At 36.3% G+C, this 59,306-nt stretch overlaps 2 protein-coding genes across 2 annotated transcripts; both read right to left on the minus strand.

Annotated features, from left to right (window-relative positions):
* Positions 1-9,117: 9,117 nt before the first annotated feature.
* Positions 9,118-37,380, minus strand: LOC141433253 (very long chain fatty acid elongase 7-like). The gene is made up of 7 exons (XM_074095211.1): positions 37,126-37,380; positions 18,055-18,125; positions 17,524-17,711; positions 17,041-17,118; positions 15,192-15,281; positions 14,622-14,831; positions 9,118-14,082 (listed from the first exon to the last, which is right to left on the minus strand). The coding sequence occupies exons 2-7, from the start codon at positions 18,107-18,109 to the stop codon at positions 13,651-13,653; spliced, it is 1,053 nt and encodes a 350-aa protein (XP_073951312.1). The 5' UTR covers positions 18,110-18,125; positions 37,126-37,380; the 3' UTR covers positions 9,118-13,650.
* A 4,900-nt stretch (positions 37,381-42,280) lies between these two features.
* Positions 42,281-58,154, minus strand: LOC141433256 (very long chain fatty acid elongase 7-like). The gene is made up of 6 exons (XM_074095218.1): positions 57,574-58,154; positions 51,714-51,904; positions 50,399-50,536; positions 48,135-48,240; positions 47,638-47,774; positions 42,281-43,009 (listed from the first exon to the last, which is right to left on the minus strand). The coding sequence occupies exons 1-6, from the start codon at positions 57,632-57,634 to the stop codon at positions 42,707-42,709; spliced, it is 936 nt and encodes a 311-aa protein (XP_073951319.1). The 5' UTR covers positions 57,635-58,154; the 3' UTR covers positions 42,281-42,706.
* Positions 58,155-59,306: the final 1,152 nt, after the last annotated feature.

A 59,306-nucleotide genomic window follows, 5' to 3' on the forward strand; every position in this document is an offset into this window, starting at 1 on the left:
ACCATCTGTCTAAAACAACGTCTTATTGTATTTATATTTCCATGAAATCCTCCAAAAAATCAATCAAAACACGAAAAAAAAGATCGCAGAAAGTAAATGTATGTTAATTGTTACCCCAAATTTAACGCGAGCGAAGCCGCGGGCAAAAGCTAGTCAGTCTATAAAGATAAGAATACTACTATATTTGTAACATCAGATTATAATACCATGGTTGTAATTAAATAAATAAACATATATTCTTTGATATATTTGGATAACAAACTTAATTAGTTGCTTGGCTATGCTTGAGATTGATGTGTCAATATAAATAAAACGAAGATATTATAATTTTAACTTTTGATATTAAAATTGTACAGGTTTTATAAATAATTAACGTTTTATAATACATATACAATAAATAAAAGTAAACTCAAATAACCTTTCATATGTTATTTAATGAAGAAATGATGTAACTGTAGATTCTACAGGAAATACAATTTAGTAAAAATTGAAGCAACACCACTAGTATTTTCAGTACCTAGGTAAACTGTGATATGTACCTACTGTCTTATTATATGACACTGCTACTTTCAAAAACAAGCCCACAAGATAGATTGACGTTAAATATACCGAAATGAGTAAGAAAACTAAATTGCATTTTTTGGACTTACTTACGTCATTTTGAATTAGGACGGCATCACTACCAGGGTACCAGGTGATTACATTGGTACCTACATAGATCTTAATGAACATGGGTAACGTTTTCACGAGGACGCCTTATTTTATTTATAATATTTTTATATTTTTAACCGACTTCAAAAAAAGGAGGAGGTTGTTTTTTAAAGTAATTTGGATATACTTAGTAGTAACTCGTAGATTTGCTTTTGAAAATCATCATTTGGTGAAGTGCAACTGATGATGAAGACCACAGTTGACCATCGGAGTTACTACGAGTACTCAATAACAAGTATTTCACGGGCTGAATTTCAATTACTTTAACACAGTTGCTAATCAATTTATGCTCATCGTAATGCATATGGTGAAATGGAACGGATGGTGAAGCACCAGGACTCCTCATTATTTACAGATTTTATCCCTATCCCGTAGGAATATCGGGATAAAAAGGATCTTATGTTTTAATCCAGGTTATAAACTAACTTTTTGCCAAATTTCATCTAAATCTGTCCAGCCATTTCGGCGTGAAGAAATAACAAACATACTCACACACAAACTTTCACTTTTATAATATTATACATTGTAGAAAGTAGGACTGCTACTTACACTTGCTTTTTGACAAGTCCCATGAACTGCGAAGGTTGACCGTCGTAGTCATTTTGCGGCCTACCAACACCAAAAAATTCTGCAAAATAATTTGTTTAAATTAATCAAAAAGCGTGAGTTGCGATGCAGTCGGTAGCTGGGATTTATTTATTAGGTAGATAAGTATCTCAAAAGTTAGGAACATTGTAAATTTTAATCTACACTAACTGACTAACGTCAGGGAAACGAAACGAGTTAACTCGCTGCAATGGAGCTTACCTAGTTCATTAGGGTATTGGTAGGTTATTCGCACGAACTTAGCATTAACTGGGTTAACCCTAATTGATCGTATCTTTCTTTTTTACGCATTCGAGCGATTTCAGAGATTTCCGCTCTCGCGACACGCATGAGCGACTACGCTTTTGATTGTGCAATAATGAACCGAAATGCTTGCACATAAAGATTAAAACTGCTTGAAACCATTCTATTAAGTTTAAAACGGGTTACAGATGATAGGGTTTTAGGATAGGGTTTGTACTTAGTCGAATTAACTGTATCATTTTTTTATTAATTTAAGATATTTTTCACGGAATGCTGAGAGTGCTGGTCTCTTTTTCTGGTTTTTCTGTGCATCCATGTCTCAGTTTGTATTTTGGATATAATAATTATGATCAGCGAGCGAAAATCGCGAAGTATTTGTGTATGTATTTAAGTAACCCTTTCTCCAAAGAAAGAACTACGCCGATGATAGGTTTAGCGTGTCCTTAGGGTTTGTAAAAACAACCCTATTAAATCACCCTTATCAAAATGCCCTATCAAAGTTCCTTTAAGGCTAAACGTTTCCAGTCCCTGATTTAAAGCGAGGACGCCTTATTACTTCCTCGGATAAAATACCTACCTAATATATAAATTAATTGATTGATTCAAGCGTTACTTTGCGAAGGTCAAATTAAATAAATAAATAAAGGGAAATTTTTACTTTGTTTCTCTTTTACCCAAGCGTACAGCGTGTAGTGTGTTTTGGGTACCGATGAAAAAAATTGAGGTTAAATTTTAAAAGATCAAAAGTATCCTATGTAAATTAAGAATAGTCTTAATACAATCAGTTCAATAATTATAGAAGTTACCTCTTATAAACTCGCAACACGCAAACTCGCAGTACGTCTACTAATACCCAGATGTATGGTAACTAGATGATGAAGTTAGGCGTACTATAATATTTTTCACCTATGATGAGTTCTGTGACGTTTCGATTTTGATAATTTTAGAGATGTACCATTTATCGAGTGAACTATCGATTTTTCTAAGAGTTATCAGTGCCTTTTTTGGAGAAGTTGCATTATATTAAAAAAAAACAGTTTTCCACCCACCGGGCCACCGTTTTCTCGTTCTCGCTCAAAATAATCCCTAAAACGAATTGCAAGTTCCCGACTCTGGATGTTCAAAACAGTCTTTTTAGACCGTTTCGGCATTTTTCCATAAAATAACAACAAACTTAACGAGAAACAGTAACAAAGTAACAAAGTATATTAAAAAACAAAAATGAACAATAACAAAATACAATGCTAAGAAAATGCATCGGAAAGGCAGACGCACTCGTACTGACAGTGATACTGACAAGCACTGGCCACAAGAGGCACAAGATGGCTGCGGCCGCGTTCCAAATAGCCGCGTTTACAAAATCTTGCAAGTTTTGTTTAAGAATTTAAAATATCTTAGTTTTCATTATTGAATAATAAACCGCGGCAATTGCCGATAATGTTGTGTCACTACTCTGCTCCGTTTCACACATAGCGTCATTTAAAGAAAAATATATTTTTCTATCGTATTCGATGTATTTTATTTAATGGACACTGATATTGCTATAAGTACATTTTTTTTAAAAGTACAGTTTTACCATTTTTTTGATTATTTTTGATTATTTTGCTTCAAAATAGAAATTATTTTAAAAAATATTTTGCGAACATAGTCTGCGTATTTCGGAAAATTTTCAAGTGTCACAGAACTCATCGTAGGTGAAAAATACAATAGTTGGAAGAATTAAAATATATTGTAAATCAATTTAACTAGGTATCTACTCACGTATCAATCGGTGATCTTCTTTTATTAAACGACACCTCAATGACTCGTTCGACCGATGTAGATGGCGATCAGATCACACTGATCTTACAACGAAATAGGTCAAAACTTATATCCATTAAAATCGACCGCCAAAGACTGATCCTTGGAACTGATGAACAATAAGTGACTTTTGAGCTTGGGTTACGACATACAGTGGCGGCCAATATAATGTCAAGACACGAATAAATGCGTAATTCTCGTCAAAAATAAAATTAAGAGGCCAGTTGGTCACTAAAATTTGAACATAATATTAATAGGCGTTGGTATTTATAGCTTGGAAAAGCACAAATGTAACAAAAACATCGCTTAATTATCTGTAATGTTACCTAAATACTGCACTTGTGAGTATAATGTTATAAGTGAAAATATGAGCGACCAGTTTATTGCTTAGCCGTTAGCCAAAGGATTATTCATTGTGATAATTATTTATTAGGCTAGTAATGCTCGGGCAGCATGGTTTCCCTAGAAAGGGGGAAGTGTACAACAACGGACATCTATTAGGTATATTCCTAGTGCCATCCACGAAGACGCTTGATTTTGTCAAAATTAGACATTAACTAGCGTTAACCCGCGGCTTCGTACGCGTAAATCATTAGATACAGCAGTTAAAATTGAAATTCTGGGATTTTATTAAATTCTCGTGGGAATTCTCTAAAATTACATCGCGGTTTTCATTGATGTTATATTATAACAACCATGCCAAATTTCATGACTCTAAACCCAGCGGTTATTAGTACGAGATTTTATCCCTATTCCGTGGGAATACCGGGATAAAAAGTAGATTATGTGTTAATTCAGATGTCCAGCTATCTACATAGGTACTTAATTTCATGACTCTAAGCTCAACGGTTGTTATTTAGAGATTTTATTCCTATCGCGTGGGAATATCGGGATAAAAAGTATTTTATGTTTTAATTCAGGTTAAAAACTAACTTTTTGCCAAATTTCATTCAAATCCGTCCAGCCGTTTCAGCGTGAAGAAGTAACAAACATACTCACTCACTTACAAACTCACTCACTCACTCATTCACAAACTTTTACATTTAACATTTATTTTTAATATTATAGTAGGATGAGATTGTACCTACAGTCAAGGGCAATGGAAGTTGCAAAAATATGTAAGTATACACGGCCTTAATGTTTAGTGCAAAAAGTCGTTTATACATATTTTTGTAGCTTTGGCCGTGTCGATATCTTTGCCCTTGACTGTAATAAAAACCACGGCACGTGTCATCGTGAATGGCTACCTATACTAACATTATAAAGAGAAAAGATTTGGATTTTTGGACGTTTGTTGCGAATAAACTCAAAGTCTATTGGACCGATTTTAAAAAAAACACGTCATGCTCGTAAAGTTCGTGTTTATGCCGTATCTAGGCGACATTAAAATGACTTTTTATGCTCTAGTGCATAAAAATAAATCTTCATCTAAGGCCAAGGTGTCAACAGCCACAAACAAAAAAAAACTACATATATTTTTGAATAATTTTTAATTTATATAAAATTAAACATCAATCAAATCAATCAAAATAAATCAGTAAAATTAAAAAAAAAAGAATTATATAATAATGCATATAAAATAAAAGGTACATAGATAGTGAATAATTGTTTCCATTGTTGCTATTTCATTTCCTCGCAATCTAAGTGAAAAGCAGAGTGTAAAACTCGAGCGTTAAACCCATTATCCCCTCGACGTGTCTATCCACCCTCTCCGTACCGGCTCGGGCTATATGAACGTCTTGGGTAAAATGGCTCGTTTTATGCTCTTGTTGGACAATCTACTATTAACCATTCTAAATTTATGCTAAATTATTCCAAAGTGCTATTTATGCTATATTTTTTATTTGAAAAATATAGGGTTCCTCAAAGGTAGCTCAAAGTGTAAAAAAGTTGATATAAAATATCTTTCATCGCATGCGCTGCGGAAACTATTGATAAATGATAATAGAACAAACAAGGTTTTACGATATTTAAGAATATATATGTCCAACTTTAGTAGTTATTACGTCGCCATAACTACTTTTTTACGTAAAGTTGATAGAAATGCCGACCACAATTTAACCATCTTATCCATACCTTTGCATTAATCCTTATCCAAATAAACCATTACGTATATTCGAACTGTTTAAATTTTGAATTATTCAAAAGATATTACGAATTTAAAAATATAAATCCAATAAAAAATGCAAGATACAATGGGGAATGTCTGAAAAATTTATACACGCTTGAAACTTTTTATATCAATAGGAATAACCTTTTTAATTAACAGAAAAAAATATCAGATTTATAAGTAGCATCACAATTAATTTTAAAAAATGAAAGTTTTCTTTACCACCAAATTACGACAGTCCGGTCGGTTACGGGTTGTTCCATAGTCTAGAATAAAAAAAACATTAAAAAAGAACGTATGTGTCTTTGATTCGATCGTTTGGACAGGTGACACATGGGTGACACTCTTTACCAGGCCGAATAATACTGACATGGAATTACCGACCCTGTTTTTCATGTACACCCCCATTAAAACTTACATGAGCTTCTATGGGTGTGTAGATGAAAAACAGGGTCGGTATTATCTGAGCCGGTAAAGAGTGTTACCTGTCTCTGGCTAAAATGACTTTTTATGCTCTAGTGCATAAAGTAAAATCTTTTTCTAAGACCAAGGCAATCAGGTGTAAACAGCCACAAACATAGAAGTTTGTACATATTTTTAATTTATGTAAAAATCAATTAAATCAATCAAAATAAATCAATAAAACCCCGTATTGGCTCCGATTTCCGCTGATGCTGTTTAATTTCTTCGCAATCTAACGAAAAATAGTGTGTAAAACTCTAGCGCTAAACCCATTTTCCCCTCGACGTTTCTATCCACTCTTGCCGTACCGGCTCAGGTGGCTAACAACAACAAACAAACAAAGAAATTCTTTAATCACCAAGAACATGGTAGGCAGAGTAGATATTATAATAGCATGAACGTCTCGGGTAAAATGGCTCGTTTTATGCTCTCGTTGTACAATCTACTATAGTCCGACAGTTACATGGTCAGAAAATATTGGACACGTATTTCTGTTCTCAATTAAACTAATGATAAAAAACCGGCCAAGAGCGTGTCGGACACGCCCGAAATAGGGTTCCGTAGTCATTACGAAAAAAAAAGTAATATTCTTCTAAAGATTTCGTATTTTTACGGAATCTTCCAAGTTTAGGTATATTTTATACCTTAGGCTGCTATTTACTTTTAAACTATTAATAATTCTCAAGCAAACTTAGCCGTTATAGTTTTCCTTGAAAGTTTGATATACTTACTACCATCCTGAATTTTTTCAGTTTTTCCAAACACCGGTTTAGATTTTAGAAAGGTGGGGGGGGGGCGCTCGATTTTAATGATTTTTTTTACTTTAAAGTTGAATATTTCGCAAACAAATGGTTTTAAAAGACCTATCCAACGATACACCCACACTACAAGATTGGATGAGAAAAAAAATGACCCCCAATTTATGTCCCTTTGACACCAAGTCAGAATCTGATGATGGGATCTTAGAGAAATCGAGGGCAACCCTCGAATTTTCGAATTTTTAAAGCACACCTATAGGGATTTTGGCATTTCTAACATCAAGTCAAGTATTTACATTCAGTAAGTATCATTTGGTGAACTGGACCCTGGTAAAGAAGACCGTAGGTACCGGTACTCTGTCATAAAATGATATAACTATGCTGTGTTTGAACTTAATGGTATCGTTGTGAGGTGCACTTTGGCTACAAATCACTAAAACTAGCTAAAAAATATGTTTTTTTTTTTTACAAAAAATGGAACCAACTTCAAAAACCTTGAGTGGGCGGGCTACCAGGATGTCACTACCAGATTATTGTACTCGTATTGTCACACAATTTACATAAGTAAGACAAAGTTCAAGTCGATCAGACTACTGGAAGTTAGTCGAATTTAACTTGCAAGATTTAATAGGAAGTGATAAAGTCTGATAAATCAAGCGTATTTTTAACTGACTTCAAAAAAAGGAGGAGGTTATCAATTCGGTTGATTTTTTTTTATGTTTGCTACCTCAGAACTCCGTCATTTATATATTTTTTTCATTATTTTTTTCCGTTCGTCTAGGAATGTTTTCAATTAGGTCCCGTAAGCACCAAATCAGGATCTGACGGTTGTATCCTAAGGAAATCGAGGGAACTCTTCAAATATAGTAGGAACGCCTATGGTAATTTCGATATATTTAGGAGTAACTCGGTCATTTGCTCTTGAAAATCATCTTTTGTTGAAGTAGAACTGATGATGAAGACCAAATTTGACCAATGGATGGTTGAATTTCAATTACTTTAACGCAGTTGCTAAGCAATTTAAGCTCATCGTAATTCATATGGTGAAATAGTCGGTAGTCTCTTTTCAATTCATACTGTGAAACAAAGACTACCGCTTGTAAACTGTAGTTTGTTGCTTCGTGAAATAGGGCACTGGAAATAATGAACGTCTCTGCATTGGAAAAAGAAATTTTTCGTAAAAGTTGAGCAGTTGACAATAAACTATTGTATCTTAGATCTTTTCACTAAAGTGCGTGAAAAAAAATTGTAACAAAAAATAGAACCAAGTACAAAAAACCATGAAAATAATTTTCTACCAGTCTGAAGTAGGTGCCTCAGCACGAGCCAGCAGGAGTGATTGAAGCCCAATATACTCGTATAGTTGTAGGTGAGGTAGACGATTATAGTTCCACTCCTGCTGAGGCACCGACTTCAAACTGGTAGAAAAATATTATCATGGTTTTTTGTAGTCGGTTCTATTTTTTGTTATAAAATTTGTTAAATCTGATAGTTCTTACTTTTTCTCAAACATGACATGAAATATTGACGTTGTGTTAGAAATAATAGGCCGAGAAGTATTGCGCTGCAGGCGCTGCGGCTAAGCTGCGTGCGCGCGGTCACTCTAGCGGCCTGCAAAGAGATTTCACAAAGTTTGCAGGCCGCTGGCCGGCAATGCGACCGTCTTTTGTTTCAACGCGCGCTCTGCGACACGTCGCACGCCCACACCCAGCACCACCGCCCGCAGCCGCCCGCCGCCCGCCGCCCGCCAGCAGCCAGTGCGACACGCGCGCACGCAACAGGCTGATCAGACTAGCGTCCCGCCAGCTTGTTTTTTTTTTTATTTCATGACATTTTTGAGAAAAGTACTATACAAGCCTCGGCCAGAACGTGGGGTTGCCGGCCTCGAATCCCTATCCGGCCTCGCTACGCTCGGCCGTCTATATCTGCTTGGCCGGCAACCCCCTACTTCCCGGCCTCTACAGTAATGTACTATTACTATTACATTCTGTGGCTAAATTTTAAATACTATTCCGCTCAGCTGCTTCCACCAGTGGTGCTGCGCGAGGATAGTAAAAGAAGAAGCATTTCTATCGGTTACTGAAAAACAAGTTCCTCGCAACGCATCCTCGCAGATCTCTGGTGGAAACAGAGTCTTAGCCATGGGCTATTTATTGCTACAATTCTGCTTGTTAAGTCCCTTCCCTCATGTAGCCACTCATATAATAATCAGTAGTACCTCGGTCTGAAACTCGGTAACCAGCTTTTTCTCAGATATAAGACCAATCTAGATCGATTTTTCATCCCCGAAAACCCTTACATAGATACGAAAAATTGTTTAAAGGTATTAATTAGATGTTAAAGTATAAAGAACGATGATCACGATGATGATTCACATTAAAATAAACAAGTAATCAGTTAGTAACTTTTTATTTTATCTTAAAATTAAAGTTATTTTGTACTATTATTAAACAACTTAAATTAAACAAGTCAATGTTAAACATAGTAAATTAACCATTCCTAATATTGTTGATTGGATTTTTTACTTTTCTTTACTTGAAATGTATTCATATTATTAAATAAATTAATAGTAACCAAATGCCATGTGTATAAACATTTAACTGTTTTGTAATAACCACATCTCATGAAACAAGATAAAGATGGAACGTTTTACGTATCATTTTAAATGTTAGTGGTTAGTATTTAATGAACTTAAATATGTCTTATTCTTTTTCAGATTTTTATAAATTTTTAAACAGTGAAAACTTTTTAATTAATTTACAATTAACAAAGTTCAACAGACTGACTTATTATGACTGCTCTAAGATTATAACAAAGATGGACAAACTTCAACCCCAGGACTATCATATTTCTAGAGAAAAAAATCATTTTATAGCCTTAGATCTTGACTAAGAGTCTATGCCTATCTGTTTTTTGGTCGAAAATGACTTTGATAAAAGGTTACGCATGAGGTCATTATAACGCGAACACCGCAGGGTTGTCTAGTAAAATCTTGCGTAAGAATTTTCGTGTTTGTTTTTATTAATTTTTTATTGCATTTATTTCTTTAGAGAGTAAAATATAAAGTGGCAAATAAAAGATACGAATTTAAATAATTAAAAAAAGTATAATAACATCTTAAAGGTTGTCGCACACGTAACGTAACCGATGTGGTTGGATGTGGTGTGGTGGATTGCTACCACCATCTTGCTCGCTAATCCTGCCGTGAAGCAGCAGTGCTTGCACTGTTGTGTTTCGATGTGGAGAGTAAGACAGCCGGTGAAATTACTGGCACTTGAGGTATCCCATCTTAGGCCTCTAGGTTGGCAATGCATTTGCAATCCCCCTGGTGTTGCAGGTGTCTATGGGTGGTGGTGATCTCTTACCATCAGGAGACCCACTTGCTCGTTTTCCATCCAGTCAAATAAAAAAAAACCGCTCGGCTCAGGATCCACACCTCATCTGCTCGCCGTCAACCAGGCGTCAACCATACGCAAGGCACGTAACGGAAACGGCTAAGCACTTCCGAGGCGTACGCGCGACTGCGGCTAGGTGACATCGGGCTTACGGCTGGGCGCGAGCGCGCTTAAAGCGAAGCGAGGCGGCATCGCGATCGAATCGAAACTGCGAGAGAGACAAGCGGTGGGGTGTCAACGGGGTGGCCGTGGGGGAAACGATGGCGATCTGCGCACCGTCCCCGTTTCGGCGGCAAGACGCATGCGCGGTGGTGGTACGACACGTAAGTCCATGACTGCGAATTACTAGCTTGTGCTGAGGCGAGGCGATGTAGTTCCGATGATGTCGATATGGTGTGCGAAGAAAATACTGGACGGCTCGAGTTGAGGCGGTGCCGAGCGGTTAAGTGTGCGACAACCTAAATCTGTCATCATTCTAAACATATATAAATGAATACAATGGTTTAATATTAAAAATATTTGTAAAGAAAATATTTTCAGCAAGATTTTGTTAGGCAGGGTGCGTCTTATATTTTAACCCCTGTAATTTCGTTTAACCATTTTAGTCACTTTCGATCAAGGAACAGATGGACACAAAATTTAACCGTGGGAACCACCAGAATAAATTTTTAGTAGATGGATAGGATACCATCATCATCATCATCATCAGAGGCTTAAATATTTATTACGGATGAGTCAGTGCCTTGGCGAAACTTGTTTCTGTGGCCGTGTAAGCCAATATGACAGTGACGCGACCATGCGTTTAGAAAAGGTAGTAACTGTAGCGGAAAAAGAAATGTCCTTATCAACAAAAAATACAATTACAATATTATATACTGAGTGGCAAAAAATCTGGCCCTCAAATGTATGCAATAATAGGTAATTACAAGCTTTTATTTAGTTTCACCTGTCCCGTTGTCTGTAGGTATGTCTGTCTGTATGTAGTCAAATCTTGCAAGTTAAATTCGACCAACTTTCAGTAGTCGGATTAGATTGAAATTTGGCGTGCTTATGTAAATTGTGTGACAGTACGATAATCTGGTAGTAGCAATCTGGTAGTCCGGCCAGGATCGTCTTCCTAGGACGGAACTCTTCAACGGTCAATGGCATCGACTTGAAATTTTGTATGCAAATGTAGTTTGGGTGACAATGCAAGTAAAGTCGACAAAAAGTACAGTCAGCAAAAAAAACTTGTATTAAAAATGATTTCTTTACCAAATTTTTTTAATATCTAGAGTGGGCCAAATTTTGTGCTGCTGAGTATATTATTTACATATCCATAATAGACCGCAATTTTAAAATATTTATAAACTTCGAAAAAAAAGGACTTGGACCACGATATACTTTATATCAAGTGGACGGCGACTAGCAAATAGCTTTAAACTTATTAATAATTCGGATCTTTTCTCACAAAATAATAATTTTTAGTAATATTAATTACAAAACTGCTGAAAATTTGTAATTTGTATACCCCTCTGCAAATGTTAGCGACGATTCACTACATACTATGTAAAATTATTTCTATATTAATGCAACAGATTTTTAAAGAATTTAAAATAAAAAAAAAGTTACAGCCACCACAGACATCGTAAATTTGTAACAATGAAAACATTCACAACTGCCAAGAGGAACATTACTGTTACAATATTTTTTTAAATTAAAAACTTCTTAAGACCAGTTTAAAATAAAAAAGTCGCAAGGAATGACCACTTGAACTTCCATAAATCCTTAAAGAAACTTATATAAATTTGGTCATAAAAATTACTCTATACCTATTTAATTAAAGTTATTCCAACATACAATACCCAACTGACATATCAACATGACTAAGGGACCGTTTAAGTATTTGAAGCAAATATTTAAGCAATTTTTAACCATTCTTTCCCCCCACTGCCCTAGTCAGCACGGGGATTCCCCTTTTATTTAGTAAAGAAAGCAAAGCGCGACGTAAACTTTTCCCTCTCCTAAGCTTACATAAAGTATTGGTATGATTATACCAAAATTACTCTAACTTTCTTACAATGAGTAAATTTGCTTAAGTAATCGCTAATCAGACCCCTGTCCCAGCCACATCATACCATCAAAATCAAGCAAAAAAATAGACCCCTACTCTCTTTGATGCTTACATGATACTTAAAAGGTCCTTAACTACAAAATGTCAAGACTGCTGAGTACAACCAAACCAAATTTTTACTTTTACGGTCATCCCGTAAAACCTAAATTGAAAATACAAACTGAAATATAGATGCACAGAAAAACCAGAAAAATAAGACCATCACTTAGAATCGAACCCAGGTCACGACAGGTCTTAGTAACGATATCTCTTGTCCAGGTGAGCGGTAAGTTCCAATGGAGTGCCGAAAAAGTTTCTAGATGAGGGCTACGGCATAGATGTCGCTAGTGTCACTGCTTAAGTGGCTATATAAATAAGAAACAAACAAGCTGAGATATGAGGTGCATAGGGGAAATTCGTGTCGGTACCGTTGACCATCAGTGGTGTAGCGGTATAGCACGCGGTACGTAATACCGAGGACCTGGGTTCGATTCCCAGTGATGGTCTTATTTTTCTGGTTTTTCTGTGCATCTATATTTCAGTTTGTATTTTCAACTTGACATAACTGTCAAGTCTACTGACTATAACTATAATACCAATATGCGTATGTTGTTAGATGTTTGAAAAAATAAAAAAACTGGAGCAGAGTATTTATGTCGATGAAAAACCCAAAAAACAATTAAGTATACATATATACAATACATTACAAATATTCTCTATTGAACACCATAAGTCAGGACTAAAGTGAGTCTATAGAGAGTAGGTCTATGTCAACAGAGTCGGTCTTTGCATAGCATAGATCTTTTTGAGCTCTTCTTGTTCGTATAAATGAATCTGCTGCTGCTATTACTAACATAGCGGCGCAAAAAAAATTCAGGTGACATTATAAGGGATGGACTAAAATTTTTAAATTACCCAATAAAATATTTTGCTTCCACTAGTTTTTAGAAGTGTATGTCGTCTGACATTATCTGTACATACAGTGCAACCCCTTTTCCAGTACCGTACAATCCTTTTCCAAATCACTATGTAAGTACGCTACCATCACAAACAATAACAGCATTAAGGCAATAATAATTTCAGTTAATCTTAGCGTCTACATCATTTAAAATTGTGCGGTTGGCATTTAAATATAAATATAATTTTTATTTTAAAGCGTATCTTCTCACTGATAAGTACGTTTTCAAAATTTGTAATTGCGTAAAAAGATTCTGCGAATAATCTACGATATGCTGAAATATTTATTATTTTCATCGATAAAATTTATGAGCATAATCAACATATCAGTGACAAAATGTACACTATGTAAAATTAAAATAAAGACAATTTTAAGCTCTATTTTATACGTCCGTAATAATAAAACAATTTTTCCTATTCATTTATCAATCTTTCTTAAACTATTTCTTTTAGCGTCGCCATCACAATAATCAGTCTCAAAAACCCGGAACTATCCTTATTGTTCGAACATAAGAATCATTTCTTTATTATGCTTTCGAAGTCATAATCTGGTCCGTAGGCTTGCTTGGCCGTACGTCTAGTAAGGAACACTTTACCCTTTTTTATGTAGTCACCACACGCTTTATCTACTTCACACGGAACCTCTTCTAAATTGGGAATATCTGAACAATCATTTGTGCACATCCCGTTCTTTTTTCCACATTTTTCCGCAAGTCCATTTGCTTCCGTAAAACCATTTTGTTTGGTCCCATTTCTAGCTCTCTCGAATTCTTTTTTGATCTCTTTCTCCGCGATCCTTTTCTTGTAGCTTTTAGAATAGAAATTGAGGAAGAGAAAGAGAAAAATAATTACGTTTGTAGAGATAAAGTAGGTGAACCCAACTGCAAATTGACATCTTGGAGAGAAGTGAGTCCACAGGCAGTAGAGGAGCATTATCACAAATTGGACCTGAAAAACAAAATTATAACATAATGAATTCCGTAAATTCAATAATTATCCTACATACATACATTGGCGGCATTAAGTTTATTATTGGCCCACTTATGATGGCAAGCCACCCTAACTTACATCAACGTTTAAAAGTAGGTGATGCTTTTTGAAGCAGTTTGTAATTTCATTCATCTTCACCAGAAAGACGTCATTGCTGTTCATGTGTATTGTAGCATGTTTTTTACCCATTTACCAGAGAAAAGAGCGTACGGAGATATATTATTCTGCTGATTCGCGTGGTAGGCTCAACCATATGTAAGGGTTTAAAATTGCAAAAGAAGATGTTACATGGACCCAAACTCTGTGCCAAATGACCTCCTCCACAATTTTAAGTCTCATGTTTAAAATAATAGAGGAGGTCCTTTTAACATTTGCTTGACGTTAAGAGCTATTTACAACCATTGACTTTCCGCAATGTCAACTCAATCGCTAATCCAGCTTGTAGAGGTCCCACGCTTTGTTTTGACACATTGAGATGATTGAAACCAACAACTCACCAGCTGCAGAGTCGTAACGTACTTCTTCCACCACAGATACTTTTGAAACTGGGGCCCCAGCCCGGAGAGAAGGTAGTAGGTATACATGACGACGTGGACAGCAGAATTGAGGAGCGCCAAAATAGTACCCTGGCCACCAGCAGCGAACTTCAGGTAGGACCAGGAGTAGAGCGCCATTATTGCATGGTGGTACACGTGAAGAAATGTCACCTAGGGGTATAAGATTTTGTCTTTGTTATAAAGTTGTAAGCGGTGCTTTGTGTAGAGAAGTAGGTACATTATCAATCGATCGATCGATCGGTAGTTTTCATCTAAAACACAGGTCATACTAAAATCATGGCAATTGTATTACTTTATATCAAGTGAACAGTATCGATAATTGGTCAGGCAGATATGCAAACCTTTCTTATTTATTGATGTATTTCACTCATAACTCGTAGTAAATCTTACGACATTGAGCGTCATGAAGTATTTTTTCACCGTAAAAAAATGTCTTAGGACCCATTGTACCATACACACAGTGTGCACAGAACGTTCGATGTATTAAGTCCATAGTAATAATATTCATACCTGTTTATCTTTCTTCCGCAGTACAAAAAATACCGTATCTAAAAGTTCAGTGAATTTTGCAAAGAAGTACCACCAGCCCAAGTCCAATAACTGAAAAATAAATAAGTTTTTTTTTTAATAATATGTGAAATCCTTCTAATTCAATTTTATTTAATTAGGTAAATACATAGAACGAAAAGGTAAAATACTCGTTCATACATAACTGTTTTAAAGGGAATATTACTGCAATTTTCTGCCGTCAGAGTGCAGCATTAGCACAAACCGTACACAGTTTTTTTGAGTAAGGTATATTAAATGTCCGTAGGATGCCATAGGTACTAACATAATATTATTATTATTTCAATTATTTTTTTGGAAATATGGCTCTATCGTTACTGTCTACGTAAATAACATGTTATTTTGTTACTAATAAATATATGTGGTGGATGATTTCTATAGGTATTAATACTCTTTGGTCATGATCTGTGTCATGTCGACCAAATATAAAGAAAACTGACGTCATGGCGGTTTGCGGTAGTGTCGCCTCCTTTCAATGACTTTGAAGATGAAAATTAGAAACATCTCAACTTGTGTTCTAAATAACGCTGAGCTAGCTCCTAAAAATCAACATTGACAGGTGATGGCGTCGGTCAAAGTGATGGTGATGTAACAGTGACAGTGATGAGTCAGTGATGACTGTGATGAGCGAGCCTTGCGCGCGCAGAGTCGACGCAGAGTTGTACAAACCGGCTGTGCTGTTGCGATCGATATGGAGGCTGAGTTTGTCGTTCAAACGGAAAAAGGTGAGACGTGAGTGTATGTATGAACCATTAAATTGTAGGTACCTCTCAAAGCCAACAGGTATAAAATTGTGAATCAAAAGTTCGTAATTTATGACGTCCGTCAACCAATTGGATTTCTATGTCACTATAGAACGTTGCTATAGTAAATAATTTTGGTTTGTCTACACCAATGCTTATTGGATGACGTAAAATATCTCGATCACAAGGTTCTGTGGTGGCCTAAGAATCAAATTGGTTGGCTGTACGTATTTAGCAAAAAAAAGATGAAAAAAATAGTTTTTTTATGTCTCTCTGTACCTATCACGGTACGTATCACGGTATCACTCGTAAAGTTATTATATCATAAAAAGCTTGAATACCTACAACAATAATATTTCATGTAATTGCGTTTATCGGGATAGAATACTTTATCTTTAAAATGTGATTATTACTAGTAAAAGTGCTATTCATTGCTACTTATTTGTAAAACAAACATCAAACACGAGACATAAGAATAATAATAATAGGACACTTAAAATTTCGTCTGATTCTACTACACATTACACCGTAAAGGTGTGTACAGATTATGCGCGGCAGCCGCGCGAGCCATGTTCGCGTGATCATATTGGCTCGCGCGCCAAATGTTCGATGGAATTTAGGTAGACCGCGGCGGCTGCGCGAGGCAAGCGATCCAGCTCGAACAGCGCGTGGCGCGCGCGCCAATTATTTCGTTCTAAACCACGTTCGTTGCAACACAACCGTGCAAACTGCGCGCGCGCCAGCGACTGAAGCTTCCACAGAGTACTTAATAATATAGGGGAAGCTTCTTTGATGCGGGCTCAAAAACCGATAGCGCCGTATCGCCGTGCGGCACGTTCGTGAGCGGCAATGTTCAAGCTGCCGCGCGCGGAAACCCCGCCTCCTTTGCGCGCGGCCGCCGCGCGATCCAATGTTTGAGTGATTGCCGCGCATAATGTGTACGCGCCTTAATAGTAATCGTGTCAGACGGAGTGTCAAACGGAACGTCAAACGCATACATGACACGCGACGGTGACTGTTGGTTGCCGAAACGTACTTAGTGGGCATACCTGTTTATTTTGCGTGTTTGACGGATATCTGCATCCAGCATATATGAGTCCATCTCGGAATATGTTCAAATTGAGGGCCTGAAACGATTAAACATGAAAGATAAGAAACAATAAAGTCGCAAGGAACAACACCTAGTAAGAATAAAGAAAGCAATTAAACAATCTGGGATAAATCGATATTAATCTTAATCCTTAAGTATCCTTTGATCACTAGACGCCGGTACAAAAATAATAGGTGATTGAGTTTTCAGATAAATTTTGGAGTTCCTATAGCTACGACGTCAAGACTTGGATAGTTTGTATTGCACATCACTAATATTAGGTAGCTAACAAACTGCCCGCTTGGGTATAATTCTGCCCTCGTAAGCCAGAAAGCGCAGATGCAGAATGTTTGAAGCTACACGATACTTAGTATTAATGAAGTGGTTTTTTTTTGAGATAGCGCCTTTTGGTTTAGGAGGGTAGGGGATCACTTAAGTTTACCTTGTAAACAATCATCACAGAGAACAGCACTTGCGTAGCGTTGTAATAGGCGATGAGTCTGGTGATCCTGAGGGGGGGCCGGTTCTTCATTACACTGGGCCCTACCCGTACGAGGATCAGGTAGGCGATCACCACAGAGAGTATAGGCATCGGACTGGACATCATGAACCATGAGTCCACCATGGCACCTAAAATAAATTATTAAACGAAAATGTGAGTAACGACTCTGCCTTTGAAATTTAGAGATTTCTTACTGTACTAACAGAGAGCTACTTTTTTGTGCAGGATGTTATAATTAGAGGAAAATAGAAATGCGCCTGATATAAAGAAATTTACTGAATTAGAACAACGTCAAAAGTAATGGTATATCACTTTCTTGAATAAAGAATGTAACAGTTCAAAAATAGAAAAAAAAATACGATTTCTTGGGATATAACATAATTATACCCCTTTTGTGACTTTTGTATTTCACTCATCCGCAAGAAATTGTCGGTATATTTTAAGACACCATTTATATTTTAATAAACTTACTTTTCCCCACTTTCAGCGAGTCCAGGTATCGGTCAACTTTTTCAAGGTAGCTCATTTTGCTTTTTATTAATCTGGAAAATAAAATAATACAATATTAATATTCACGCAATACGAAAGAACAACCGTCATTTGCGTTAAACCACGTGCGACTTTTTTTAACAACAATAAGTTTCTGTAACCGGCCAGTATCGTTTTAACGTTTTATGAAGATAAAAGAGGTTCTTAGATGTTTACCTATTTCTTAATAAAACGACGGTCGTGGTGTCTCTTTTTAACCGACTTCAAAAAAGGAGGAGGTTATCAATTTTTCTATTCAGTGATCTGTTTGCAAAATATTCCACTTTAAGGTGCAAATTTACTTAATCTTGGAATATTCCGTACAAAATGCGAAATCCTTAGAAAAATATTAAGTACTTAATTTTTTCGTAATAGCTACGGAACCCTATTTCGGGCGTGTCCGACACGCTCTTGGCAGGTTTTTGTAGTCGATTCAATTTGCTATCCACATTCAATTTTGCTGTCATAGTACGTACAGTCGAGGGCATAAATATCTTTACAGCTATAGCATCAAATATATCGTCACTACTTTGAAAAAAGCTGGTATCTCAAAATCGATAATCTTTCCGAGTGAACTTAATGAACATTGTTTTAAGGGTCATATTTGTTGACGTATTGATTTGAGATATGAGATTTTTCAAAGTAGTTATTCGATGTATACATATTATGTATACATGGACCCTATGGTTAGTGGCATAAAGGTGTACAGATATTTCTGACGTCTTGGAAACGTACATATTATATTTATGCCTTTGACTGTACAACATTTGCGCCTTATCTAACTCCATTGTCATTTAGTATTATTTGGCTCGATAGATACTTAGTAATACACTCTTTCTTTTCAGTGAAATCTTTATATGCACAACTCATATTTCAATAACATCGCATTAAGCACTTGTTATTCATTGTTCAAATGTGATTTCTTTGGGACGAATAACTGTCTCGTCATTTGTAATATGAATGTTGTACCAAATTTGTCAATGTGTCATGTTTTGAGAGAGCTTTTGTTAAGTAAAACAAAGTAATATGTCACTTCAATGGGATCTTCTATTAGTCTACTACTTATGATTTGATTCACATTGGCGGCTCTCGTTCGTTTCTTCATACCATCATTTCTTTGTGTTTTTTTTTGTGATGGTACTTTACAATGTTTTAAACTTACACGATTTTCTCTTATTAGGTACCACTGGCAGACTGTGTTTTAGTAATAAGCAAGTCCGTTATATTTAGTAATCATAATGGTACTATATTATCACAAGGGAACTTAATATCATCATCGAGTCAATCTGACTAAAAAGTGGAAGTAAGTAAAGTTGAAAATAAGATACAATCCTGTGAGATACCGAAACGGAAAATGACCGATGATTGAATTAATGACTTTTTAGACCACTTTAATTTTAGGTCATATAACTAAAAATAAAGTGGTTCTAACGACATATCGATACTAGAATAGGGCACTAGGTAACGGTTATAGTTACGTAACAACTGCGCCAGACAGGGCTGAGGCTTTAATGGGATTAGGGCAGAACACTGACGCTGCAATAAAGTGTCTGGCGACTAGATGTGTCGGCGTGGAGAGTAAGACAGCCGGTGAAATTACTGGTACTTGAGGTATCCCATCTTAGGCCTCTAGGTTGGCAACGCATCTGCAATCCTTCTGATGTTGCAGGTGTGTATGGGTGGTGGTGATCTCTTACCATGAGAGATCCACTTGCTCGTTTGCCATCCAGTCAAAAAAAATTAAGTCTAAAACGAAGACTGCACTAAAAGAAGTAAAATGCAAGGTATATAAGGTAAGGTAAAAGAGTTGAAAGGCATGCCGACAAAATAAAAATAAGGCATGTTTTATTTATTTTGTGGAGAGCCTTGGGGAGGCCTATGTCCAGCAGTGGATGTCTTTCGGCTGACATGACTATGATGATGATGTTTTATTTATTTTTAAAGATTGATATAGTAAACAAGTTTTTAAGCCGATTTTTAGACTCTAGAAAATTATTGGATGCTAAAGCAACATTTTCATTTCTCTTGCTCTAAAAGACGGTATGTAAGCATGGTCTTTATTTATGACTCGTTTAAATATTTTAATATAAAATCTATATAGGTACAGTCACCAGCATTAATATCTGCCACAGTGGAGCGTGCAAAAAATATCTGACACGTTCTTCCGGCCCTAGAAATAGAGTCGTATCAGATTTTTATGCACGCTTGTTGTATTAGATATTGGTGCTGGTGACTGTACCTATAGGAGTAAATACTACCAGTACTTTACTCTTTTATACTACTAGTACTTTTGGTGGTGGCTTAAAACAATTAAACTGCACACGATTGAACTGTTTAAGCCGGTGTTGCCATACAATTAAATATTTTTATATTTTATTTTTTATTTTTATTTTAAGTTAGTTTTTAGATAAGGTCCTCACTGAAAATCAGCGCCACGGCTTGCCGTGGCATTATGCTGAGTGGGGACCTATGTACTCGTCATGTATGTCTTTATCTGTTCTATGTTTGTTTTAAATAAATGTATTTTCTTTCTTTGTTTCTTTCTTTCAAATACTCCTGCACTCTAATACTGATGGCACATTTTACAGTTAAGTACTTGAATCCCATCGACATCACTAGTGGTTAGTTTTCTGAATAGCAAGGCTTGGTTTTGACCTGAAGTTTGTAGGTCAGTTTCCCTTTAGGTATCAAGTTGTTATGTTGACATTATTGTCTGTTGAAGACGTTTTGTCCGTCTGTCTTACTTTCCCTAAGGCCATTAGAGTTTTGCTAGGTCAATCGTTCTTCGAATCGAATGTAGGATTTCTGTAAACAGTTATCGGAGTTTCAACAATAGTAAAAACGAGATGTAATCAAAATGCTTTTACATACCGTCAACGATTCGCTTTGCAATTGCTATAACGCGTACACACACATCTAGTAATGATCTAACCTCCTTATTCATAAAACGTTGCGAGCCTGCTAGAGTAAAGCGAATGTTTCATCTGAGTTAAAATGTGAGATAAAGACAAACGAACGGTGATCTTCTACATTCATATTATGAACCTATGAACATAGCCACACCCTTAGCGCGCGCGCGCCATTTTCGTCCGTTTCTTTGACAAGAAAATTTTATTTTCACGACACTGCTCGAAAATGTGTCCATAGATAACCTAAATCCATTACACAAAACTGCCTGTACATTTAACAGCTGACTAAAATTATGAATAAAAAAAGTTGCCCAAAATCACTGCCAGGTGGTGGTAAGGTGCCCAGAAGGCTGGCAGCATTACCACGCTGTATGGCAATGCTTAATCTTTGTGCTAAGAAAAAGCCAGCCCTCTGGTCACCCGAAGCCGTAATCAATTTAGACGACAATGATTTATAAATATTAAAAGCACTCAAACCCCAAGAACCCATGGTTTCTACCCCAAACGGCTCAATGTAGGCACTACTGATGCCTACATATTTGCGACGTTTGAGGCATTCCGCAGAGTCTGCAGTGGCACCGGCCCTGTTGGCTGTAGATGGAAGGTGGGACGGAGCGAGTGTGTCAACGCAAGTGGCGTCCCAAACCAACTGCTGTCCCATTTTCCATGGCATGAGCGTCATGCCGTCGGGCCTCTTGCCGTCGTCGCGGACCAAGCCCGAAGGTTCCAAAACGGCTGGTGCTCCGGCACTGAACAAGGCCCGGCGGATGACGTCGTGAAGGGCTGCATGCCGCGGGATGCGTTCAGTACTGCTGCGGGAGGAGAGTCCATGGTGGCCGAGGCAGTCGACCTGCATACCGCAATGGCAACGATGTGGGGCAACACAAGCCACTCCCAAACGGAGACACACAGCGAGCCGGAATGTGTTGTCGTCAAGAAAAATGCCTGTATTTGTGGATGGTAAGGCGTGAAGCCAAGCACCAGATTCCCATTTCGTAACGGGAAGGAGGCGGGTGCGCTCTGTAGGGTTGGTAGACGTATGGTAAAGGTTATCCCGCACTATTCTACAGAGCGGCTCATCCCATTGCCGCTGCGAACTAGGAAAAATGGGTAAATCACCAGACGGGCAAGCTGACTTCCATGCTGTTTTAGCTTGGTTCAAGTGAGGCGCATCTAGCTTGTCTAGAGGAGTTTTGAGTATCTTGACGACAAGATCTTGAGTATAGTACAGCGGACTCATTTATGGCTCGAAAAACACGACAACAATGTAACACATTACTACGGTAACAGGGTCTATCAATTTATGTATTTTTCAATATATAGACTTTTTAGACTATACTTCAGAATTTTATTGCCGGCGTGCTGAAACGACAATCGGACCAATCATCAAATGTGCGCTGCATGTGAAATTAAACTGACCAATGAGAATGCGTCATTCATGACTTTTATGAAGTGCTTTTTTTTCTTAAACGCATAATATGCACAAAATGCATTATTTTTTTAAGTATGAAAAACCGCCACAGCATCGCTGGAGGTCGGTTATGACGAGGATGACGTTTTGATTTTTTTAACATGTGGTTGGGTACTGGCCACAAAGAACGGACTTGTCGAGTACTGCCTTTTCGCAACGTAACGTTTGGCAACCTGTTTTTCATTTCGCAAACTCTAAAACTGTAAATATTTCAGGATTTATTTCAGGGCCATCGTGTAACAAAAATGTAAAAAAAGAAATACTACAATCGGCGAGAAGGGTGACACTAATAACTTCCCTATAGAACACTAAGGCTCCTTTATATGTCACTAGCGGACTCTGTAGTGAGTTATGGACTGGCTAGTTATGAAAGAACTTTTAAAACATACTTGTATAATATTTATAACTTACAAATACGTTTGTTAAAAACCATAGTCCCCTTAAAAATTAAATTTAAATACAAGGACAATTATAAGGAACTATTTCGCTACTGTAAAGTGATGAATGTATTTGACAAGGTCGATTTGGCAATATTAGCGCAGTACCATGATAAAATATACCAGTTAAATAGGAAGAATAGACCAAAGAACTTGAGAAATCTATCTAACTTGCCAAACTATGTTATACCCAGATGTCATAATGTTTATGGCCAGAGAATGTGGACGTCCACTCTGCCTCGCATACTTAATAAATTTCCATTTGAAACTGTGCAAGAAATTGTGAACAGCAAACACAACAAGATTAAGCATATTTTGGTGCGATGGTTAAACCTACCTCCTTAAATAAAAATTGTATACCTACCTACTCAGAGTAAAATATTAAAATTATAATTATTGTATCCATTCATTCCAAATAATCAAGTAAAATTATAAACATTGACTGCAACAATCCTATTAATTAAGGATTAGTAGTTAATTAATGAAATGTACGTGTATTTTTTTATTGAAACAAACAGCTTTTAATTTTTTATTTTTATTTAATTAATTTAATTTTTAACTACGGATAATACCGACATGGAAATACCGATCTGATTATTCGTGTATACACGCCTATACAAACTCGTGTCAAACTGACATGAGTTTCTATATGGGCGTGTATAAGAAAAATCGGGTCGGTATTTCCATGTGGGTATTATCCGGGCCGGTAAAGAGTGTTACACAGCGGGAGCAGCGCAGTCATTGGATTCTTATTGTTCGTTTTGTGATAAATATTTTTTATTTGCTCGCAGTGGTCGTGTTAAACACAATATTTAATCTCGGTACTTGTACTATTACTTATTCTGTGGTCTCGGCCAAAAGTGCAATAGATGAACTCGTATTCTCGAAGGCGTACCCTTTGGGTTGGCCTGCAAAGTAACTCGCTCATCTATTGCTTACTTTCTAGCCTCTACAACAATGTACTATAGATTTGAAATGTGAATGTCAACTTTCAATAATAAAATACAACTGAATTGATAATTTTTGAAGTCGGTTAAAAAGTATAGTACACTTAAAGAGAAACTATAACCAGAATCATTAATAAGATAAAAAAGAGCACCATTGTATTATGGTAGTATAATAATATTACCCTTGATATTACTAATCGAAGTAATTATTTTATAACTTTTTCAATCATCTAAAATATTATTAAAAAACTTGAAAATTAACATAAATTTACTTTATTTAAATACATTGTTATCTGTAAATTACTTTATTTTCTTACGTTTATGCTGTTATTATTTTGCTCACACGTTCAGTGATATGGGCTTCCACAGAGTAACGCCTGATTCAATAAACTATTTGAAACTAACATGGTATGGTTCATAAATTTGTAATAAATTTAACTAGCTATTTATAGGAAACATAGTTACGGTTAAAAACTCCAACTATCCATTTTCACAAGTTCAAGGCCTTATCTATAAACTAGTTAAATCCACCATGACAAAAATGGACTAACGTAACTAAAATAAAGTTCAATGACGCACTACCTATCAAAAAGCATATTTATAGACGGAACTATTTAATCACTTAGGGCTGATACCATGAATTATAATAACAAACTTTTCATACCTATCAGTTTCTTTCCGCTGTTGAATTTTAAAAGTTTTAATTATTCAAAGGTTAAAATGCCGCCAGGGAAAGTATATTTTGATAGGCGCTATTTGTGTTCCTCGAATAATTGATACTTAGAAATGGATTATAAATAATTGTGTTACAAATTTTCATCATTATATTTCTATTAATTACTTAAATTTCGGCTTAAGTATAATTATAGCTATACATTGTGGTTGTGGTGTATGTAGATAATTTACTTTATTAAAATTTCATGCCAACTGTAGTTTTCTTTTTCAATGTACCTATAGGACAGGAAACTAATAGCTTTAAAACTACTCACTACATTGTTTTTCATCAAAATGTTGAGAGTATTTCTATTGTTTTTCTTTTAATGAACATTGACTGAATATAGTCTATTTTCAGTAGCGAGTCACACTTGCATGTTATACAAGAAATTGGCTCGCATAATGAGGCCTGCTATTAATGTAGATGCTTTTTCAGGAAAAGGTCAACACGTGAAGATTGTATCGACACACTGTGATAGCTAGTTTACAAAAATAATTCAGTGGTCATTAAATCTAATACCTTTAAACTAGCAATTTTTGTATATATATATCCAACGATCTCGATGAAATTTGGTATATATGGGTTTTCGGGGATGACAAATCGATCTAGCTTGGCTTTATTTCTGGGAAAACGTTTATTAAAGAGTTTTAGCCAGAGTAAAGCTCGTCGCCCAGGTACTTTAATTTTAAAAATAAATTCTTATTTACATTCTTAATTCAATTATTTTAAAAAATCTGCTTTTTGCCCCATTAATGGTCATATTAGGTGGTCGCGAAAAGTTGCAGCAAATTCAACCTTTTATTATTTAATTTACATAATATGCCATTTAAAGTCGAAGTATTTTTATAAGAATTTAGATTAAAACCTCCGTTGCAAATAATCCGACAAGAAACTCAACAAGGTATACTTTTTTCAAAACATATTTTTAGTGTTATTTAATTACATATACACACATTCAACAGATATATAAATTATTTGAAGCCAGGAATCTACCCTAAGGTACTACCCTAACTATTCGCACAGGTTTTTACTAAGTACATTTATTTTTACAGACAACTACGAGTAATCCTTAAATGTTCCTCTTTCCATTTAAGTATATAGGTGGCGAACCCTAAATAAACCCATACTTGTTATCGAGGCCCACGTTGCCCATGCTTTACTGGTTAGGAATCACTGTTTTGGGGCAAAACGAGGCTTAATCGTTCATTAAAAATGTAGGTTAATCGCTAGGGCGCAAAACAAGCATTATTGACGTCGCGTGACTCCATCGATCAGCCAGTCAGAGAAACAAATACGGAACAACCCTGAGAAGGTTGAGACAGGCAATATAAAAATAATCACTTGCTGTTCCAAAGTGCATTAAAACGTCCCTCGAGACCAAAATTTCGAGATTCACAAACCGTGTTATCACAAAATCTTCTAAGCGTTGTGTTTAACACCTTATCAGTTAATATAGAACGTTATATTACGCATTTAAAGTTTAATTAATATTTTCGCCTGAAGGTTATTCATAAATGTTTTGTTTTCAAACAGAAGCGTCTAAACAACGAATTGAATTGATTTTTCGGGTAAAACGTTTATTTAACAAACCCATGTCAACAAAAACAACTTGAAACAGTTGTCAGAATTGATATTTAAATAATAAGTACCATTTTTTCTGACTGATGTAGTGCTTAAGTCCTAGACTTTAAGGGGCTGTTTCACCATCCATTGATTAGTGTTAACTGGCGGTTAGGTGTGATGCCGTCTCTATTTGTTTTGTTCGAATAGACGGAGACGGCATCACATTTAACCGCCAGTTAACGCTAATCAATGGATGGTGAAAGAGCCCCTAAGAGTCTTAAGTTTTAATAAATCTGGAAATTATTTAAGCGTATTTTATAAGTAATTACTTATATAATTTTAAGTTTATATAATAGGTACGCACATTCTTATTCATAATGTTGATTTGTTCTTTACAAAGTGCACTAGGACTCACAAAAACATAATAAGTTGCCAGTTGTAGTTGCTCTTGTAGGTACAGTCACCTGCATTAATATCTGCCACAGCGGAGCGTACAAAAATATCGGACACGTCCTACCGGCCCTAGAAATTGAGTCGTACGAGATATTTATGCACGCTTTGTTGTGTTAGATGTTGGGGTGGTGACTGTACCTACTGTAAATATATATCCAAAAACAGTAAACAAAGTACTTGTTGAAATGTAACCCTTTATAAGTAACCCAGTTTCTACACGAATACAAATGCATCGAAGAATAGATTTCTAAATAGGTATAAATAATTAAGCAACATTTAAATACTGTCCACACAATAGATTGGGGTTATTTTTAAGCACCTGTTACGAAACAATGACGAATATCTTAGTTTGTCCCTCTATTTAAGTGACATAAGTTGTTGAAGTCCAAATTAAATTAGTATAATAATGAAAATTCTGTTTTAAAAGATAAATAAAAAATACATCATAAATTAATTGACCTAGTCCTTAGCAAAGCAAAGTTAAAAATTATCAGAACATTAATTGAATAATGTTCTTTTTATAATCCAACGCTCTATGTATAAAATGAATCATTCAAAACAAGATTTTTACTGAACGGAACTTATTTGTTATTTCATGAGAGCTTATAAAGCAAAATATTGTACAAGGTTAAAATATATTTCAAAAAATGGCAAATTTTCAATTCAGTGATCTGTTTACGAAATATTCAACTTTAAAGTGCAAGTTTTCATTAAACTTCAGGATGGTAGTAAAGTGTGAGTACCTATATCAAATTCTCAAGGAAAATTATAACGGCTAAGATTGCTTGAGAATTATCAGAAGTTTATGAGTAAATAGCAGCCTGAGGTATAAAATATACCTATACTTGGATGATTCCGTACAAAACACGAAATCCTTAGAAAAATATTACTTGACTTTTTCATAATGCCTACGGAACCCTATATCTTGGGCGTATCTGGCACGCTCTCGGCCACTTTTTTTATGAATAAAATATTAATATGCTTTAATTAACGTGAACATAACGCGGTTTGGATATTTTAGGGCTGACTCTTCATACTTTATAATGTTAAAATTTTACGATTACTTACTGTTGTTACGATAGCATTGTGGTTAGACAGATGTAAATGGAACAGTTTTAAAACTTATTTCATTTGAACAGAAAAGGCTGAAGCCAGTTTTATGGCCGTTTGAATTCTCAAGTTCATTGAGAGCAGTTATGGACACAGAAGAATAAAATTATTCTTCCATGGCTATAGATGATATTTTATTGCAAGTAAATGGGATCGATATTACCGTAAAATAAAATTATGAAAAGATCGTCGAACTGATATCCATATCATTGTTGTGAGGGACACACCATTTTGTTTTATACAATGAGACAGATTCAAACTAACTAATTTTCTTCACTATTCAAAAGATAGTTTTCAAAAAACTTCGTAATTGGACCTCAGTCATGCAAAACGAGTCGACAAAACAAAATCACGTACCAGGGTAGATAATTTTCGCAATCAAATTCACAATGTTTTTTTAGCAAAAGTATGAAATGTATGAGCAGACATTTGTAGTAGGTAAAAAGATTCCATCCTGATACGCAATTCAGTTTTCTCGCTCATTAATAATAACAAGAATATAATATTTTATTTTAGAAAGAGGCTAGATAAATTCAATCAAAAATACATTCTACACGACCTAGATTGAAACTAATTTGGATTCACATGAAAGAAACAATAAGAAAACCTGGTGCAGTGGCGGAACCGGCCGAAAATCAAGCAAATTGCGAAATACCAAGGACTTGGTTCGACATACAATTTTATACCTGTCGTGTGGGCTTTGAGACCCTGGATTAGACATGGGTAATGTCAACTCCGCGAAGTGATCTGACTCACTAGATCCAGCTCCGGTGTCGGTACCGAATCCGTTTATTGAATCCGACTCCTTTATTGACTCTGGTTCTTTCGAGTGATTATTAATTTATCTATGGCCGATGCGGCCCGGCTTGGTTCGGTAGATACCAAGGGCAATGTACTGAACTGAAGTACCGATTCCTTTCGTCCTTTTAATGTTGAAAAATTCTAAATTGTGTATTTTTTAAACAACTATGAGCTACTTTAAGAACCTACTAGTTTTATGTTTGACTATTTGAAGCTTGAAAACAGTGTTAAATATGCATCGCCCGCTCCGGTCATATTATATTGTGTTTTAATTCTATCTCGTTTCTTTCCAATATAACCGAGCGAGAAGTCCGTCCGAGTACCGACGTAGGTATCGGCTCACTCAGCGCCCGACCAAACGTAATAAGATTCGATCCGATCCGATCCGATCCGAGCCAAGAGTGAAAGCGGAGCGAGTGAGTGTGACGGCGATCACGAGCCGCTCGATCCGGCCGGTCTTGGTCGGAGTTAGTAACTCCGGAGTCGATAAGATTTGAAAGGAGTCATTAAGGGATTCGGATCCGATTGAGGATCTGACTCTTTTGAATCTTCAGATCCGGATTTACCCATCTCTACCCTGGATCCATGAGTATCCGGCACACATAGTAGACTTATGAAAGATTTTCAAATGCGCCTCGTTGGCACAACTAAAGACCAAAGGGCCGGCAGCTACGAGTATGTCTCTCAAAAAAATTGCATGAGTATGTAACGAGGAAACGACGTTGCCAGCATTTTGGGCACAATGCCACGAGGTCATTTCTAGATTTAATTTAGTTTAAGCACGGAACTCGTTTGCAATTTAGTTATTTATTAGTCTAGGTCTTATTTTTATTAGTTTCCTTACATGTATTTATAATTTTATGTATAAGCAAAAGAGAGAAAATGCAATACCGTACAGTTTAATTAACCCTAAACTTGGCAGCGTATATAACATTTTACAATAATGCAACGAGCAAAACCATACTAAGGTTTAACTGCCGTTGAATTCACTCACATAACGATAAGTAGGTATTAAGTAGATTATTAATCACGATATTCGTATATAGGTAAACTTAACACAAAGTTACTAACTACATCACGATGACATAGTTACTAATAAATAAGATACAAAATTTTAGATCATCTTTTTGTATTTTTTAAAGATATTTTTAATAGCACTACAAGAATCCAACGAGGCTTGAATTGAGTACACTTGTCTCAACTTGCCAAAGACTGCCTAAGGCCACACACCACCACGTAGAAGCTACTGTTTAATTATTTCAAATAAAAATAATACAATCAATTCGGTTTATTTTCATCCAAGACACAAGACATTTAAACGATAGACACACCGTCTGGGTTCAAAAGAAAACGATGCGATATTTCCTCAAGGTTAACCGGCCACGAGTACGTGCGAGCGGCGGTGCTGTGACCGTTTTCTCTGTTCATTGCGCGGCCGAGTTACTCACCAAACAGTGTTTTTTCTGGCAGCACAAGCAATGAATAGTGAAATCGCTCACAGCATCGACGGTCTCTCTCTGTCGTAGCCAGGCTGTTAGGGTTGTTGACGTAACAGGGTGCTTATCTAGATCAAGACCCTAGATTTTGCGAAGGGAAATCAGTGAAGTCTGTTATATTGCACACTACAATCATTTTGTTTATTTATAGAACATTTACAGAGATCTTTATCTGTATCCTCTATTTACCTACTTACCTGTCTCATACTTGTATATGAGAATTTCTTGTATTTTTATTTAGTTCGAAGCTCGTCCATCCAGGTACTTTATATTTACTTCCGTACTTAAATTTAATTATAACCGCCATGCAATTTTTTTTATTGATTTTTACCCTCTCACGCCTTAACCAGTTAGTCATTCGACTTCATCTAAGTTGGTATTTAGATGAAATGTAGTATAGATAGCTTGCGACGTGAATAAAGGGCATTAAGATAGCTTTTTATCCTTTGGGTAGTTTTCATAGGATAGTAATAGACAAAAAATTCTTCGGAGACAAAGTCACAGGCAAAACCTGGTACTAAATATAATTTGTAATTTGGTGGTAAGTAGAAAGAGAGAGAGAGAGAGTAATCTTTAATAAATAGAACAGTAAGTGTAGACTTTATTTTTTACCTCGATGCGCAAATGTTTTGGTGCGTGTGAATTTGCCAATCCCCGTCGCCAGGCAAGGTTTGAGAGGAGGCCTGTGCCCAGAAGTGGCATACGGGCTGGCGATAAAGAATATTGGTGTAAAAGTCACTTAACTCGGTAGTGAATTTCTGTTCTAACGATTTTCGTTGCGTTTCCAAGTTTCAGTTAAGAAAAGGTCCCAATTTACAACACCAAATCATCCTGCCTGTGATTTGTGAAACTGTTCGAACTATCGACAGTCTATGTAGTTAGATAAACTATGTATGTTTGTCACATAGAATTTTATTTGCGGCTTCCTGTGGACGTGGAAAAATTGACGGGTTTGTGTTGGAGCTCTGTTAAAAGATCTACGTACATAGTGCACTAGAAATTTTTTTTTAGTCTTTGGTAACGTCTTCTTGTGTATTAATAGGTTATGGGCCCAGAGTGCACAAAAATTAACTCAAAATTCTTTGTTCCACAAATACATAAATATACGAGTATATATAAATAATTTTGGTGTCAATGATGATATTTATTATTATTTTGTTTATATTGATTGATGTCAGAAACCATTTTGTAAGGACAGCTGTAGATCTGCAGCTCTTTAATAACAGTGTGAAAATTAAACACTTAAATACAACTGACATGCCTGCAGATATATTTACTAAATGATTAGGTTCACTCACTCAAACATTATAAAATTGTGAAACAGTTAAGATATTAGCAATACTTAATAAGAGTATATAGTAATTAGTTACCTTTAGTCATTTTTCTGTGCTTTTGTTGGCTAGTTGAGCTAGTACATCATTTAAACAAGGGAGTGTGTTTGCAATCTGTTAAAAGATCTACACAGTGTACCAGAAAATATATTGTTTAGTCTGTGGTAATGTCTTCTTGTGTTTTGATATTTTACAACCAAATGCGCCCAAACGTGGCGCCTGCGAAGAGTTCGCAAGTAGAGACAGGGTTAGGATCGTCTTTCCATGCTGTGGAATTCATTCCGTTCATCCAACGATTCCGTCAATATATTTAGTTAATGGAGTAGTCTTAGTAAAGTCTCCCTAGTTTGCTTAACAAAGATAAAGATAAACCTAAAATAATTGCGTCCATTATACGATTTCTTGCGTGCCCTTTTCAAATAATTTACAGAGCTAGTAAGCTGAAGGTATTTTAGTTCTACGTCTTACATTTGCATAACGTCGAAAAACAAATATTTCGTGACGTTGAACGATGACTTCAGTGTTAAGGTCGTTTGTCACGGTCAGCGCACTGCAGCGCCAGTAGATGACGTTAGTGTGCAAATCCCACGTATTTTATATTTTTTGGGAATGAAATCGGTGGATATTTTTATAAAATAATGTACATACCGCCAATAGCGTGAAATTTGTGATATATCCTACTAAGTTTCAGATGTATTTTAATTAAGAAAATACTTTCACTTGATCGCTGCAGTTTCGACTGAGATATTTTCGCACACATGCTTGTAATTTGTTGTAAACAGAAGTCTTTGTTAATTTCGCTCTCTTGATCAAAGAGCAGTTTGGCCTAGTTGTATAAGGCTAGAGTTTACCCTACCCACAGAAGTTGTAAGATTTAATTTTTTTTTTGTTTTTTTTTTATTGTTCTTAGTTAATGATGTTAATATTTTTTAAAATGTGTAGCTAAAAATTTATAAGACCTAATTTAGGCACAAACATTTTTTTTTAATTTTAGGTAAATCTGAATAAGCACAGCACAACTACAGTAAGTACTATGAGACTTATAATTCCTCACATCCACTCAAGGGTTGCTTGGTAGAGATCCCTTCGAGGGATAAGTTCGCCTTTACAAAGTCAAGGAAACCGAATCACGTACCAGAGTGGAACCCAAGCGGGACCTTTTCATATTCAATTGCGCTGTGATTTCTTTGGCAGGTGTATGGGATGTCAACATGACATTAGTAGCACATAGGTTTCCTACATAGCACATAGCACATAGGTACCCTGGTACGTGACTCAGTTTCCTTGACCGTAACTCAACGATTGTTTATTTATTGCAATATTGATTATATGCCAAGGATGTAATAAGTATATTTGATTTGTAATTCAAACACAACTCTATCCTATAGTTTTTATAGGTCGGAATTAGATTTTACAATACTCCAAATTAAGCCAATTAACGATGGTATGATCGCATAACCCTCGGTAATAGAATGTTTGGGAATCTATTACCGACCCATTCAATTGTCTTTGGGTCGGTAATAGGTTCTTAAAGAAGTCCCTATTACCGAGTGACATTTTATTTTTCTGTTAAAATAATTCACATTTAGGGTACCGTAAGTGCAGATTTCTTTGATAAAGTTGTGACTTTTACTCAGCATGCATACATCAAACTATAACTGGTGGCATTAAGCATAATAAAATACAATGGGCTGGATACACTATTCGAATCATACTTTAGTTTTTTATTTAAATTTTCTCAAAAAATATTTGATGTACAATATATTATACAGAAACAAAGCCATTACCATTTTTTAATCCCTCGGTATTAAGTTCCAAAACATGTGTCGGGTTCCTTTTACCGATGGTAGAAAATTGCCGTTTTTTTATACCCTCGGTAACAGATGCTCAATTCGCGGTAATGGAATCACAGCCTGTCCATTACCACGGTAATAGAAGATTTGGGTATTTTGATTTCAATAATTATTTTATCAAATACTAATAACTAAAACGAGCCCAAAAAGTTAAGACACTGAAAGCTCGCTCACGCACGCTCTTAAATAAAAAAATATTCTCGTTTGTTAAGGAGCTTTGATACCCTTAATTTTTGGGACTCATTTGAAAACTTCCTTAAGTACCACGGTAATAGGCGCCGTTACCTTATTTCTGTTTCTTTGGCTAGTTGAAGTATAATTTTGATAGTGTTTTATGCGGCGATTTACATCATTTAGTGAACAGTGATCACAAAATTCTATATTTCTCTCGTGTCTGACATTTTTTAATGCGCAAGTGGTGTCCACGTGGTTTCTGGAATTTTACTATCAAGTTCCAAAAGCTACAACCACCGTACAACGTCCCTCTCAAAGAGAGTATACTTTGACACTGGCGAAATTGTCCTATTAAATTGGACAGAAAAGCCATATTTTAAAAGAGAAGTAAAACAGAAGAAGAACTAAAATAATCATCTAGATTAGGCTATTAATCAAAAGCTTTCTTTAGGTAAATAAAAAATGCCTCTAATAAAGAACAAAATAAACGTCAACAGATGTGATTTTAGTTTCAAATTAACCTTTCAAGCGCACATGATTGTGTAAATAAATTAGTATGGAAATCGTGCCATCTTAATATTTAACGGTGGAGTTAAATCTTTGATTAATTAATTAAATATTTAATTAAATTGGTTAAAGGATTATTTCTAAAAGGAATAAATGCTCCATCCTTTCAGATTTTCTATTATTCCATAGGTTAACTCTATCTTTTGGCGTGGGTTGGCGTATCAGTAAAATTATTGGTAGAGGCCTAATCTCCAGCACCGGACGTTTTTCGACTGATGATGGTAATGACGAAGATTATTTAATGATCATTATCGTTCTAACCTTATTGCTAGAGTGAACACATCTATATATATAAAAGAAGAAACTGACTGACTGACTGACTGACTGACTGACTTATAGATCAACGCACAGCCCAAACAGCTGAGTCTAGAAACTTGAAATTTGGATTATATGTTCCTTAATAGGTGTAGACGCGCACTAAGAAAGGATTTTTTGAAATTCCCACGAGATAGGGAATAAATGGCATTTATATTTTCACTTCGAAATGGCCCTATTTCCGTAAGTATAATTATTAGAAACTTCAAATTTGGCATGCAAGAAGGTAATACTAACAGCTAAAAACACTTTTCAGGTTTTTACGAAATTCCCACGGGATAGTGAATAAATGAGATTTGTATTTTCACTTTTAATTAATGACCCTATTTCCGTAACTATAATTATTAGAGACTTCAAATTTGGCGAACAGTTAGGTAATACTGACAGCTAAAAACAATTTTCAGGATTTATCAAAATTCCTACGGGATAGGGAATAAAATGGGATTTATATTTTCGCTTCAAAGTGGCTCTAACTCGGTAATTATAAATATTAGAGACTTCAAATTTGGCATGAAGGTAGATAAAGATAATACTAATAGGTAAAAACTGGTTCAAAGATTTTCCAAATATCCCACGGGATAAAACGAATAAAGAGGATTTTATATACCAACTGAAACAGAAAACGCATAAGCTAAACCAATAAAACTGGGGACTGGAGATTTGGCAAACTGATGTAAATCTGGTAAAAAATATTTAGCAGTGACATCCTGCTTATCCTGGCGAGGATCGTCTCCGTAGAAGGGAACTCCTCAAAAGTTAATGGCACACGCAAAAGATTTTACATGATTGTTAAATTTCAATGACAATACGATTATATGATATACACCGCCTGATGCTGCAGACAGGGTCGTCTGCTAATGACGGAACTCCTAAAGGGCTGATAGCATCGATACGAAATTTTACATGTACGTTCAACGAGCTGACACAATTACTTTGCTCACCCGCGACTTTAATAATAGCTACTTTTGTGCCCATGCAATGTGTGTTCATGCAGTTCCTCCACCTCCACACTGTAAGAACACACACAAATCACACAAATCCATCTATCACCACCACCACTTTACACGTTTTCACCGCACCGTTTGCACCTCATCTTCAGAGCAACACAACCGTTCAACATGCTACGGTGTGAAATTTGGCATAGATGGACCGAAAGTAATACAGAGGTGCACTAGGGAGAGATTTTTAGAAAATCCCATGGAATAGGAAAATTTTGTTTCTTTGTTTGTTGGGGGTAATCTCTGAAACTATTGAGCTGATTTAAATAATTATTCTATTAATATCACTGATTGACATTAGACTACTTTATAAAAAATGCAAACTTTCTGCAGAATAAAAATAAGTTTCAATTTTGAGGCAGATTTTCAAAATTATTTCAATAACAGTAATTCATGTCCCGCGGGAACTTTACAATTTCTCGGGATATAATCCTATATAGTGTATGAAGTCGCGGGCAAAAGAAACGCGTAGTACTTTATCGTTTTCTAAAATTCCAACCAGAATCATGTCCGTATTTGTATCTCCATGTAATCCTCCGAAAAATTAATCAAAACACAAAAAAGGATCGCAGAAAGTAAATGTATGTTACTCCAAATTTAACGCGAGCGAAGCCGCGGGCAAAAGCTAGTTGTAAATATGAAAACACTCAATATAGACAGTCACAAAATGTATTAGTGAGCTTAAAAACTTGGACTCTGCTCAAAAATGCTTATGTTACGAGTAGCTCAACATTCGTTTGTCATTTTGACATTTGTCAAGTTTGCAGCTCTTTATGGAGTCTTATAAACTTATAAGAGGCTGACGTATCTAATGGTACTAAAAACTTTAAAATTTTGTTGAATGAAAATGTAATTTTTTTACGTTATACTTTTTACTTTTTTTAAAAACAATTCACACCAATTGACCTAGTCCCAAAGTAAGCTTAGCCAAAGCTTGTGTTATGTGTAATATAAATATATACTTAAATACATATTAAACACCCAAGACCCGAGAATAAACATTCGTATTTTTCATACAAATATCTGCTCCGACACTGGAATCGAACCCGGGACCTCAACCTTCGGAGTCAGGTTCTCTAACCACTAGGCCATCTGGTCGTCAAAATGTACTACTGTACTGTAAATGTGGAACTTTATTTCTTATTTATGAATAATAATTAATATACGACGGTAATATTGTAAACTTCGGCATAAGAAAGGTTCACGCGTAAAAAATAACGAAAGTTATTTTTAACACATAATCAATAATTAGAAACGCTATTTACAAACGTATGTATATGGATCAATCAATACACGTTTTGCATTCCATAGTATTTTTTTAGAACATTGAATTTTAAATAAACTAATCAAATTATCGTCAAATACAGTTGAGTTAAATATAGGTAAGAATGTAGGTATTATATACTTAATAATAGTTTTATGTTCTCTACAGTACATTTAAACGATAATACTTTTACAAATTACGTAAGTTTATTTGGACATCTAAATTCAATTAAACCTTCCCAATATGTACTTTTTCTTTGCGTATTACAATAACAAATACACGTAATTAATAAACTACTAGCTCATAGGTGTAATGAAGCTAAGAGCTACGTTTGAAGATTTGAAGAATTTAAATATTCAACGTCAAAACTAATTTAGCATGAGACAATATCTAAAACAAGTTATGGTAAGATACTCAAAGCTCAACCTCTTTACTTTAAATAAACCTCCTTAGTTATCGAAAAGTGCTAAAAAAAACTTTTCACTCACTTTTTATCGTCACGTAACAATATTCGAAAAAGCTTAACACGAGGGAAAAAACATTTAAAAAATTGTCGTACTGGCCGTTTTTAATATTTTTTAAATTAAAAAGATAAATAAAAAGAGCTTACCGTTCAGATTTAGAATAAAACAGCCGATGTCACTCTTCCCGATCAATTTAAACCGTGGTTAACAGCCAGACCGTGCGAATGGTGCGGGGTTTTAGTCGCCACTGCGGCAGTATCGACCGGCCGGCTTATAAAATAAGTGGATAGCACGCGAGGTAACATAGACATAGGTTCTTTAAGATTGTAGGTGATGTTCTAATTTCAAAATTATATTTTATTTTAAAGCACAATAACAACAAGTTACAAAAGTTGATGGCCCATAATAGTTCACCATAATGCAGCGTGATTCCGAATAAAGAACGCGTAGCCGAGTATTGTTCACAATACCTACGTTGATTGATTACCGTATGTTGTTGACATATTTCTAGTTCATGTCTAAAATACATGAATTTACTTATTTCTGTACGAAAAGTTCATCGATCTGAAGGGAAAGATACGAGTTACTTCCATAATTATAACGTCGAAATAAATAAAAACACTTCGTTTATTCACGCTTAATTAGTAAACAGCGTTACTTAATTGGTTGTAAAGTAACAAAGCAACCGAGATACAACGTCTAAAAAGTTAGATGCGTTTAAAACTGCGTAAAGGTACTGTTACACATGCTTGTTACTAGCACGAAAGCATGCTACTACCTACCTACTAGCATGCTTTTTTAGTGGCATACTGGTACATCAGGTACTAGCATGCTTATTTATTAGCGTGCTACTCGTATTAACGAGCATGTGTAAAGCTGTCTTTATAGATTTGATTTTAACGAACAACTGACCAAAAAAAAAACAAGTCCCGTAAGTTGTACGACTAATTTAAGAGGGAGGTAGGTGGGCAGGTTGGAACATAGAACCTCCTCCTTTTTTGAAGTCGGTTAAAATGTACACCCGCACTAAAGTATTTAGTGTAGTATTTTGGATTTTTTGCACCTGTGATGGCCAAGTGCTTTGACCTATAGCCTCTTGAGCAGAAGATCGTGGATTTAAAATTTCATTTCATTTCATTTACTGTTAATACTTTACGGTTAAACCTGCACAAAGTTGCGAAGCAATTAAAAGATGTATGTGAAGTTTCTAATCCACTATTACAAACTATATGTAAGGCCCAAGCGCTCTCACCCTGTAAGGAGGACTATGTCAATCAGTGGGATGTATATAGACCGGAATGAATGGAATGGATGGAAGATTCGGAATTAGTAACTATACTGCTATAGCGTTTTATCTTTTTTATTTAAATTTTGCTTCTTCTTCATGAACTACAATATTTTCACTTGCTACTCCGTTACCAAACGTGCACTACAGCTGTGTATATGTGTAAGTACTTCGTAATAGATCCCGGCACTAGAGAAGGTCTTCAATGCACGAAACAGGAACACTGGACGTTGAGGAATAGAAGGACTGGAAAACTTTATTCAGAACTAAGTAGCTTTAGCTTTGCTCGTGCAAACTAATAGATCTAGTACCTAACTAATTTATGATTCGGGACTTAATCACGACTAAGGCCGCTCGCCCACGGAGACTTATTGTAGCGATGCAGTAGCGATGCTGTCGCGCGTTCACATAGATTCAGTCGCGATGCGGTCGCTAGCTGTGTACCCTCGCCCACATAACCAAGATTCAGTCGCGATGCAAACGCGCTACTGTCGCGCTTCACCCTCCCTCCCTTCACACCCTCCCTCCTTTCTCTCCACCATGTCGTCCGAAACCGTCGCGCGTTTGCATCGATACAGTCGCGATGCTGTACCCCTAGTGTAAGTTTTCGGTTACAAAATACGTCTCGATCGCGTTCGCGTAAAATCTCAATTTGTATGGAAATACGAACATCACAAACGTTCCGCTAAAGGCGCTGTTCGTATTTCCATACAAATTGAAATTTTAACGCGAACGTATCGAAACGTATTTTGTAACCGAAAACTTACACTAAGGGCACAGTAGCGCGTTGGCATCGCTTCTGTAGCGCGTTTCCAATGCGACTAACGCGCGTTAGGAGCGATGCTGTCGAGCATTTACAAAACGCGCGACAGCATCGCTCGCATCGGGGGCCCTAAAATAAACGTAAGAGGGCTCGTCACTGTCCCAATAGTTGGCATATTTAATAGTATGTCATTACGTAGAAATAGAGATGACAGCAGGGTGTCGTCTATTGGGCATTGCGTGTCGAGCACTCGGACGTTTACCTAACTATTTTTATTTATTTATTCAGAAACAATACATAGCATTGTTTGAACATAACATTATTAAAAATTAAGAATTAAAATTACTAAATTAAATAACATTATTAAAAAATACATTAGGTACCTACATTATATTATTAAAAACTAAATTTGTTATTAAAATTAAGTACTTCAATGTTTCGGACACATTGCAGTGGCCATGGTCACGAGTTGACAATGCAATGTGCAAATGTGTTGCAATGTGGTCGAACCATCGAGATATTTTTAATAATAAATATAGTAGTCGTGATTGAGTTCTGAACTGAACCATATTAGTTATGAGTGAGAATAGCGAAAGTTGGTAACAGGTTGGTTTCGAAATGAAAATTACCTCAGCTTATTAATTAAGGGTGTGCCAAAATTCACATGAAAGTTCAACTCCAATTATTAGAAGTCTGTATATTTTTCATTTACATTTTGTTTCATAACAATCACTAATAATAAAGTCTCAGCGATTATAACGCTAAATTGTTCGAGTTTATAATTTAATATTACTTAACAAAAAAAATTTTTATTCATATTTTTTTCAACACTAGGTACTTGTATACAGGGCGTGCAGAAGTTTGAATGCATCGTATTAACAGCAGCATTATGAATAAAAAATTTAATAAAAAGTAAAACAGACTCCAAAAAAATAAAAAAAGAGCTAGTACGTACTTACCTAGAAAAATATTTTCAAAGGTTTTGTAGTCGGTTCCATTTTTTGTTATTTTTTTGGAGTCGGTTTTACTTTTTTGTTTAAAATTTTCTTTATTTCTCACTTTTTAGTGATTCGTAGCCAAAGAACATCTCACAACGATTCCATTAAGCCCAAACACGACTCAGTTACGTTGTTTTATAACAGAGTTCCGTTGCCTACCTTTTGGTTTCAGCATCAGATCATTTCGAAAGAATCATTAACTTAAAGCTTCTTCTTAGTCGCTTATCTACTATTAATTAAAAAAATATTGTCATGATTGGAAAAAAAAATATTATCATGATTGGTTTTTTGGAGTCTTTTTGTATTTTTTATTTCAACTCCAAATTTGTTACTTTTACGGGTATCCCGTGAAACCGTATTAGATATTGTCATCATTCCTTTCGTTTGTTGTTTAACTTACCTACTTTGTTTACTTTGTGCATAATATTTTCCTAATAAGTGTAGTCATATCAGTGAAAACTTTACTGGCTCATGATTTACCTCCATGTATACTAGCTTCATGTATGATTGTATTGCTGTTTGTTTTCCTCAATAAAGAAAAATAAAATAAAATAAAATAATTTAAATTTAACCCGTGAAATACTTGTTATTGAGTAGTAGTTCCGTTGGTCAAATCTGGTCATGTGTTCCACTTCACCAAATTATGATTTGCAAGAGCAAATGCACGAGTTACTGCTAAATATATCCAAATTACCATAGGTGTCCCTACAATATTTGAAGAGTTCTCTCGATTTCCTTAAGATCTGATCATCAGATCCTAATTTGCTGCTTATGGGACCTAATTGAAAGCATTCCTAGACGAACTAAAAAAAAATTTCAAATCGGTTCATAAATGACGGAGTTCTGAGGTAACGAACATTAAAAAAAAATCTCCTTTTTTTGAAGTCGGTTAAAAATCCAAGAATAGACATTGAAGCAACGCGGTCGATCATAAAAGAATTTAGTTGGCCCCAAAGTTATTATTATTTTTATATTAAATAGATGGAAAACGAGCATGCGGGTCACCTGATAGTATGTGGACACCTACAGCATTATTAGGACTGCGTTCTTCAAAAAGACCTATCTTTAAAAAAAGTAAGTAGTCTTTCATTACTTACGCGGGAGCCAAACCTCTCTTCAGTTCATTCTTCTCCCGTTTCTCTTATTCTGTTTTCTTTGTTATTAAAACTGATCCAAATCAGGACAGTTCTGATTTAATTTTGTTTTATGGCATGAGATATTTCATCAAGTGAGTAACATCAATTCAGACGGACAGTATGTATAGAAGGACAAACCTAGCAAACATTTAGGTTTTTTCACAATTTTCCATGGTCCATTCTCACTATCCTCAGAACATTGAGTTGAGGTACCAGTATATTTTACGTACCTAAATAGAAACAAGTGGGTGGCTACTTAATAACAGATATCACTCTCTCTTTCAGAACAGGGGGCCTACCATGATCTTTTCATAAACGATCCAAACGTAGAGCAGTTCAATTTAGGCACCTAAACTGAATCGTCGAAATTGGTACCACGACGTTTATTTCTCAGAGCTGAGTCTCAATGGTTTACAAGTGAATTAAAGACCGATATTTTCTCTGGTCCGAAACTGAAACGCTAAGTCGCGAAAGGGACGCCGCTATATGCAAACCAAATATTGTATACTAAAACCTCTTTATTTTGGAAAACCATAACTCTATGTCATTCCGTGTTCTTAGCAACCGTTGTCACTAATCTAAGAGTCTCTTTTCTCACTGAAAAATTAGTTTTATCAATGAGAAGTTAAGAAGCACAATGTCGTGAGTACCTATGAGAAGTTGTAAAACTTGAATAAAAGTTTAAAAGTTCTTGAAATTTTAAAATGTTCCAAGTAAAACACTTCAAATTCCAAAAGAATTGACAGAATGAGTAACTTATACTGAATCGCTAAATTTGACACTGAAGCGATTCAATTCCCACTCAAGTTAAGCGTCATGGTACGAAAACCGCTTGAAGTGAGTGAATGAAAATGTCTGTATCGCTGTCGCTGAACCGTGCTTGAACTGAATCACAAAAGTAACGTTGTGGTACGAAATAGCGATGCAGTTCAGTTTAGAGCCTAAACTGAATCGTATTAAGAGAGCGTGGTAGGCCCCCAGATGTGCAAGTTGCGCAAAGTTTCAAATAATTTAGAAAAATTCTCGGAAATTTCTGGAAACTTTCGGAAGGAATATAGGAAATTTTAATTTACGGAACGGAAAGTTTCAATCTCCATTCAAAATGGTGAGGCGTTTCCAAAATGAAAAATTTCGCAATTTTGGAAAGTTTATTTTGGCACATCACAGAAGTCAAAAATAGGGCCAACCTTAGCGGGCTATGATTTTGTGTCAGTCTGCTTAAACCCGCATGAACTACCTATTTTTCAAAAAAGATGTTGAGTTGTTTTTTTAACAGCGGATGCAGATTTTTCTGCTTTTTGGTCAAGTTTGAAATCGTTCGGATAACTCGCTTGGACTTACTAGAACACCGAAACATGCCATATTTAGGAGGCTCGCCCTTAAATTGATAAAAAATCATTTCACAGCTTTATGTTTAAAAATTATTTTAACAATCAACTAAACCAAGACCAGTGAAAACGGGCGTATACCTACATACCTCACAGAGTTATAAAAATCCGTTTGCATTGCTTTCAGTTGGAGTATATGTAGAGGTAACATTAAAGTCTAATCGATTTTGGCATTCCCGTTTCCTTCATTTAAATCATTTAGTCCATTCTTTTGACCATTATGGACTACGTTGTGAGCCTCATTTTTAACACCATTTTGGGCACCATTTTGAAAACCATTTTGGGCACCATTTTCTTTTTTCGATTTAGGCTTAACATAAGTTTTTATATAGAAATCTACGAATAAAATTAGCATGAACAAGTTCTGTGGTAGAAAAATGGCAGCTGTCCATCGGGGATAGGCACAGTCCGTCTTAAATACCAATGCCCCCATATGTACTACCATCCAGAAGAATTGTATCTGAAACAAAAACAACAAGTTACATAACAAAAACTTGAGTTTGGCTATAATTTATATTTCAACGTTGTTAAAGCAATAATAATTATATATAAGTATACGTCTGTGTGTACTGTAGGAACTAGCTGTATACCGCTGGCAGGTGGTAAAACTGACCACCTGGCAGGTTAGATTAATCTAGTTTTATATAAACTGATAGGTTTTTATATTATGTTTCTAGAATATAACTTTAAAACAGTTTGACAGCGGTATACATGCCGGAGCGCAGATTGCTCCCGATAGCCTAAGCGGCTGGTGCTATGCTATGTAAAGTATTTTTAAGTTCTGAAATAAATCCAAATGATTGAAGAAGTTGTTTATTTTGAACTGAGTTTAAAGTCACGCGCGTTGATCCCCAGTACCTAAGCTCTTACCTAGTTACAGTCCCCACAAGTGGTGGAGTTAGGCGCGGTCGGTGTACTTTTTATGTTTTAGCTATCGCTTCAGAGGACGACGGAGTACCGCAGCGATTCCAGCGGTCTATAGACGATTGTTAAGAAAAGACGAGCTTTGATGACAAAAAAAGCGCATGAAAAGTGAAGCAATTTGGTAAATGTATCGATTTTTGAGGAAGCAACTGTGAGTTATTTTATTTTTCTCTATCCAGTGTTTAATAGAATTTGCGGGCAGATAAATTTTATTACGGAGAAGAAAAGAAGATGGCGGAAAAATTCGCAGGATATTCGGATGTGGACGATTTTATCCACCAATTTGAAACTATTGCGATCATAAAGAATTGGTCCGCAGATCAGAAGCGAGTAGCGATTGCACTCTACTTAGAAGGGCCGTTGTCCTGGTACAAGCCAATTTCACGACGTTGGAGTCGTATGATTTAATAAAGAAGGGATTAGTAGAACAATTCCCGTCGCAAGAAGACTATGCACAGTCTTTTTATTATAGAAAGCAGGAGCCGAAAGAACCGCTACTATCATTTTATTATGACCTAGAGAAATTAGCGTTGAAAGCAGGGATCACGGAAGATGGCAGATTTATCAAGCATTTTATTAAGTCTATCAATTCGCAATGGCAAGCACATTTAGCGTCCAGATTATTCGCGTCAAAAGATGAGCTAAGGAAAACGATTCTTCAATTGTGTGATGTATTTAATACAGAGTTGAACATGAAAACACATAAAGTAGAACTGCCGATTAATATTACAAAAGATTATCAACACTCGTGGGAGCAAGGAGATGCTCCACCTCTTCGATTCACGCCGCGTTCGGAGTATGACACGTCCCAAACGCCGCCAACAATGGTATTTCCGCAAGTAATACACCAGGGAACATCACGTGTGCCATATGGAAGGTATAATTTGAGGCCACGGCAGCTACAGCCGGTGCCGCAGCAGCATCAGGGGGATCAAGGCAATAATGATGGTTTCCAAATTAATACGATTTTTTCTAGTGAATTTCCCGATGTTTGTACTGTTGAGAAAAATAGTCTGAACACGTTTGTGCCCATAGAGCTCAATGGCAGGATTTGCAAGGCCCTCGTGGATAGTGGTGCCAATGTGTCACTGATATCTGTTTCCCTTGCAGAGGAAATTCATTTAAAATATGAGCACAAACTCGGTGATCCTTTGCGCGTAGCAGGAGGCTCCATGATTCAGCCTATAGGAGTTGTAAATACATATATTTTGATAGATAGTTATTATTGTAGAATTAGACTGTTGGTAATTAATGATGGCACAAATTTTTGCATTCTAGGGCAAGATTTTTTGACTGCAAATAATGCAATCATTGATTTTAGTAGTCATACTTTGACTCTGAATAAAAAATTCCGTGTCAATTTTATTCGAAAATTGAGTGACACGAGCAACATTTCTTTATTGACTGAAAAGGTTTGTGCAAATGATGTTGCCATGAAAGAGGTTGAGTGCGAGCAAATTAACTCCTTGACCGTGAAAAGTAAAGTGCGATCAGTAAAAAAATTGTTAGGGTTCCGTGGTTTAAATTCTTTTGCTTCAGGTTCGAGTGAAGGAAAGTTGGAGATGTCGAAGTCGATTGGGAAAGCAGCGAGGATCGATAGAAAGATGGAGCAAAAGGATGGCGAAAAAGGCGAGTTGAGCTCGAAGCCTGAAAGGGTACGAAAGTCGGAAAATTTGCAGATGGGTTCGGCAGGTCTGATGAAGGAGCGAGAGGAACCTTCTGGTTGTTATGTAAGAGTGGCAATGCAACGACGTGAGAACGCGAACGGACCTGATAGATTCCATAGAAAAGGTAATAAAAAGTCACGTCATTGTCTAATTTATATTAATAAAAGGTTTTTCCCACAGCAAGGATCGCTAACTGAACGAAACATAAAATTTAAAAACGTTCATTTAGGAGTGAAAGGGACGGAAAGTGATGGCTGTCTCAAGCCGAATGAACTTTATGGTTTGACTGAAAACTTTTTGAAAGTTCACCCGAGAAGTTCTGTGTCAGCGGTTAGAAAAAAATTGACACGACCAATGATTGACAATGTCATTCAGATGTAAACATTGTAAATTTAGTTTTCGATTGAATTTAATAATAATAGGTAATTGAATTTAAAGTTTTTTGAGTAGGTAGGAAATTAATGATATAATGAATTTATATGACTAATGCGTGTTGTAATATTACTATGTGACTAATATATGTTTTTTTTCGTGTGTTTTCATATTGGGAGATCAATTAATTAAATGCAGAAATGAGATGGCAATCTGCAGCAGCCATGCAGTGGCTGATGAAAACTGATGGCAGCTCCCAGCTGCTCTTGTCAAAACTGATGTCTGACGACATCGCTGGAAAACCAAACAGATAACTTTAATTACATAGTGAACTTAATATAATTGTTTACATATTCAACTTCACGAATATGAGATTGCCTGTTCATACATCTCCCAATGTGAACTGTAATCATGTATGATGTGAATTTCTATATATAAAGAATGAGTAGTTTTAGTCTATCTCAGCATGTGGGAGTACTTCATACCTTCATGTGTTCAATATGCCCAGAAATATGTGGTGTTAATTGATGGTGTATTTAATGATTGATTTTCTGTGCCTTTCAATAGTTTTCAAGCAACAGAAGTTCACACAGCCAACTGGGATCGCCGATGAAGCTTGCCCAGGGTCCACACTTGGATCCATGGCTGTGAAATAATAAAAAGATGGAAACCCAGCGGCTATTGCTGTCGTTGTGGAACGGCAACTCCGCTAGGGGTGCTGAGGAACCTTCATCACCTGATGAAGATGATGGGCATGAAGCAAGAATGACGTGCCGGGTTGCACAGGCAATGTCATGCGTCTTTAGTAGCTAGGCTTTTTACTGAAAAGGCGCCGTACCTTTTTGTTTCGGGGTTTTGGCCGGCGAAGTCCCGTCCTTGATTTGAAAATTTTGAAATATATAAACCTATTTATGATTGTAATAACATAGACTAGAGTTTCATGAAAAGGATGTGACTAGTCTTTAGCAAAGACCCTTTTCTGTCTGTAATGTCCCCGTTAGGTAGGGCCGTAGAGTAGGTCCCCACCTCTGTGAGGAAGGAGGGATATGTAGGAACTAGGCTGTATACCGCTGGCAGGTGGTAAAACTGACCACCTGGCAGGTTAGATTAATCTAGTTTTATATAAACTGATAGGTTTTTATTTATGTTTCTAGAATATAACTTTAAAACAGTTTGACAGCGGTATACATGCCGGAGCGCAGATTGCTCCCGATAGCCTAAGCGGCTGGTGCTATGCTATGTAAATGTATTTTTAAGTTCTGAAATAAATCCAAATGATTGAAGAAGTTGTTTATTTTGAACTGAGTTTAAAGTCACGCGCGTTGATCCCCAGTACCTAAGCTCTTACCTAGTTACAGTCCCCACAGTACATATACCTAAGTGTGAGTTCGGTCCTAAGATATGTGTAAAGACCGATGAATTATTTTTATCACCGACGCAAAAAAGGGGTGTTATAAGTTTGACACCAATATCAGAATCTGTCTGGCTGTGGCACTATAGCTCTGAAACGAATGGATCAATTTCGATGCAGATTTTTTACGTGAAAGTGAGTTTCCTTGCGGTGATTTTTAGCAATGTTTCATAAAAATAGGTTCAGCCGTTTTTGAACTTGTTGGACTTTGAAATTACAACGTCAGGGGATATTCAACTTTTCTAAATTGGTTAGGTTGTAGAGAATTGAGGCACACGTTGACACGTTCATTATTCGTTACATTCATTCATTTGATTCTGCGCAGGATGTGTATGTTAGGTGCAGCTTTGAGAATGAACTCGTATAGAATTTGAAACGGGTTAGCGTCTTGTGTGGTGTTGGTGATAGCTGGGTCATCCATCACATAATGTTTGACGAGTGGGATTTTGCACTCATATCTATTTGTCCCATAGATGTAGCTTTCTTGCACGTGTAGTTTGCTTCAAAGGCTCCGAATACCTGTGTTTTCTGTACTGTTTACTATGCGTTGGTGTTCAATAAATAGAAATTGTATTGTGTTGTAGTTTCAGATAAGCAAAAAGTACATTAGTTCACTATAATACTCATAATATAGACCATTTCACAGCAATGTCAGATTTAATTGTTCATTAAGTACCCATTGAAAAAAAAACAGCAATAGAATTTTATACTTACAATTTGCAACTGCGTGATGTATTTCTTCCACCACATGGAGTTTTTTAAGCTCGGCATGGCCACTGTGAGAAGGTAATATCCATACATGACGACGTGAACGAAGGAGTTTATAACTCCTATCAGAGTGCCGTGACCTCCTGTAAAAGAGAATGTTTACAATTATTTTATTACCAAAGATTTCTGAAAGACATCAATAATAGTACCTACAATACGTCGTAATATGAAACTCGTTATAGGACAATCAGGGTCTACATCCGGATCCGTTAACAAATGTCATCATTATCATCAACATCATCATTCCAGCTCATATACGTCCACTGCTGGGCACAGGTCTTCTCTTAAACTAGGATGGCTTAGGACGCAGTTCCCACGCGGGCCCAATGCGGATTGGGAACTTCACACACACCATTAAATTGCTTCGTATCAAGCTAAGCTCGGTCGCCCAGGTATCTTTCTTATGTTATTTCCTAAAAATGTTTGAATAAGTTATATAATACCTGGAAAGTAGGTCGCAGCTCCCCAACAGAGAAGAACCATGCCAAAGTGATGATAGACGTGTAAGAAAGTGATCTGGTTGAATTTTTTACGTAAAACAAAAAACACCTGAAATTTAAGAAGGTAATAAATTAGCACACTTAAATTCATATCCACATCTCATCATCATCATTGCCTACTTATGTCATCTGTAAAAAGACGGTTCAAGCAGCGTCCATACGAAGCGTTGTCAGGCCTCCCACCAGGTTGACTGATGACATCGTTAGAGTTACAGGAAACTAAGGTCCGACCGAGATCTCGGTCTCGGTCTCGGCCCAAAACAACCGAGATTCTCGGCCGCGACCGAGACTCAACGGCGGCACTCAATTTAAATATTGGCGCGCGGTTAACCGCGGTGGCACGAGCTTTCCTTGGGATTTTGATTGGTCGCCCCGCCCGGGCTCGGTGCGTGTGGTACTTGCAACTCACTGACACTCGCTAACGAGAGTAACAGGTGACAACTTGCTCATTGAGAACGATCGTTATAGGTGATGTGAAAAGCTTAAAGTTCCTATAAAGAAATGCAGAAAAGTGGTTAGACACTTTCATAGAAGTGAACAAGCCCGCCGATACTTGAAGTCATATCAAAAAACGTTAAATTTACCCGAACATGCTCTTTTTCAGGATATCGAAATAAGGTGGAATAGCACATACTCGATGCTGGAACGTTTACACGAACAAAAACACGCTATAAATTTATACCGTGTTGAAAAGGGGACGGGGTTCAGGAAATAGACGGAGAAGAATGGAACACTATTAAAGACACTATAAATGTTTTACAATGCTTCTATCAGGCTACATTACATATCTCGTCGGACACATCGTGTGTTTCACTAGTTATACCGCTAGTAGCAATGTTGAACTGAAAATTAAGCCATATACGAGATTTCCACAGCTCCAGTCAAGACGACGAAAATTCGCCAACTCACCAAAGGCATACGGAAACAGAGCTAATGAAAAGCAAATTGCTGGCTGCATTAAATCAGAGGTTTGCATTCTTGAAAAGTTGTTGGCCTTTAATTACCACAACTCTCATCAATCCAACATTTAAAACCAAATATTTGACCGATAGTTAAATAAAAACAGCCAAAATTAAAGTATTTGAATTGCTTAATTCAAAAACTTCGGGATCCCAGGAGACAGAGATGCAGGGAGTTACTTTAACGAATTCAATGGTGAGCTCACAAGGCACTCTTAGTGGGCGGTTTATAATTCGATTGATGCCGAGGACGAGCCTATTAATATAATAAGTAGCCTATGAATGAGTGACACTAAGGCACTACAAGAATTGGCATTGGACAGTTTTCGTCGAGAACCAAGACTACAGCGAAATGCTAATATATTTTTGAATATTGGCATTCCTCGCCATATAAAATATTACGCACTGCAGCCAACAAATTTTTATCAGCGCCACCAACAAGCGTTGCCAGTGAACAGCTGTCAGTCGGGCTGGACAGTTGTACGACGAAAGACGGCATAATTTGACAGGGTACAATGCCGAAAAAAATTTTTGTATCGTACAATATTGTTCTATTTGATTTTGACTATTAAGTTTGTTTGTAGGTGGAATGTTTAATTAAACATAATTAATTAATTTAATTTATTTAGTTTAATTTTTAGTGGGCTTAATTTAATGGCAGTGTTTAGTTTGATTTTATTTTGTTTTGTTGTTTGAATTTTGTAATTTGACATGTATTGCTATCTGACACTAAATAAAATATAGTAGCTAGTGGATTAAACATAATAAAACATTTTTTTCATTCATAAAGCGTTTTTTTTTTAGGTAAAAAAATTAAAATATATTGAAAAAACTTGTTTTGTGTCTCGGTCTCGGTCTCGGCCGAGATTAAAAAGCAGTCTCGATCGGACTTTACGGGAAACCGGTGGATTCAAGTGGCGAGTTGTCGTTCATTGTGGCGTTCTAAGGGGGGGGCTTTGTTCAGCAATGGACGTCTTCCGGCTGATGATGATGTGAAATGATGGTGCGGCATGTACGCACATGGTTGTAAGAGAGACAGCTACGGCCACATAATTGGCAAATGGGTGAAGACCAAAAAGTTGCACAGCGTTAAAGCTGCGTTAGCACGTAGTTTTAATTTCCATTAACTTTTTTCATTGTGACACGAAATTTAATCATACATTAGCCCTGAAAATGGTTTGAATCAAAATGGAGTTTCAAATTTAAAAGCACGTGAAAATTGGATTATTGTGGGAAAAAATTTCTTACTGTGTCTAAGAGGTCAAGAATCTTGATAAGATAGTAGGTGTAGACGTATGTTGCTATCTGGATTGCATGATCACTGTTAGAGAAGTCCACTGGCTCGCAAACCCACCGGTAGTGGAAAGCCCAGGCGTTTAATAAACTCTGAAAACATTTCATAATAACATTTTTGTTAAAAACTTGAAACAAATCTGAACTACAAAATAAACACGTCGTTTTTAATCTAAACGACATAGTAATACACGCTTATCGTCACTACTTTGAAAAAAGCTGGTATCTCAAAATCGATGATCTTTCCGAGTGAACTTAATGAACATTGCTTTAAGGGTCAAATTTGTTGACGTATTGATTTGAGATACAAGATTTTTTCAAAGTAGTGACGTTATGCAACAACACCGAGTAAGTCTGATTTTTCCAAGATAACACAAAAAAAAACATCGAAGTCGGTCCATCAGTTTGAGAGCAAAGATGCCACTGGCCGGTTAATTATTTATCGTCAAACAGGTTATTATTGTAAGTTAATACTTTTTATTTAACATTAAAAGTAGGTATAAAAACAGGGACTAAGTATAAAATGAACATAACTAAAACTAACTTAAAATAGCTAAACAAAATTTTATTTTTATTACTATCTAAACTTGGACCCTTAGGTAGAATGCCCATCACGCAGGCAGTATTCCCACTTTCACCGTTCAGCATTCACCATCACGATCACGCATATCAGTATTTTCAAATTAAGAGCTCTTTATCTCTTTTGAGCGAGAATAAGTAGACTTTTACAACAGCAGTGAATTACATCTTTGTCATTATTTCCCCATGGTAGAAATCATCAAAGAAAACACCAGATATTTGCGATCAAAGGTCATTCATCAAGGTGCATTGAACACTGACACTACATGCGTATGCGTTATTTAAGAAACTGCAGAATTGCCAACTAATAAATAATTCCAACGACGGACATTTGTCACTAGTTACATTGCTGATATGAAAAATTATGATTACGTACACTTATTAATAAGAAGACTTTAGCGGGAATATCGGGTAAAGGGTAACAAACATACACACACACACACACACACACACACACACACACACACACACACACACACGCATGCACGCACGCACGCACGCATACAAACTTTCGCGTTTCGCATTAACATATAATATTAGCAGAAATAAAGGCAGACTTAGTTTGTTATTTCAAATGATAAATATTCTATAGTTCTTGGTAAGTAGTCAGTTTTCTTAGAATTAAAAAATGTTATTGTTTTATTCTATTTACTTAGGTATGAAAGTGAAGCTGCAAAGATAGTGATCTTACCCCAGCAAATAGTCTCGCGCAGAGAAATATCTGTATTGCATTGTACACTATGAGGACCTTATCCAAGTTGAATGCATGTCGGTTTTTCATCCACTCAGGTCCCCATTTCAGCACAAATATGAGATAGAGGCCTAACAATGCTAAGCCTTGATATGGTTTTGCCACTAAAAACCAACTGCTGGTTCTTGGATCTGAAAAATGTTGAAAAAGAAAAATGTTTTTAACCAAAAACCGTACATTTTTATTAAGTATGTCATTTTGTAAAGCCATACATGGACGTCCTCTGTCTGGGACTGAGATCAAAATTGCTAATACTCATGTAGTCATTCATGACGTCATTGTTCTTATACTCGTAGAACTAGAACTTTATACTACTACTTTATTATACACTTTAACACTATACGTTCCGCCCAGTAGGCATATTGTTTATAGCGCAGATGTATATTTACAAACACAATCTCTTTTTAACGTCGTCTTAAATTATAAAAAAACATATTTTCACGAGATGTTGATTGTGATTAGTGATTACTTTACTGCTATTGTGTGTACTCTTGATATTCACCCGTCTTACCTATGTCGTAAACCCGTAATCTTAATGTTTGAAACTGCCTCGGAATATTAGGTGCTTATGAAAGGTGTGGGGCTTTCCGGCGGGGAATGCACTAGTCCCAAAACGCACTATTGGTCAATACACTCTAATTTCGAAAGCCCCTCTTCTCATAAGAAACTAGGCTCAAAACACCATATTTCCAAAAAGGCTCATTCTCGATTTACACGAGAACCATTGAGAACTAGTCCCAAAATACACCTTTCCCAAAATACCCCAAATTGTGTTCACCTGTAGGTGGCGTCATACTTCATTCTCATAATGCATAGTTCTCAAAACACTCTAGTTCCAAAATACCCTAATTTTTCTTCTTTTATATTCGAATGACTCTTTGAAATTGCTTTCAAAATGTGCATTATTTAGATGCTTTTGAGGTATTTCATTTAAGTCAGTCGTTATTTCGTTCGATTAAGGTCTCAACTATCATAATACCATTGCCTTACGAATACAGTTTTCTACGGTGTTGTTATAAATATGTTTTAAGTACATATAGTAAAATTGGCCAAGAAAATGTGGAGCCATGCTCAGTTTAGGATTTCGTAATAATGTTATAATAGAAAAATGCTCTTTGTCATTGATTAACTTAAAGAACACTAAATCTTGACGGCACTGACGTCCTTTTAGGGAAATAATAGGGTATCTATTTTAGTAAATACGTATCCTCAAAAGCATCTAAATAATGCACATTTTGAAAGCAATTTCAAAGTCATTCGAAAATAAAAGAAAAAAAAATAGGGTATTTTGGAACTAGAGTGTTTTGAGAACTATGCATTATGAGAATGAATTATTATGCCACCTACAGGTGAACACAATTTGGGGTATTTTGGGAAAGGTGTATTTTAGGACTAGTTCTCAATGGTTCTCGTGTAAATCGAGAATGAGCCTTTTTGGAAATATGGTGTTTTGGGCCTAGTTTCTTATGAGAAGCGGGGCTTTCGAAATTAGAGTGTATTGACTAATAGTGCGTTTTGGGACTAGTGCATTCGCCGCCGGAAAGGTGTGGGGTAGGCTGTTTATAAAAAGAGATCTCTCTCAAGGGAGAAGTTATGCTGGGGACTGAAATCTGAAGGAAGAGTAAGATATTTGAGTTGAAGTTATAGTTCGAAGTATAGTTATAGATAGTTGAGTTCGAAGCACGATGTAGTTTGTAGCTTGTTTTATTTTATGTGACTAGATGGCGCTTGAAGTCGCTACAAGGATAATCATGCTCTACATCCCATAGCACATAAATCTAAAGTAATCAACCGTTAATCATTAAGTCATTTTAAATCATTTGATAGAAAATAATAGAGTATGCGAAAGCGGGCGTGCATCTGTTAGACACTAAGTCCTAAGATCTTTTCTAGTGGTAGTTTGTTTGCTCATCATAAATCATTCTTGACTCAAAATATTTCCTCTAGTTGCCACCGGAAAGTCTTGTAACGGATTGGTGTTTATTAATTGTTCATCGAAATCAACATAATTAAAATATGCAAAAAATTAAGTATGAATTTATTTCCAGAACAATAAAGGTACAACCATAAAAAAGGTATATTAGGTACAATAAAATTAAATAAACTAAAACTATAATAAATCTAAAAATGGACCCTGCGGCATAGTACCAAAGATGCTGGCAGCATTTCCCCGCTGAATCGCAAGACTGATGCGTTGAGCGAGGAAACTGCCAGCTCTTCGGTCTCCTGTGGTATCTCTGAGTCTCTTTGATAGATATTTGAAGAGACTTAGAGCGCCAGGGCCCCACGGACCAAGGGTCTCGACGCCGAAAGGTACAAAATCATATTCGGCACCGAGACCACTGTATTTTCCTGCTTTGGCAGTTTTTGCCATTTCTGCTACTGCTGCTGCCCTTATTGATGTTCGGTGGAGATGAGACGGGGCCAGTGTGTCAACACAAGTTGCATCCCACACTAGCACACGTCCCATACTTCACGGAATCAGCGACATTCCGTCCGGTCTCTTGCCGTCATATCTAGATATGCCTGTTGGCTCTAAAATAGCCGGCACATTGACCGTAGCAAGAGACCGACGGATAATATCATCAAGGGCAGCATGTCTTGAGAAACGACCCGCACTTCTCTGGCAGGAAAGACCGTGATGCCCAAGCCGGTCCACGTCGTTTCCGCAGGGACACCGATGTGGGGCGCAGACCGGGACCCCGAGGCGTAGGCATACCGACAGTCACAGGGTATTGGGTTCTAGAAAGGTGCCCATGTTTCGGGAGGGGAGCGCGTGGAGCCAGTAACCAGCTTCTCTCGTGCCTGCAGCTAATAATCTGGCTCGTCCAGCAGTGCAGGATTCGCGGAGTAGAGATTCTTGGGTCAATTTTGATATAGTGTCGTCCCAGCTCCGTTGCGATTTTGGATTTTCCGGAAAATTTTGACTGGGGCAAGCAATTGACCAAGCGTCTTCCAAGTCCAAGATCTCATAGTTTGTGCGTAGGATTTTGCCTATGAGACTGATCGAGCTATGGACTGACGACAAAAAGGCTGGTAATGCGACATCCGAAATTTTGCGGATCCCTAAACCACCGTACCGAATGGGGATGGATCCTTGGGTCCACGACTGCTCGCTAAGTGGACAATTAAGGATAGCTTCCAAATTAGTTTTGATCAGATTATCCATTGGTGATAAGAGATTTTGATATTTCCAGAGAGGGGAGCAGCGTAGCACGTAAGTTAATTTAGGAACGAAAAGGCAAAATTTAATGACAGACAATGCGTAATGTGGGCTAATTTCAAGAAGGCGATGAGAAAGATTTTCGAATTTAGATTTGCAATTTTGAGTATATCCGGGAAAGCTGTCTTCAAAAATGGGGGAACCTAGGAGGCAAAGCGTATTCTTATCAAGTATTTTAATGTTTGGTGCAAGTTGGTTGAATTTTAGTTTCAGGTTGTCGACATTTGTGTTGGTATTTGGAATATATAGTTCACATTTATTGAAATTAAGTTCAAGACCAATAGATTTGAATTTGTCAATTATTAAAGAAAGGTCGGATAGTACAGAGTCTGCATCACCTCCTAAGGTCCCGTCATCCAAATACCATACATTAAATTTTGATGTCAAATTTTGAATTATTGGATTTATTGCCAAGCTGAAAATTGCAGGCCCCAGGGGATCATCTTGCTGGCAGCCGACTTCGGATGACAACTCGTTTGAACGGTACATCAACTTTGTTGGATCTGCATAGCAGTAAAGGACATAATTGTAATTAAAATTAAGTTATTTGCGTAAAATGTAGACTTCGTATTATACAACAAAGTATTTAAACGCCGATCAAAAGGTTATTCTGCTACTTATTCATACCCATTTCTAGTAAATATACCTACATAAGCTTACAACAATTCTGACTGATTATGCATGATAATTATCAGTATTTACCCGAGATAGAATAGAAACGGCTATTTTTTCGATCAAACATTTCATGAATTACTAAAAAAATGCACGCATCCATAGATTATTTCCGAATTCTGTCCGTACAAAGTATTTTTATGACAAGGAGAGTTTTTATATGTTGGCGCATTTGACGGTTATGTCATCTTATATGTTGAGATCGATTGTAGCTTCCTCATTTAACCCTTAACCACCTACATGCGGTCTCTCAGACCTTAGCAGATTTAAAAATGATAATAATTCGATGCAATCGCGGCGCACAAACTTCTACTGACCTTTTCCTGGGGGCCAATCAATGGCCGCCATGTGGTCGACAAGTTTGGATGTGTATTCCTTTGAATTAAGTGAGCATAATACTGGTGACAATGGTCTCAGAGACCGTAGGTAGTACTAGGTAGGTGGTTGCGTAATATTCATACGAGGTGGTTGTGAGTGTTTTATTTGTTAACATTTTTAATATACCTAATTAAAAAATATAAATTTTTATTTTTTAGTAAAACATGCTTCCTAGTAACACAGTCACAAAAGGTGGTTAAAATAGGTTGCATCATTGAATGCAAGAGACTAATTTGTCTCAAATGTTCGAAAAAATATTATCGATTTCCGACAAAAATGGTTGTTTTGAGGATTTCCAATTTTATCAAAATAAAATGTCCCTTTAAAATGAAATCAGTTAAATAACTTAGTTGATCATTCAATTTGATGAAACTTTAATAATAATCTTTATGTTATGTTCCTATATTTTGAGATCTCATATATATCCCCTTCGGGTAAGTAATTTTACAGTAGGGATAAGAGAAGTACTGAAATGTGTTAAGTTTATGAAAAAATCTATTGATTTATTTTGTAATGTTTATAGAAAATAAATAGCATAGACTGTTAAAATTTTATTTATTACTTTTTTATTAAATTTATACTAAATTTCTATAATAACTATATTGCATATCCTTTAAAACTAGTGGTCTTCTAGACCGCTCATAGGTGGTTGTGTTTCTGAAACAGGACGTAGGTTTAAGGGTTAAAGCTGACCTTGAGTAAAATTATCACACCGTAGTAAAGTAATGTGATGTCCCTTATTATGTCAATTGCTGAGCATTAAACTACAATCATTCAATTATACAGGTATTCGATGAGAGCTAGCCTTGATGGTGACTTGCATTTTATTAGTGCTACAAAGGAGGAACTACCTTTTTTCGAATAGTTTTCTCATGTAGGTAATTAAGTAAGCCGATGCTTAAAAATATCCATGGTACCTACGTCAATTCGTACTATCGAATTGGAGGACGAGACAATATCATCATCATCATTAGACTGGATCACCATTCTAGCGATTAGTGCAATACAAAGTAATACTGAATGTATGAATATTATTATTTTAAAGTTTTCATTGAATAAATTTTGTTGTTAGTTAAATTATGATTTCTGACATGATTGTCATTTCAGTTTATTTTTTTTAGTAGGTACTCTATCATTTCGTACGCCAATAGGCAAATTATAGCTGTGCCTACTTTTTCATTTAATATCATTTTACAATTACTAAACTGCGATAAAGCTTTGATATTGTAGATTTTTCGGACTCCAATCTCAACTAGCACGTACTATTTGGACACGTTGAATTGCATCGTTAAGAAGATACGCTTTATTAACACGTTGCATGTTGTATTCAAGTCTGCACTTACCTACTAGATTTGCACAAGGTAGAAATTTACACAAACTTTCAACGTAACTTTAACTGAATATCTTTAAGTTAGGCTCTCTCTCAAATTAAAACCTCTCAAATTCTATGAGATGCCAAATTACGAGTTATTGAGTTTGCAACTTGCACCCAAAACACAGCTTTCGCTGCTTAAACTAAACACTTACCGGCCAACTCTTCAAAGACGTAACGGTACCCTTGCCACGCAGACTTTAAAAGAAGCGCCATTTTCAAAATTCTTCAATATACGGGTATCCACGTGTTTTGGGGTCAACCGAGGAATGCTAACTGCGAACTGCCTGCGAAGCGTCTTAGACCACAAGCAAGGTGAACCTAGCGGTTAACTTGCATCACGGGGCTAAGCAAACCTGTCTATTCAAAAACTATAATCATACTGAGCTTACAACATGGATTGTATTTAAATCGACAGTGGAGTGATTAACCACATTAGCATTTGATTAGCGCCCGTCATTGTGGCATTTTTATAAGTTTGGGACAAACACGGGGCACGTAGGTACTGCAGAGTAGTCGGGTACACTATGCGCAAACGAGCAATTTTTGTATGTATTTATATATTTCTGGATCTCGGAAACGGCTAAAATGACTTCGATGAAATTTAGTATGTAGGGGTTCTCTGGGAAGCCGCGTGTTATCGAGTTTTAGCCCGAACGTAGCTCTGTCGTCCAGGTACTGCGCTGCGTTTACTATATCATAAACATATCTCCAAATAGCACTGTTACCTCACCAATCTAAACTGACTGACTGACTGACTGACTGGTGATATATCAACGGACAGCCCTAAAGTCAGCAGTGAGTAATATATAAAATAAAGATATTTTCATTTTCATTCATTTTCAAATAACTAGACCCAGAGATTTGAAATGTTGCACATAGATACCTTATACAATGTAGGCATCTACTAAGGAAGGATTTTTGGAAATTCTCACGGGAACGGGAAAAAAACGGGATTTATGTATTCGTGTAAGCCGTGGTGGCCTAGTGGTTTGACCTATCGCCTCTCAAGCAGAGGGTCGTGGGTTCAAACCCCGGCTCGCACCTCTGAGTTTTTCGAAATTCATGTGCGGAATTACATTTGAAATTTACCACGAGCTTTGCGGTGAAGGAAAACATCGTGAGGAAACCTGCATAAACCTGCAAAGCAATTCAATGGTGCGTGTGAAGTTCCCAATCCGCACTGGGCCCGCGTGGGAACTATGGTCCAAGCCCTCATGTTCTGAGAGGAGGTCTGTGCCCAGCAGTGGGACGTATATAGGCTGGGATGGGATGGATGTATTTGACTCCGAGTGACCCAATCTCAGTAACTATAAAAACTAGACTCTTCAAATTTGATTTAAAGATACATTAAAATTTAACAATATTAATTCAGGGATTTTTTTTAAAGTTCCTACGGGATAAGAAAAAACGGGATTTATATTCAGTTCAACAGGATCGATTTTTCGTTTTAAATGGTCGAAGAAAGCTGAAATTTGGCATGTAGGTAGGTTGCTTGAGGAGTGTAGAGAAGCATTAAGAGATAATTTCTCGAAATTCCCACGGGAAAGGGCAAAAACACTCGTCGACTTTTGAGCTCCTGTAATTCTGATATTACACATTTATATAAAAATCTGAAAACCAAAGGCATAGATAATTACGTCCCGTCCATACGTACAAAATTTCATCTACTTCTGCTGCCTTGTTTTGAAATGAGACCGGGACCGTTTGTATGGAGAATGGAACGAAGAGACATTTCTTAAATCTGTTACAACTGAAATTCTGGATTTTATTAAATTCCCCTGGGAATTCCCAAAACTTATATCGTTGTCTTCATTGAGGTTTGAGGTTAAGAAGAACTGCCAAAATTTCAAGACTCTAAACCCAGCGGTTGTTATTTCAAGATTTT

The sequence above is a fragment of the Choristoneura fumiferana genome, chromosome 12 (genome assembly GCF_025370935.1).
Source record: "Choristoneura fumiferana chromosome 12, NRCan_CFum_1, whole genome shotgun sequence".
NCBI lineage: Eukaryota > Metazoa > Arthropoda > Insecta > Lepidoptera > Tortricidae > Choristoneura > Choristoneura fumiferana.

Excerpts from the sequence above, each read along its gene's own strand:
- LOC141433253 (XM_074095211.1), bottom strand. The coding sequence starts at position 18,109 with ATGAGCTACCTTGAAAAAGTTGACCGATACCTGGACTCGCTGAAAGTG. Across the intron at positions 15,282-17,040 it reads CAAACACGCAAAATAAACAG|TTATTGGACTTGGGCTGGTG; the intron begins GTATGCCCACTA and ends TTTATTTTTCAG. Across the intron at positions 14,083-14,621 it reads ACGTTACGACTCTGCAGCTG|GTCCAATTTGTGATAATGCT; the intron begins GTGAGTTGTTGG and ends TTTGTTTTTCAG.
- LOC141433256 (XM_074095218.1), bottom strand. The coding sequence starts at position 57,634 with ATGGCGCTTCTTTTAAAGTCTGCGTGGCAAGGGTACCGTTACGTCTTT. Across the intron at positions 48,241-50,398 it reads TTCTTGACCTCTTAGACACA|GTGTTTTTTGTTTTACGTAA; the intron begins GTAAGAAATTTT and ends CTTAAATTTCAG. Across the intron at positions 47,775-48,134 it reads AGCTGCGACCTACTTTCCAG|GAGGTCACGGCACTCTGATA; the intron begins GTATTATATAAC and ends TCTCTTTTACAG.